We start from the raw sequence: 71,534 nt of genomic DNA, 5'->3' as shown, positions 1-71,534 counted from the left end.
GGGTGATGAGGGGAGCAGGAAAGCAGGCGGGAAGGACAGGACCATGCTGGTGGAACACCATTGGGGCCAGGGCTCCTGCCCTTTTGTGGGCCCAGAGACTGTTGGCTGGCTTGTGGGGCTTGGAAAAAGTGGCTTGACTTTTCGTCCACATATGGAAGGTGTCCAGAGCAAAGCTGGCCCTCAGGACAGCTCTGCACCTGCTCTCAGCATGGTCTGTGTAGCGGGCCTCACCTGGTAGAGCAGCTGTGTTGGCTCTTCTTGCGGATGAAGTGGCTGTTGTGGGATGAGGTGGGTGTGAACACAGAGGGTGTAAGGGAAGGGGGAGTGGCAGGGATCAGGGTCCTATAGAGTGTTTGGGCAGACAGGTTGTAAACTGCTCCTGTCCTACAAGTGGGAAAAAGGGATGAGTAGGAAGCTGATATCGGGTGCCCCCAGCCATCCCCTGCTCCAGGGCTCTTAGAGCTCACTCAACTTACTGAAATCCACAGATGTGTTTCCTCATCTGGAAATTGGGAATAACGATTACTTCTCTACATCTTGATGTCCTTGTGAAAATTAAATAAGAATTCATAAAAAGAAGTGAGCACAGCAATGGTCACATGTGAAATGCTTACAAGTAAATACCACTTGGATGAGGGTGATCCACTCCCATGATGAGCAGCAGAGTCTCTGAGAGGGTGACCCTAGGTGGCCTCAAGCCAGATGGAAGTCACACTTGCGGCAAAGCCACTTCAGGCAAACTTATGTAATGTCTATAATTCCATGGTTTTTAGTACAGAGTTGTGCCTCCATCACCATAATAACTTTTATTTTCATCACACCCCCCCCCAAAAAGAAATCCTGCTTTAAATCCCCAGTCCAGGGCACCTGGGTTAGTCAGTCGGTCAAGTGTCTAAGGTCAGCTCAGGTCATGATCTCAGGGTCCTGGGATCTAGCCCCCATGTCTGGCTCCTTGCTCAGCAAGGAGTCTGCTTCTCCCTTCCCCTCCTCCAGCTCTTGTGCTCTCTTTCTGAAATAAATCAATAAGATATTTAAGGAAATAAAAAATAAATAAATCCCCAGTGCCCCATTCCCCCAGCCCTAAGCAACCACTAACTTCCTGTCTGTCTCTATGGATTTACCTGTTCTGGATATTTCATATAAACAGAACCACACATCGTATTGTGTGACTTGTACCTGGTTTCTTTGATTTAACCCACAGTTGTCAAAGTTCATCCATGTTGTGGCATGTGTCAGCACCCTATTCCTTTCTATTGCTAATACTTCGCTTCATGCCCATGCTACGTTTTATTTATTTATTCATCTATTGACAGATACTTGGATTTTTTCCACTTTTTAGCTATTATGGATAATGCTACCATGAACATTTGTGTACAAATTTTTGTGCAAGTATCATTGTTTTTTAAAATGTTAAGTGCTACCGTATAAGGGAAGGCTAATTTTCAGTGGATATTTCAATTCAGGAGACTAAAAAAGGACTTATAAAATATTTCTTATAAAAAGGAGCCTTGGGGGGCACCTGGGTGGCTCAGTCTGTTAAGCATCTGCCTTCAGCTCAGGTCATGATCCCAGAGTCCTGGAATCCAGCCCCTGCATCGGGCTCCCTGCTCAGTGGGGAGTCGGCTTCTCCCTCTCCCTCTGCTGCTCTCCCCACCCCCGCCTGTGTTTTTTCTCTCTCTCTCTCTTAAATAAATGAATTCAATCTTAAAAAAAAGAAGAAGAAGAAGAAACCTTGGGTCTGATGGAATGGAGAACCTCTATTTTAGTGGAAAGGCAGTAAGTTTTGGCTTTAGAAAAACTGGCTAGGAGCTCCGGCTCTGCTACACTGACAGTTATTTTGGGGAAGTTACTCAAAATGCTTGTAGTCCTGCCTTGCTCATCTTAAAGAGTAAGAATACCAAAATCTACTTCTCAGGACTGTTCCAGGGGTTCAAGAGACAATTGAGGGAAACATCCAACACTCCATAGGTCCTCAGCAAATGTGGTTCCTTTTTCCTACCCCCTTGATTTTGCATCTTCTCAAAGCCTTACAGAGAACTGACTGAGCAAATGTAGAATAAGTAGCTCTTCAATTAGAATCAGGAAGAGAGCATAATCACTCAAGTGTTTAACCAGTGAGCTCCTCTGAGTAGTCTTCTGCTAACTACCTCCCATTGTATAAAGAACTTTAATCTTCCCTAAAATTCATCCAAGTCCTTTTAGCTCTCAAAGATCTCTTCCAAAGTTCCTCTTCAGATATCTGGGTTTGGTGACTATTTCGTGGTTCCCACGTCCCTCCTGTGGGATACACACCAGGCTTTGGCCACCAGGCAATGGCAATTTGTGGGATTTTGCTCCACATTCCAGGATGGAGACTGCACTTTTCCACACCACACTTGTTTTTTTCTTCTCTGACTCTATACGGATTCTGCTGTGTCCTCAAAATGTAGATATGTACAAAAGGGAGGTTTTGATGTGTCAGTACGTAAAAGTGCTGCTTTTTATTACCAGCGAGGGAGCACACCAGATGCCCACAGTCCATGCCCAAGCCCCAGCTCATTCCATGCCAACCCTGGCTTCAGGATGATACAGGTTGGAGCTGTGCAGAGATATTTTATTAAAGCAGAACTTTAAATGGTGTGTGCCTAGGTTACACCAGAGGGCATGACACAAGAAAGCAGCAACACTATTCCTGCAACAGGGACTTCAATCCTTAGGCTGCATTCTTGGAGGCATTGACTGGCCAGGGGCTCAGAGCCTATGCTGCAGTATGGCAGCTCTGTGGACCAGTGCTGTGGTCCTGTCACCATCTGTGGACATCTGCATGCCTGCGTCTGTGCCACTATTATGGGCATCCAGGCATTTCAGAATTGGGACTGCTTCATTTTCTTGTGGAGTTTAATGTGGGCCCAGCATGCTCAGTGTTTAGGAGTTTCTTCATCCATAATCATACTGAAGTCTGGAAGCGAGATATGCAAATTCCCCTCTGCCCCATTCACAGAGAACAGAATTGGGCTGCCCTGCTAGAAAGGTCCATCTTTCCTCCTAGCCCAGGCACCCAAAGGGGCAACTCCAAATCTTTTACACTAAATGACTGGATCAGGAGTGAACCTCTGACCCAAAGAACCAAATTCTCCAAATTATCTGGAAAAGGGGTCGGCAAACTATTATTGCCCATCAACCAAAGTCTGGCAACATCCACTAGTTTAGATATTGTCTATGACAGTTTATGGTTGCAATAGAGATCTATGGGTCCAGAAAGCCTAAAATATCTTTTCTTTTTTTTTTAAGAATGTATTCATTTATTTGAGAGTGAGAGAGAGTGAGAGAGCATGAGAGAGGAGAGTGCAGAGGGAGAGGGAGAAGCAGGCTCCTCACTGAGCAGGGAGCCCCATGTGGGGCTCTATCTCAGGACCCTGAGATCATGACTTGAGCCAAAGGCAGACACTAAACCAACTGAGTCACCCAGGGACTCTGAAGGCCCAAGATATTTACTATCTGTCCTTTACAAAGTTTTCTGACTCCTGAAAGAGAAAGTCACAGAAATATGGAGCCTGGTTAGGGTTAGGGTTAGGGGGCCAGAGGGCCATATGCATTCAGAGCAGAGCAAACTGTACTCAGAGACATGAGTGAGTGAATCCTAAGCCAGCCATAGGTGCTAGAGTATGGACATGTTAAGCTCTTTGAATATGTTGCTGCCCTTGGATGAGTCCTGGAAGGCATTAAGCTCAGAGAACAATGATTGGCAATAAAAGGTGCTTGTTTCTCTGGACCTGTGGCTTTTAACTCCTGGGTCCTATGATCCTGGTGAGCTGTGCACGTCTATAGCTGAATGAAAAGGACCAATTTTGTCCTTCAATCTAAGATCTGTACAAAGTGAACTGCACCCCTTTCCCTATGGGTAGTAGCTGGAGTCCTAGAAAGACTTCCAACAGAAGTTTCCTCTTGCCCATAGCCTCCCCTACACTGTCTGCCTAGGGAGGAATGTGCCAGAAACAGAGATTAAAGAATCACCTGAGGGAACATGGGAAGATGAGTATACCATTTGTTAGCTAAAGTGTCCCACTAGATAGCAGTAGCTCTGATTTCATGATTTGGTTCTTTTCTAGAGAAAAAGGGATGTGCCCATGGTGCTTCTCTTTGGGAAATGCATTCTAGCCCTTGTTCATGTCATGTAATATAGGGATGACCATGGCCAAAAAAAAAAAAATTGAAGAATTAACAATCACAAACCTAGTAGAATTAGTACACCAGCAGGTGATGGAGTAATGAAGACCATAATGAGACTAATCAGAATGATTAAAATCTTCCTTTCTCACCAAACTGGAAGACACGAAAGACAACTTTGACAACTCCAACCCTTAATACCATAAAAGACAACTTTGACAACTCCAACCCTTAATACCATAAAAACTGTGTCATGTGTGACCATGAGAAAAAAGATAAGTGGCAAACTGAGAAAAATGTTGGCCACCTAAAATACAGACAGTGGCTGTGGCATTATTTAACAGAACTGTTAGTGTCACTGTTTTCCTCATCCTAGTGGGATGACTTTCTTCCAATCCAAGAAGACACCATTGTTAGCTTTTCAAATTACTTCACTACAGTGGTTTAGGTATCATTCTAAATCTGTAAAAAGCTGTAAACAGGGGCACCTGGGTGGCTCAGTGGTTGAGCATCTGCCTTTGGCTTAGGTTGTGATCCCAGGATCCTGGGATCAAGTCCTGCGTCAGGCTCTCCACAGGGAACCTGCTTCTCCCTCTGCTTGTGTCTCTGCCTCTTTGTATCTCTCATGAATAAATAAATAAAATCTTAAAAAAAAAAAAGAAGAAGAGGAAGCTACGAACAGCTGGCAGAGGCCAGATTGCAAATCCTCTAGGGTAGTCTCCACCAGCTGGGGAGACTCCCACCAGCTTGCACATGACTCCCATGAAGATGAGCTCACAGGCAAAAATCACAAAGCAGCAATGAAGCTCACCACCAGTGATAATGAAGCAATCCAAAGGGGACTTAAAGATGTCAGAAATATGTAAATATTTTAAAAGAAAGAGAATCCACGAGACAAAAATAGGAATTTATTTTTTAAAAGAACATTTTTTTGAGAGTTAGATCATTGTAGAGTGTTAAAGGTGACTTTTAATGTTTTATGAAGCCTTCCCTTTGAAGGCTGGGTCTAGGCTGGCCTTGCACCCTGTTTAGGCACAGATTGTGCCATAGTGATGCAGCATAACTTCTGAGGCTAGGCCTTAGGAGATCTGCAGTGGTGTATTGGTCTCTTAGGATGCTCCCTCTTGGCATCCAGCTTCCATGAGAACCTCAAGTGAGCCATGTGGAGAAGAACTTGAGGCATCCCTGCAGACTGCCCCAGCTGAGCTCCTGGCCAACAGGCAGTAGTAGTACCTGCCAGCCTCACACAGGGGACTACTCTTTGGGCCATTCAAGGTGATGCCACCAGTAGCAGCAATAAGCGTCCTTTGCCAAGCCCAAGGCCAACTTGCAGAATTTTAAGCAAGTAAATAACTGCTGTTCTCTACTTTTGAGAGTGGTTATTTAGCAATAGACCATCATGGAAAAGCCACAGTCCAGATGTAAAGATAGGATGTACCTCCACTGCCAAGTTTCATTTGGGTGAACTCTGAGGCAAACCAGGCAGACCTTTGCTGGAAGGTAGTGAAAACAGTATCATCTTCAAAGGGAGCAGTAGCTAGAACAGCAGGCATGACGCATTCAGTGCTGAGAACAGAAATAGCTGGCAACAGGCAGCCAGAGCTGAAAATGAGTTCTAAGAGAGCCCAGAAGGACAAAAAAAAGTTTCAATTATCACTGTTTCATAGCAAAAGGTTCATTGTTTTAAATAATTCACCTGGATCTTATGCTTTATTATTTGAAAGTTCACTTGTATTAATGTTGTTTTAGGCAAAAAAAAAAAAAAAAAAAAAAAAAAGAAAAAAGAACAAAGAAAAAAAAAAGAAATCACTGACTATATATGCTATCAAATTGAAAGAATTCATGTTTTTGCAAAAAATTCATCAATGAGTAATTCTTGTACCCCATGTGTACTTTTCTGGGTTACTCCTCCTTGAGACCTTAGTCCCTGGGCCCCAAACCTCAAGTAATCTATGTCAGCTTGGTACTGGCCTCACTGCTAGCCACTACCCCATGCTGCTTGCAAGTACTGCTCAGTACCTGACATTTGGTGGGCAATCGATAATTATTTAGAGAATTGAGCCAAATTGATTTCTTGAATGAAAGTCAGTTCCCAGGCTCAAAGGGCTCTTTCAACAGGCAGTATTTTCCTTACGGACAAGCTAGGAGTAAATCAGTCATTTTTAAAAGCTCTATAAACCCAGACCACTTGTGAGAAAAGGTTAATACCACATCCTGACATGGCTAACTTATATCCTCAGAGAACAGAGAAACAGTCAAGACTAAAGGAGCAATTTTTTTAACTGTGAGGGGAGTGGATTTTTTAAATAGCTATACGGACATATCATCAACATAACATAATATTCACCCTCCTCAAGTGTACAGTTTGTTGACATTTATTAAACTTATGTGGTTGTAAAGCACTGCCAGTTTTTTAACACTTCCATCCTACAAAATTGCCCTCATGACTGTTCAGTTCCTTTATCCTTAGGAGCTGGTGTGCCATTAAACCAAAACAATCTCTTTAAATTCTAAGGTCTACTATATAGACTATGAGGGGCCCACCATGTTTGAATATTCAATAAATATTGGATGATAATGCCAAAGAAAGCAGTGTTTATATTTCCAGATAGAAATTTCATTCTGAATTTGTAAAAAGATGCAGATATTCTAACTCAGAGTTGAATGTGTGCATCACGGTTAATTAGCAATGCTTCAAATTATAGGCCACTGATGTTTCTTGTACAACTAACTATCAATTAGCTATGCTAATGAGAAAAGCAGGAAATGACTACAGGAAAAAAAATGAAATCAGCAGGGATTAAAAAAGAAAAACAACACATTACATAGACCCAGTCTCAGCCACTAGTAAAACTTACCAGAGTGATCTAGAAGTATAAATTCTGAGGAGTATTTCCTTTTCCATATTGTCCTTCAGAGAAGCCATATCCAAATCATAAAATGACCAAAATATATAACAAAGGGCTAGTCAGTGGTTCTAATATAATTCCTAGGGGAGCTTTAAAAAAATCAGTGAAGAGTCTTTGTTCTAGACAATTTAAATTAAAGTCTCTGTGGGAGGGTCTAAATTAATCCATAAATTGCATAATTTATTTCAGGTTGATTCTAGCTACTTTGTATTTGCTTTACTCTGAGTTTTCTGGTTGGACAGTGAGGGTCTCAGATAAATCACCTTTGGTTCTTCCACCCCGACTCCCCTCACTCCACTTCTAAGTAGGAGAACTTCTGCAGTGAGACAATCTTATAGGTGATTCCTGCTAATCCAGTATTTTTTTTTTTTAAGATTTTGTTTATTTATTTGAGAGACAGTGAAAGAGTGAGCATGAACAGGGGAACAGGCAGAGGGAGAGGGAGAAGCAGACTCCCCACTGAGCAGGGATCCTGACATGAGGCCTAATCCCAGGACTTTAGGATCACAATCTAAGCCGAAAGCAGAGGCTTAACTGACTGAGCCACCCAGGCACCACCCCCTGATCCAGTGTTTTATGGTCTCATTCATTTGGGGAATATAAAAATTAGTGAAAGGGAATAAAGGGAAAGGAGAGAAAATGAGTGAAAATATCAGTGAGGGTGACAAAACATGAGAGACACCTAACTCTGGGAAATGAACAAGGGGTAGTGGAAGGGGAAGTGGGTGGGGGGTTGGGGTGACTGGGTGATGGGCACTGAGGGGGGCACTTGGGATGAACACTGGGTGTTACGCTAAATGTTGGCAAATTGAACTCCAATAAATAAATAAATAAATAAAAAGAAGAAAGTACAATTAAAACAGTAGAAATATGAGTAAATACAACAGATTTTCCTTATTAAAGTTATGACTATAAAGCTGTTCATAGTATTCTCTTATTATCTTGTTAATGGCTGCAGGATCTGTAATGTTATCTCCTATTTCATACCAGATATTGGTGGTTCAAATCTTCTTTTTATGCAGTCTTATTAGAGGTTTACAAATGTTACTAGTTTTTTCAAAGAACTAAAATAATAATAATAATAATAATAATAATAATAAAATACCTTTCTCAATGTCTTCTTCTTTGTCAAGGGTTGGGATGGTTTTCCCCCTAAGTAAATCTCTGAGAGAATGCAAAGGACCTGAACATGATTTACCTAGTGTCATGATGGAAGAAAATAAAAAATTGTCATCTGGAAATTACAATTCCCCACTGAGCTCCACATGCCAGGCTCCTGGAAATTGTTTCCATTGAATTCCATTTGTTTTTTTTTTTTAATTTTTTTTTAAATTTTATTTATTTATGATAGGCACACAGTGAGAGAGAGAGAAGCAGAGACATAGGCAGAGGGAGAAGCAGGCTCCATGCACCGGGAGCCCGATGTGGGATTCGATCCCGGGTCTCCAGGATCGCGCCCCGGGCCAAAGGCAGGCGCCAAACCGCTGCGCCACCCAGGGATCCCCATTGAATTCCATTTGTTCACCAGTTCCAAGAAGAACAGCAGTTCTTGTAGCTATACTTCTTTTCTCCTTCCCTTAGATTTAAAAAAAAGTATTTAAAGATTTTTTAAAAATCTTTAAAAAGTTATAATACTTTGCATTATATGCTTACCATAGAAAGTTCTAAAGTAGAATTACAAATAGCAAAATTAAAGCCAGTTAAAACCACCCATGAGTCTCCCTCTTCCCCATTCTAGAGATAACATAATTTATGTCATTAGTGTATATCTTTCCCTTTTTCCCCACGTGTGGAAAATGTGTTTTATTTTACAGAATTGGGTCACACTATATGCACACTTTTCTTACTTGCTTTTTTTGTAAATTGCTCTTATGTTCTCAGCAACGTGTGTGTGTGTGTGTGTGTGTGTGTGTGTGTGTGTGTGAAAGAGGAGGGAAAGATTAGGCTTCAGACTTAAGATTTTGCTGTGTCCACAGCAAAGCCCATCATAGAGACTTACCATTGATTATTTTAAACACTTAACACTTTAAAATGAGGTTTCCTCTATATTAGACATTGATTATTACTTTGGACGTTTGCCCTTTTTCCTTTTTCCATTATTTGTCAGAAAACAAGATCCATCACCAACTTGGTGAGTTCATACAGATTACTCTTTGATGTGTGACATTGTATCCATAATTACCTAGGGCCACATATAATTATGGACACTGAGCCCCTTATCCTCTCATCCTGCTATATTCTCCAATATTTGTACCCAGCACCTTCTCCAGAAGTGATGATTACTCAAAAATCCTGAAGTTTTTTCACCGTCGTCTAAATGTGTAGTATGGAGATTTATCATTCTAGTAGCTAATCTACATTGAGTGTTTACTGTGCTAAGAAGTTTATATGTATTTTTCATTTTACCTTTATGACAAAGAATTTTTACAACTATCTCCATTTTACAGGCGAAGAAAATGAGGTTTCCTCTGAGTAACTTGGCCAACATCATAGCTAGTAAGAGGCAAAGCTGGACCCTAAACCCAGAGCTGTTTGCTTCTAAATCATTTTTTTAAAATTATTATTAACCAAAATCTGTATTTGTTCAAATTTTCTTAGTTTTGCATAACGTCCTTTTTCTGTTCCAGGACCCTAACCAAGGTATAATATTATAGTTAATTATGGTGTGTCTTCTTAGACTGCTCTTGGCTGTGACAGTTTCTCATGTTCCTTTTTTCTCTAAATCATTTTTAAAAATCATGCCGTCAACCTCTTCTCCTCTATAAGGCCACCGCAGTTATATCATGCACTCCTTGAGTGACTCTGATCTTCGCAGTAATCCTCCAATGCAGAATTATAATCCTCATTTTATAGATGAGAAAACAGAGTCTCAGATGAAAACTAATGGCCTACGTTACAAAACTAGCAAGTAATGGAGCTGGGAGCCTAACTCAGGACTGTCTGACCAGGAGTGTCATGTTCTTTTTACTACTACTGTAGCTTAGATGGCTTATATATATGTGCATTAAAAAAAAAAACTTGAAAAAGTTATCAAGAAACTTTAAAGTTTTTTAAGAGACAGAGAGTGGGGTAGAGAGTAGAGAATCCTAAGTAGTTTCCACCCAGCATGAAGCTGACAAAGCATGGCATGGTTTAGATTTCCCTCAACATTCCCATACCCTGCTTTAAACCATAGCTCCTTGCAGAATCCCTATTTAGTTGCAAGTCCTTATGGTGCATTATAGCATTAACAATATGCATGCCCTAAATATTCAGGGATCAATAATTGCTGTGGAAGGAATCCTTGCTTACTGGTAATCTCGTATCACTACCAGTATCATCCTTCTCCACCTACCTCCACCCTCCCCACCCACTATATTTCTAAGTCATCAGATCCAAAGGGCCCTAACATGGACAACTCTTCCGACACTTTGTTTAATTTTGTTTAATTTCAAGAGCTCTCTCTAGAAAACCCCTTGGGGCACAAGTTTGGGTGTTCAGTCAAATGTAAGGAGTATTGTTTTCTCTGAGTTTGGCAAACAGGTTAAAGGACAAAGGCAGTTAGCCATGGAGGCCCCAGGACCCCCCTTGCTCCCCAGACTCCCACAGCGTAGAGGCAGATGAGAGCCGGGTGGGGTGCCCCCGGCGGAGCGGGGCGGGAACCTGCGCGCCTGCAGGGGCGGGGCGGGCTCTGCGGTCGGGGCTTAGGGACTGTAGCGACGCCAAGGCGCCACCCCTCGCCGCCTCGCCAGCCGCCCCCGCCCCCCATCCCCCCCCCCCCCCCCCCCGACAGGTGTTCAAAGCAAACCAGAGAGCAAAGAAGCGGGCGAGGGAGTCAGGAAGGAGCCGCTATCCGAGTCCGCCTGCGTTCCTCGCTGGCGGGTGCCTACGCGTCCTCGGCTAGCACCATGGACAGCGCCCGCGACCGGCCTCAGGGGTGCTTGGACGCCGCCGGCTTCTGGCGGGTCTGGCAGCGCTTTGACGCGGATGGTAAGTGAACAAGCCACCGGCACATTCAGGTGTAGACGTGGCTCCAGCCCAGCCCCTCTGAAAGGACCTGGAGTGTCCCCTTCCCGTCCGTCCTTCCTCGCAGGGAAAGTTGTCTTCCAGCGTCGTCAATGCAGCATACCAGACCAAGCGGACGCGGGTATCCTGGAGTTACAGCTCTAGATGTCTGTGTAAATTCAAGGTGGGGGGGGGGAGACTTGGTCCACCTCTCAATGTGTGTGTGTGTGTGTGTGTGTGTGTGTAAAATGATATGCCATATATGACACAGATCATCACATGTATTTGAGGCTTGTGACCGGCAGGCAGCTATCTGAAGTCAGCTCTCCCTAAGTGTGCTCCTCAAAGAGAACCCACACCCACACCCAAAATACTACTTGAAAAGAAAATGGAACCACTTAAGGTGTGCTTTATCTTTAGTAATAATTCAACAACTGTGTTTTGACCCTGCAAACTATGATTCAAGAATTACATTTGTTAAATTTTTCCAAGCTTCCAAAGGCTTGGGTTGGATTCTCTTCTAAGATTCATGTCTGTCTGTGGATTAAAATCTATGTATTTAATAGCTTTTCTTTTCCAAATATTCAATATAAACCCAGCGTAGAGCATTTACTCTTGAATATGTGTTTACTATTCAAATCCATGTCTCTGAGAGTTAAATGCTAGCACTTAGTTATTGGAATAGTGAAGAATAGTATTCATGGAGATTTTATAGATTATGAGATTCAAAACAATTTAGATAAACAGTTAATGTCACATGGTATTCTATGTAAGTGACTATCACTTATGCATCTCTTGTTGCATTTAGAAAAAGGTTACATAGAAGAAAAGGAACTTGATGCTTTCTTTCACCACATGTTGATGACATTGGGCACTGATGTAAGTATTTGTGCTACTAAGCATTAATTTATCTGCCTTTAGCAAAATACAAGAAGCATCTAGGTCTTGTGTTGATTTGTACCTATTAATCCCATCTGACCTCTTTTCTTCCTTGCCTGTGTGTAATTTTTCTCCATCTCCTAGCAACATGGAGGAATTGAGGCAGGTTCTATAAAAGGTAGTATTAGACTTGCTGGTCACTGACTTTTAGTGTAACATCTGTCATCCACTCAAGAGATCCTACCTATAAGTTCAAACAGCTCTGTTTAGAATGTCTCCTTGGTTATGCCTCTGCTAATGGATTTAGACATGAAGATAAGGCAAGATCACTTTGTTCAGAAAAGTGGAAAAGATGTTAAGTGCTCTGAGGTTCTGAGCATTTAGTGCATTTGATACTCCTTTGATAGCAGACTACAAACAGACCATTTAAAAATCATTTTCTATTATTCATCTTATTAAAAGAGGTTATAGATTTCTTAGGAAATGACAAACCAGAAAATAATCGATATACCCTGAGCCCAGGTATAATACATGTAAACCAATCTATCCTATCCATGTCCCTCCCTGGTGGTAAATCTGGCCTTGAGAGATGGAGACTAATTTTTGAAGATCCCAAAGCAGAGGAATAACTCATACAAAGACACACCAGGCTAGGGATGGGAGAGCCCAGTAAAGTCTCCATCATGGGATGCATGGTAAGAGGAATAGCTCTGGAGGCAGTAAGTAGCATTTAAAATGAATCATGGAGGGCAACCCAGGTGGCTCAGCAGTTTAGCACTGCCTCCAGCCCAGGATGTGATCCTGGAGACCCAGGATCGAGTCCCACGTCAGGCTCCTGCATGGAGCCTGCTTCTCCCTCTGCCTGTGTCTCTCTCTCTCTCTGTGTCTCTCATGAATAGATAAATAAAATCTTTAAAAATAATAATAATAAAATAAAAAAATAAAATGAATCCTGGAGATCACTTATCCTTAGATACAGCCGTTTACACAGAAGAACAAAGTGCATTGCACTTTCATGTAGGAGCCCAACAAGGGAACAAGGCTCTCTATACACCAAGGCACACTTTGGGAGGGTGTTTCAGGGTTGGTGGGGGGGGGGCGATTAGTCAGCTCAGAACAGAAGAGTCTGCCATCTGCCTCTAACAGCTAGAGAGATCCCCATCTCTCTTTGTCTCTCTCTGTATATATAGATCTCTCCCTCTTTCTCTCTCTCTGCCTCTTCTATTCTTTTGATGTCTGTCTCATTTTTCTATTTCTTTTTCTCATTCTGATTCTTGGCCCCTATCTTCCATCAGCTCTTGACTTTCTGACCTCTCTGTCTCTCATCTCTCTCTCTCTGTCTTATATATCTTTCCATGTTTGGCTCTCCCATTTCCTTGTTTCTCCTTCTATGTGCAGCCCATCTCTCAAAGCTCTTTTATCCCTCTTCTCCCTGTCTTTTCTTTTCCTTTTTTCTTTTTTCATATCTGTCTCATCTTTTTTTGCCCCTCATTTCTTGTCTTTTATCAGTTTCTCTTTTCTCTTCTCCTTATTTCCCTTAACTTCCTCTATCTCTGTCTCTCAGTTTCTTTCTGTCTCTGCCTTGCTCCTACTTACTGCTATAAGCACAAGGGCTCATGGAATTCCAGAACCCATGAGTCAGATGCTGTTTTGTCAAGCATGGCAGGAGTATTGGAGAAAACAAATAGATGAAGGCAGAAACATTCAAAGTCTTGGGATAAACTGGATGGTCAAAAAATCCAAACTCCCAGAGACTTAGAACTTCACACTTTTTCAGAAGCTCCTTGCTTTAGTGGTTTATAGGAAAGGAGAAAAATTGCTGTCACTGCTGAAGCTAGAAAGGTCTTATTTTCCATTGTGAGGTGGGGGTGAGGCTACTAAAGTGCAAGGGTCTGCTCTGAGTCAAGGACACAATGAGCCATCTTCTTCTGGGGATTTGGCTAATTTTAGAGTCATTAGTGATGGAGCAGAGGGGTACCTCTCTTGCAGCTGTGCAGTTCTTATCTTCCCTCCCTCAGAGCCAGCCTGGGGACTTAGCCTCTCACATAGGGGCAGGCGTAGACAAGTGAGTCACCTTGCAGGAAAGGAGACAAGTGAGTCACCAGTGTCCTGTGCACCTGTGTGTCCCATCCCCTAGGAATTTCAATACATTTGGTGTCTGCCTAGGATCTTGCATTTTTAAATCACCCTAAGCCAATTTGCGTCTCTTTCACCCTCTATCCCTCCAGGAACAGTGACTGCCTTTAAGAGGTAGGGGAGGGCGCTTCTATAAATTTTCTTCTCAGTGCTTAGCTGGGGAGAGAGCTTTCAAGGCCAGATATGTTGTATAAGCCATTGTCCAAAAATGTCACCATCTGCCATTATTCTGTTTCAAAATGCTGAGACATTATCCTGGGGAGTGTGGTTATAGGAACCTGTGCTGGGCCCTCCATGTTACCTAGACAACCATGATTAAGGAAACTATTCCTAATTCTGTTTTTTTTTCCCCTGGCAAGAAGGGAGTAGGCCCTACGCATGTCCTTAATAAGGGGGCGGGACTTCCCAAGTGGAAGTCCTTCAAACTGAGTGACAGTCACCATTTGTAACATCTTTTAATTAGTGATACCCCAGTGAGTACAAAAGCAGTGCCGGGAGGCCTCCATGATAGGGCCTGGTGTTTAGGATTGGCAAGCAGTTCTTCAGAGGCCTGAATAGCTCTACTTTCCTCCCTGATTAGCAGGTCACCGAGACCTGGGAAGAATTTTAAGATTGCCAACAGTGAGGTGCTGCTAGTCAACCTTGGAGAGCAACCAACCTGTGTGTGATTCCCTGCTTCTTGAGTCCTCTGAGGGGACAGACTTAATGGAACCATTGGGTGATCTTCCTGCTGTTCCTGTTATTCACCCCTTCCCTCAGCCCCTTGCCTTTTCTTTCAAGTGCTCAGAACTGGCCTCTGAACTAGGTCTGGATATAGTCAGTGCATAGCAGAGCATCACCTTCTCGGGCTGTGTATACATCCTTCTTGTACAGATTGTAGCACATCTTGGGCCTCCTTCAATGCTTCAGAGATGATGGGCCTAGAGTCTCAGAGAAGGTGGGCAGGGTAGTGCTGATGGGAAATTACAACTGAGGCATTCCCTAGGCTCTGTTGCTTTAGGTCCAAGAGAGAGTCATGGCCTTTGGGGTTAGAGGACAAAAGTCAAGATTCTGTGGCTTCAAACTAAAGACAGCACATAGAATCTGGTTATAGATTCTTTGGCTTTACATTTATTTTGAAATTTAATTTTCCACCAACATAGCCTATGTTAGTAGCTATCTTCCTTTGGGAAAGCCTACCCCACCATAACGCACCATTTATTCATTCCACAGATACTATATTTCAGAGACACAGAAATGATTGCTATCTCTTAATCTAGAAAGCCAACCAGAAATTTATTTTTTTAAGATTTATTTATTTATTCATTCATGATAGACAGAGAGAGAGAAAGAGAGAGAGAGAGAGGCAGAGACATAGGCCGAGGGAGAAGCAGGCTCCATGCAAGGAGCCCGACATGGGACTCGATCCCGGGACTCCAGGATCACGCCCTGGGCCAAAGGCAGGCACCAAACCGCTGAGCCACCCAGGGATCCCCTCAACCAGAAATTTAAAGTGAAGATTCACCTTGTGGAGTGATCTCCATCATGTTTTGTTTTTTTTTTTTTTGTATGGTGCATGTACAACAACCCATACACTCAAATCCAAATACACACACCCAAGGTGCCAAGACTAGAGACACTGATCTCTCTATATGTAGTCAAGTGTCTTCTAAGGAAGCTTGGTTGGCAAGGATACTGTGGGATCATATTAGGGATAGTATTAAGGAGACTGAATTTAGCATGGCTGATGGGGTCTGGAGTCTTGGGACCTGGCACTGTTGGAGAGTGCTTCTGCCTCATAACTCTTTCATCAGAATTCATTCTCCACTGTTGATTATTTATGTCATATTTCTTTGTATTAACCCTGCAATCCACTGATGAAAAACATGTTAGTATGTAGAAAAGCTTGTACATAGAAGTGAGACACGGCGTGTTTGGTAATTCAACAACGACTCTATTACTTTTTTCCCCTTCTAGTTATTTTTTCCTCAGTGGGTCCAAGGAGAAGATTAAGGGAATGAGTGATGGCAAACTGATGGCCTAGAAGAGCCAGGCTTTTCACTTAGAAATAGCACAAAATCTCTGAGTTCTTGGGAAGAGAACTTGGAGTCTTGCAAATGAGATTAATGGAGGTGTTGTTTGTACACAAGCTAATGGTATTGGGTTCCATCAGTCTGAGGCCCCTTAGACTAGTCTTTCAGCTTCTCTTCCTTCATTCATGTTTTAGGCACTCACTAGCTGTGTATCTTACCTGGTCAGGATTCTGATCAGTAGTGGTTTGCTCAAGAAATCTCCACCACTGTTCTCCCTTGTTCAACATGGTAGGCTTCCTTTAAATGTCTAAGTAACCTGCTTTCTGGGTTGAATTAACATAATTATCAAGGCTCTATGGGCTGAATATTTGATATCCTGACTACATTTTTGGAATCCCACTGGCTTTATTGTGGTTCTGCCTGGCCTATTGTAGGATGCAGCCTTGGAAGAAAATGTCCAGAGGATGAAACAGCAATTCACGGCTCCCCAGGATGTCTCTAGAGATGGTCGTGTACAGATGAAAGAGGTACCTTTCCTGATGTCCCTTTCCTGACCAACCCTATTTGGGCTGTCATTTCTCTCCAAAGATAATGCAAATCTTAATCTGATTGGGAAGTTAGAACTCTTTGCCATGCTTCTGGCCTACACAGCATTTAGTAATCACCTCTCCTTTTCCATCTGCTTAGCAACTCATATCATTTTCTTTAGGTCAAGCAATATTTATAGTTATTTTATAACTGAGGAATTCATATACTGGAGGCTTTGCAGTTACTTGATCCAATATTTGTCTCTTTGCTGTGTGCTGTTCAAATCCAACCTGGGTAAAAGGAAAAACTGAATGACAATAAATGAGTTGAAACCTCTGAATCAGCTCCCAGCAGAGGCTGGAGAGATCTAGCCCTGGAGATCATTTGAAACAAAACAGACAGCAACCATCCTCACTTCAGCTCACCCCACATGTACAGAGTCTAAAAGAGCAAGGAAGACCATTGAGCATGCAGTGCCACAAGCCCTCTATCTCTAACCTCCCTCACCGTTTTTCCTTTCAGCTCCAAAGTGTTTCTAGTTTAGAAAGGACTTCCACACATATTATGATATTGGATCCCCAACACTGTAAGAGGGGACAGACACGGAATGTCATCCCTATTTCACATGCACTGCATGACCAGTAAAAGGCTCTGGCTTAACTGCAACCCTACTTTTAGATAGGACTCCATGGGTTCATGCTATCTAGTTATGCATTTCTACATAAAAATGAGCTCATTTTAAAAACTATTTATTTTATAGTCAAAATCACCCACTAGATATATTACCTGAAACTTGAAGAGCTAGTCTCTCCATGCTGCCATACTTGGATAGACAATATTATTGATGAAAATAGTACCATTTTCTTCAGAAAGTTATGATAAGAGGGCAAGATAATGTCTCCTTATAAAAGTAGACATGTTCGCCAGCAAGCAGCCTTTTCAGAAAACTAAGATGTATGAGTGTGGTTGTCTCCAAAATTTTCACTCCACGACAAAAAATATATATGTATGAGTGTGGTTGTCTCCAAAATTTTCACTCCACGGCAAAAATTATATATGTAACCAACAACCATAGTAGAATTGACATAAAGCTATCTGCATCTCCATTAAAGGAAAAGTAAGTGCAAGCCTCAAGCTAGAAATGCCAAAGTATTCATGACTGCATGTTCACTACTGCATTCTCCAGCCCTCGAACAGAGTGGAACAGTTAATGGTGCCCAGTAAACATATGTTGACTTAGTAAAGAATAAAGTGAAACATGGTAAATGCCTGAAAATGATGGTGTTATCTTACTGACAACAGACAGACTGTCTTGAAGCACTTGGAAACCTGGCAACAACTTTGACACCCATGCAGTCCTACAAGTGAGCATAATGGAAGTGGTGTTTGTACACAAGCTGTTGGTATTGGGTTACATTAGTCCCAGGTCCCTTAAACCTCTAGAGTCTGTGAGCTTTAAGAGTAGCGGGGTCTCCTCTACCTTCTCCTGTTATACCATTGACTATCTCTCTCCAATCACAGGTCGTTGAGACAAAAATCCTCAGCCCACCTGGACGCATTTTAGATATTCTAGCACAATTAAGATGTGGCAGGAATTGCAACTGAGAGCCAAAGCCAAGCTTGGGGCTTATTTGGGCATTTGATTTGTCCGGAGTTCCTCTGTCCAAAGCTGAAGACAGACTGGGTTCTAAAGGCTGAGGACCAGTGAATCATGTCTTAATTTGGTCTCTTGCCCTGTGCTACCCCATGTGAAAAACCACTTCATTTGGAAGAGCAGTTGCCAATTCCATCTGACCTTAGAGCCCAGATGGGTACAACTGGGGGCGGGCAGGAAGGGGCAGGGGAAGCGCCAAGTCCATGCCATGAACGTAAGACCTTGGCCAAGTTACTTCTCCCTGAGCCTCTGGTTCAGGCTCTTCATCAACATGGTGTTAGCATTTACTGAAGGTTTCATTTGTACCAGGAATTTTGCTCAACAGTTCAGAAGTAGTGCCTCATTTTACTTTTAGCCTTCACATAGGCACCAGGATATAAATATTATTATCCTCATTTTACAAGTGAGAAAACTGAAGCACAGAGAGATCAATTAAACTTTGCCAGATCAAATAATACATGAGCAATGGAGAAGGAGTCTGGGTCCACTCTGAAGAGTATCATGGACACACACTGCACTGTCCTGCTCCATGAGTAAAAGGGAGTATTTATATCTACCAGTAGGAATGGTATGAGAATTTAATGAGATCATTAATGAAAAGCACATTTCCAGTGCCTGCCACAGTAGCTACTCAATATATGATATTCAAAATATGATTGCAATCGTTCATACGATTATGTCCTTGAGCAGACCCATATCCAACTAGAGGAGTGAACAAGAGTGTGGGTTCATCATGCCTACATGCCACCAACAGCATCTGCCTGGACTCACTGTGGCAGTGCACAAGATGCTGAGAGTGCCCAGGGACAGAAGGAATGACCACTGTTTATGGGGGACAGCTCAAGACAGTAACACTGCAGTACATAGGATAGGATGAGCCCAGCCCAATATGCCTATGGTACTGAGGTGAGAATTATAATCATGCAGGGGAAGCAAATGTCACCTTTACTCATGGGAGAAGTGACGTAAATCAGTAGAACTGGTGCTCAAATAGAAGGTGGAATGATTGAATTGATCACTCATGGACCAACTATTGTAGCATCATAGAGACACTGATAATGAAAAAGAAGAAAATAGCCAAAACTCAAGACACAGACAGCAATCACTCCTGTCTGTCCGTGTGGCAGTGAAGTGAACATACGTATAGCATCTCACCAGCACAGCATAAAACTTAAAAGTACGGCCGTAGTCCTGGTGCCACCACTTACTAGCCACATAACTAAGGCAAGTTCCAGGTTCCTTAACTAATAAATAATAATGATGATGTGTTGTGTACTCTATAGGTTATGGTTAAGATGAAGTGAGGAAGCATACATAAGAATTTAGAACAATTCGTGGCACATTAAAGAATTATTTGTTATTTTAATTTTCTATTATATTACAGAGTTAAATTATTTTAATACAGGAGAGTCTAAAAATACTGCCTGAAACATATTAAGCACTGGCAAATTTATTATGAAAATTAGGATTATGGTTTTTAGATCTTAAACTTGTGGAAGGCAGATACCCACTATATTTCATACCTACTATGGATGCAATGCTGTTTGAAAGAATCAATGAATCGAAAATGATGGCCAAGGGCACAGAACTGTAATCTGAGCTCTTGGTGCTGAGGAATCCAAACCTTCCTGGCCTATAATATGTCCCACTGCGTCTTTAACCCAGGGAGCACTGGCCAGTGTCACTGACTGCTACTTCTCTCTGTTTCTTTAGCTTGCCAACACGTTCTTGTCTGAGGATGAAAATTTCCTTCTGTTCTTTCGTCAGGAAACCCCCTTGGACAGCAGCGTGGAGTTCATGCAGGTTAAGTGTTTGTGTATTTATGGAGAATGGGGGCTGAGAAGAGGCCAGGATCTCAGCAGCCACCAACTGTGGTGGCCACCACTCCTGCCCAGTCCCCAAACCCACAGAGGAGAAGACCAAGCAAAGAAGCCCTTGGTGATGGGCCAGAACGTGGGCTCCAAGCCCCACTTTATTCTGTGGGCTGCCCTAGGCTGCTTCCGAGCTGACAAAGTCTTTCAGCCTGGACTAGAGGAGGCCTAGACAACAAGTAGGCAGGCCAACATAGAGGAATATGATGGGGGTCAGCTGGGGAGCCCAGAGAGCAGATGCCCCATCCAAAGCAGAGAACCCAGGGAAGCTTCAGCGAGTTGCTGTCTGGACATCTAGACTCTATGTGAAACTACTTGTTTTTATATCTTGGCAGCTAAATCTAGTTTGGAAGGTGTAATACCATGAAAATGTAACTCACTAGGGTGCTGAACCAGCCAGAAGGCCTGTTTGCCATCACTGTGCTTGAGAAAAAGCTGAAGGCAGAAGCAGTGGCTCCTCAGCATCTCTTTCAGCCTCTATGTGTTATTATCTGTTGGCCAAAGAGGACCAAGAAAGTCAGAGCATCCAGACAAGTTCTCGTATCTGGAGCCCTGCTCCTGAAACAGTTACCAAGTCCCCATTTAGGAGATAATAGCTTAGTACCCTTTTGCATGACTGTATTTACTTCCGGCCAAGTGGAAGTCATAAAATTGAGCAAGCATACGCATTCATGGAAGGGATCTGAGTAGACAAAAAGAGTATGCTAGTGGCCAAGAAATGTAAATTTAAAACAACTAATTTTTCACCAAAGTGGTAAGGATTTCAAGAGATCAACAAAATATGTGGTGCCAACAAGAAAGCACAGAGATTGATCTGTTGATCTTTTGGTAGGCATGCACACTGCAACAATTTTTTGGTGATCAATTTTGCAAAAATGTAATCAGGATCCTTTAAAATGTCATTATCCAAAGTTAAAAATATCTTTACCCTCTGACTTAATAATTCTACTGCTCCAAGCATCTATCTTAAGGGTATAATCAGAAATGTTTATACTTACAGGAAATGTGTTATAATGTTAAGAAGCAAAGTTGTGTGTGCATTATGATCTTAACATTGTTTAAAAAATGGTTCACCCTAACACCTACATAAATTAGACCACAGGTAAATACACATCAGATAAATACTTATTGCTTTCAAGTAGTTAGATTTCAGTTGATTTTCATATTCTTTGTACTTTTATATTTTCTAATTGTGTGCAGAATCATAATTATTTATAAAATATTTTAAGTAATATTTCAAAATCATTTTCATGGTGCTTAAAAATATTCTCAGAAAAATCTTTTTAAACTTATTTATTCCTGAGAGACACACGGAAAGAGGCAGAGACATAGGAAGAGGGAGAAGCAGATCTCCCTGTGGGGGAACCCTATATGGGACTCAATGCTGGAACTCTGGGATCACGACCTGAGTTGGAGGCAGACGCTCAACCACTGAGCCACCCAGGCGTCCCTGTTCTCAGAAAATTTTAAATGAAAAGAATAAACAGATTGCCCTAGTGTATAGAAAATATAACCTCCAAGTTAGGAGGAATTGGAAAAAGGAAAGGGCACTGTGGAGCTTTCCTATCTTTTTGTTTTTCTTTTAATTTTATTTCATTTGCCCCATCCCATCTATTTTGTCAGTTTCTTCTAAACCTACCCCAGGTATATCTCTTTCCATCATATTTCTATGATTACACATGGTAAGACTAACTCTGTTTTGTTTGCTTGGAAATCTTTGTATTTTGCTTCCATTCTTTAAGGATAGACATGCACATTATTCACATAAAAATCTTTGGGCTTCCAATGGCTGGCTCAGTTGTAGCAAAATTATAAGATAATGTAGATGGAACCATTTTGGAGAAGAGCAGGAGACAAAAAAACATGGAAAATGGTTTTGAAATTCTCATTCTTAATTTTGGTATACTCACATCATAAAAGTTCAAATATAATTTATACTTAACTAATTGATTTTAAAAGTCTAGCTGAACTCAGGGACTATAAGGCATAAGGTTTCTCAACCTTCTCACGGCCCATTAGTACCCTCACTATCCCTGCAGGGTGCTCAGGCAGGGTTGGCTGACCCAGGTCTAGAATTAAGGTCCCTGTAGTTGGTGACTCAGCTAACCCATTCTACATCTACAGAAAATCTGTCAGTTAAAGAAAACAACTTAGTGCTACTTTTTCTTTCTTTTCTTTTTAAAAAAGTAGTTTCTATACCTAGCATGGAGCCCCAAGCCGGGCTTGAACTTACAATCCCAAGATAACACCTGAGCTGAGGCCAAGAGTCAAATGCATAACCAAATAAGCAACCCAGGTGCCCTTACTTTTTCCTTTTGTACAGGAGTCTGAGAACTTGCCAAAATATTAGGGCTTATACATGCAATAATCCAAAAAACACTCATTAAAGAAAGCAGTTTAGTGTCTGCATAAAAATGTTCGGTTGGGCAGCCTGGGTGGCTCAGCAGTTTAGCGCCATTGGGATCAAGTCCCACATTGGGCTCCCTGCATGGAGCCTGCTTCTCCCTCTGCCTGTGTCTCTGCCTTTCTCTTTCTCTCTCTCATGAATAAATAAAATCTTTAAAAATAAATAAATAAAAATAAAAATGTTCAGTTTTGTCTTCCAGTTAGTAACGGTATCTTCAGCCATATGAATGCTGCTCCTAAACCAATGGAAGGGTTGTCTTGTCACTAGGAATTACCCAAGATGTTTTATTCCCTTTACCCAGAGCCAAGGCCACACAAGGAAGATTCCTTAGGGCCTTTTGGCAGCAGTTTATTTTAGAGGGGTTCACCCTTTCATTAAGGTTATTGCTATTCGGGGCTTTAGTTTTATGCAGGTGCCTTAATTTGACTCCTCCCACCTTTGCATGGGCTCTAGGATTTGTCTCCTGTCTATCTTGTGTACAATCTTGGAATAAAGCTGCAGGCTGCATTCTCAAGAGTCAGCAGATAACCTAGGAGAGACTTCAGTGTCAGTCCTACATTACCTCTTCGGGTTTGTGCTTGTTTACATGGTTAATGGATTAATAAATGGATGCATGGTTTTCATATATTTCAGATTTGGCGCAAATATGATTCTGACAGCAGTGGCTTTATATCAGCGGCTGAGTTGCTTGTAAGTGTTGCTGGAAACTCTTACTGGGTGCAGGGGACTTATTCATCACTGGGGAACCTGATGTACATGGATCATAAATTTAATTTCTGTAGGCCCAAGAAACATGGATTTGAATTTGTTACTTTAAAAAATGTATGTGTATTTAAAATGTTTAGAAAGTACATGTAATGTTGCTCTCTCTAGGAGAGACACATAATTGACAGTTTTTGACACTTTTTCCATGCCTGGAGGTATTCTCTGGGTTCTATGAACTCTCTTTAAATAGTGACAGCCCTCCATTCTTGGATTTATTACTTGCTAAAAGGATTTTATATTCTCCTTTTAAAAAATGAACACAATCCTTAGATAAGGCCTCTTGAGGTCTTTGTGGTTTATTTGCTCCCATATAAGATGTGGCTCTTCTCTTGATGTCACAGAATTTCCTTCGAGACCTCTTCCTCCACCACAAAAAGGGCATTTCTGAGGCTAAGCTAGAAGAATATACTGGCATCATGGTAAGTAACTGAGCAAAGTGACCTCCATGAGGGCAGCTACCTTGCTGCCTCCCCAGGGTCCAGAAACAGTGGTACAGAACATCTGTAGATCAAATGAATCCAAGAGAAACTCAACTCTCAAAATATTGGCTAAAATTGAGCTGCTTTAGCTCCTCTCTGAGGATGAGACTGCATGTGTTTGAGAGGAAAAGCTGTTCACCTGTCCTTGGGGAGACCTGGGAAGTCCAGGTGACATTAGGTTACCAGGCAGCAAGCCAATGACCTCAATGCTACTTGAAGTCACACGGAAAATGGTAAACCATGGACAGTCAGAAACCTAAACAATCAGGACCAAGCACATGGGAGCCATTTTTACCACAGTGGACAGTTCTTTTCATTTAGTGTGTTGATTTAGAGCAATTGAGAGTCAGATAGACAGGAGATGTGTGTCCTCCCTCTGCCACTTCTTAGCTGTGACCTTGGGAGATTGTCAAAGCCTCTCAATTTTACTTACTTCATTCATAAAATGGGAGATTAATAGGACCTAATTACCATGAGGGCAAAGAGAGCTGATGCATATGAAGCACTTGGTAGGTGTCTGGGACATAATATGAATTAGCTTTTATTGTGGCACTTGCTGTGTTCCTTGTCATTATTTTGCTTGCCCCTCATGGCATCCATGTCCTGAATGACCCTGAGATTATTTTGGTGTCACAGGTCCCTGGAAAATGGTGGCGTGGGAGAAGTTGCCTCTGGCAACTTCAATCTCACCTTCTGTTTCAGCTTGTAACATGATGCATCTTTCCTGGTACCCATCAAACCTGTCAACAACCTGGCTTCCCTGCCTTTCATCTCTGAGCACCTTCCTATCCCCACACATTTGCTCCATTCCAATCAGATTCCATAGTTTTCTCAATTAGGAAGCAAGGAAATTGCCAGTGAAGGCTTAATTACTTGTAAGATTGTTATCTATATTACATGAAGAGTTCTTACTTAGATTCATGTTACTGAGCTTCCTGGTGCACGGTAAGGAACACATACCACTGAGAAGAGGTGGTGTATTCCCATAAAATGTGTGCCATTAGATTGATCTATTGAGGCCTTTAGGTGATGTTTCCAAACATGGTATTATTTCTGATGACTTCTCTGCAGGGTTGGCTTTGTTCATGCTATTCCATGCTACATCTGCTATATATCTGATCTTGGAGGCTTCGAAAGGGTGAGTGACCGAGTCACCACCAAGTTGAATTCTTAAATGCACTGCAAAGATCAGGTAACTGGGAGAAGTTGAATTACCTGGTCAAAAGCCCCAGTTAAACTGGAAGGTGAGCCTCAGTCTTCAGCCCTGAGCCCCTCTTGCCTCTCCCTCCAGCACTCTATCCAAATGCTGCCCCCAGTTGTGGACACCCACCCTGAGAAGGAGGAAGGTGCCCTTGACCGTGAGGACTTGTAAAATGGTCTGGACAAAAGTGAAGCTCATGCCCAGAACAGAATCAAACCCCAGGTCAGGATCTCAATCAAGGATATAATTTGGCTTCTTACTCTGGATCTGTTTTAATAACATGCGACATGGTGTTTGAAATCTTGAGTAAATATGTACTCGGCACAGAAGAGTGAAATGGGAAGTCCCTGTGGTTGGGAAGCAGGAAGCAGTTTCCCAGCCACAGGGAGATCACTAGGTTTCTTCCTACTTGATTCCCAGTGAAATCTGTCAGCAGAATAAGAACTGTGATGAGAGTGATGTCACTGTAACTGCCTGGGCCAAAGAATGACAAGCAGACTGTTTCTAGCTGAGCACTTTTCCAGTGATTGATTTAACACCGTGTCAGCATTGGCTGTTGTTACCTTGGTTTTATTAACTTAAAAAACATGCACCAACAATGAAATACCCTCATTTCAAATCTCCAACATGCTCCTAGTATTCCTTTGTTTGCCTTTGATTCGGAGGGGCTTTCCTCGGGCTCCAACTATAATGCTAAACTGCCTCTTTCCCGCTTCTAAATGTGGCTCAACTACTTTCTCTCCACTTTTCTTCTCCTGGTTCTTGCTTTTCCTTCAGGATTCAGTTAGACATCATCTTGGGCTAGAAAACTTTCTGTCACCTTCTTCTGTAGTGGACACAGGTGCCTCTCCTCTGTGTGCCCAGACTACCTTGTGCATGTTGCTATCTTCCTATCACAGCCATCCGTTTGACCCATCCCACAAATATGCACCAACTAGCTGCTCTGTCCCTGGTACTCATCTAGTCCTGGGGATCCAGCAGTGAGCAAAACAGACAAAGGGGAAACTGACAATAAACAAAATGAATAATAAATTATATTACATGACAGAGGGTAATGAGTGTTATGGAAAAAATGAACACATAGAACAAGGCTGAAGGATAGCCATACCAGCAAGGTAGCAAGGATGAAGGACTAGAGAGGTGTGATTTTTCACCCTTTGAGAGGGTGAGACTCAAGGAAGAACCACAGGTGCAGCAGGCACAGAGCCCCTGGGGTAGCAGTATGCCTGTAATCTTCAAGGACAGGAAGATACCCATGTGGCTGGGGCAGAGTCAGTGAGACTTAACAGAGGTCAGACCATATAGGGCTTCTTAGCCATTGTGAGAACTCTGGATTGAGCTTGAGGGAGATAGAGAGCCACCAGAGGGTTGGAAGCAGAAGGTGCCATGACTTGGCTGCTGTGCTGAGAAGAGCTGGGAAACAAGTCAAGGAGGGAGTCAGGAAGGCCGGTTAAGAGGCTACTGTTGCCATCCAGGTGAAACAGGGTGGCAGCATGGAGTGAGGTGGGTTAGCAGATATGAGTTCTCATATCTGAGATTGGGAAGGGGGAATCATCATTAGAATTCCTGATGAGTGACTACAGTCAAGGACAACAGACATGACTTGTTTGTGGGTCTTGTTCTTTACTAACTGATGACTCTTCCAGGGCAAGGGAAGCATCTAATTTCTGCTTTCACAGCCCTCCAATGGGGCCAGACACACAGTAGGCTATTTAATGCAAATAGTCAAAATTGAATTTGCAGGTTGCCTAACAGCCAGCTAAAATAGGAAACCATGATGACAAAAGCAAAGTTTGCACTTGGGACCCTCCTGCTTCCCTTACCTGTGTTCCTTAACACACGTCCACCTCTAGGACAGAGCCAGAAGGAGTGCTTGGAAGTGCTGAGCTTGATCCTTTATGGCTCTCACTGGGGTCCTTCATTCTGTAGACAGTCATCCAGTCATCCAGTCTGGGTCTCCTCCTCCTATTAGGTGTGAGCTGTGCTGAGGCCAGGGGCAGACACAGGGCAGCTGGAGCCCCTTGCTGATTACCAGAGAGAGGTAGGAGGGGAAGAAACCAGGTACCAGGAGTGGGGGGAGGAGGCAGAGTAGAGCAAACATAAAAAGACAATCTGAGAAGGACAGGACTGCCACAAGTCCCTGTGGATTCAGAATTCACATTACTGTGTTCTTTCAGTTGAATGTGAAATGTTTTTTCTGAGCTGAAGAGTAGATTCTCAAGGTGACTCACAGCATGTCCTCCAAAACCCTCACTCTCTTCATGCTTTTTTTCTTCCAGGTCAGAATATGATCTAGCAAACTAGTTCACCCAAAGATGGGAGTTCATTCATTCAACAAATATTTAGGGAGAACTTACTGAGGAAGACATGGTCCCTGAGTGTATGGAGTCTTCCAGTTAGGGAAAATTTGGTAGAGGAGGGAAAAAAAATTTGCTCTGGTCGCTCCAATCCATTCCAAATGTACACGTCATTGCCCTAAACCAAAGACCAACAAGTTGAGTTCAATTTTGCCTTGGGTTCCTAAAAAACAGCAATCTCATCTTGAGATCCAGTTTTCCTAACTTTTAAAAAACAAGGCAGATTATAAGGAGGCCACAATTCTAGAGCTTCAGAAAAGGAAGGACAAGAGAAGGTAGGTAGTAGATGGACAGAGTTCAAGTTGCATTGTTTTAAGATGCCTTCTCCACTGAGCAAATGTGGTGTCTTATTATCACTGCAAAATAGTGAGCTTCTATTCCAGTACTGAGTACTTTACTTGTAATAATTGTGCAAAGCACTTTTCAAACATTTCATTTGGTTCTCTCAGCACCCTCATAAAGATAATTATTTTTTAGTTCTTATTTTACAAATGAAAAAAACGGAGAATTATAGACTTTAACAGGTCAAATATAAGAAGGATGGAGTGGAAATGCATACCCAAATCTACCTCCAAAGCCTATCTTTTCCACCATAATATCATGTCTGAAAGTTTAAATACTAAGTTATTAAAAAGAAAACTTTCAAAAGAGGAAGAGTAAAGCTCTGTTGAGAGAACAAGAAGAGGTGACAATTCCTTTGAAGGAAGTGAAGAGCAAGGTGAGGACAAAACCATGTTGGGAGATTAGGATTCTCTTAATATTTTTAAAGATAATACAGGAGCACTCAAGCCACACCAGAATTTATTAGCTAGGAAAATGTATTTTTCTCCTCATGAATCATCTTAAGAACTGACATCTTTTTAAACACAAAGTAGGAAACAAATTAATGGAAGACAACAGGGAACCAGAAAGGGTTCTACAAAAGTGCTCTGGGGAGAGAGAGCACTGATAAGCTGGGGGAGGGGCTGGGGAAGGAGAGAGAACTATGCCTGCATCGAGTCCCCAGGGTCACTTCATTCAAACAACCCATTCATTATAAGGGACAGGAAGGGGCTTGAAGGACATGGGTGTTGCTCACAAAGCCAATCCTTGGCTGGAAGGATTCTGCACGTCATGCATCAGCCCAGCAACCCTGCTTGCCCAGGGCGCTTCTCTTCGGCCTTTAAGTTTCAATCTTTAAAAACCCCTGGGTGGCAGCTCTTCTAGTGGGATGCCCTGGGCCAAAGAAGATCTGACAATGTGCAATGTTGGATGGCTCTGAGCTCAGATCTGGAAGCTTAGAATTAATCCTGTGAAGTAGCTGAGGGAGACCAGAGTGGTCTCACCCAACTTTTGAGTTATCTGGGTTGAGAACCGCCCATGGACCAAGACTGTCCTGTTATTCTGTGTCTGTTTCATTGCCCAAACGTGGCTCTTTGCTTCTGCATGCTGTGAGTAAGCATTGATTTTCATTCCAAACTGTCCCATGAAGACAGGCTCATGATCAAACTCCACATGGCCCCTCACTGGTTCTTGCCCTGAGGTGACAGGCAAGTGTTGAGGATTCAAGTATGAGCATTTCCATCCTAAGACCTAGTCTAATCAGAAGACAGATGACTTCAATGAGATTATAGCCAATCTATCTTAATTGTCTTCCTTAAATTTAGAGGCAGCTTATATTTTTCCAATGAGTATATTTGGGAACTGAACTATAGCTTATTTTTTTAAGACTCTTTACATTACCCTAGGGACCTGTGTGTGAACTAACAGACAAATTCAAAATTCTCAAAAGATATTTTAAAACTTTAGTCTAACTATACACCAAGTGTGAAATCACCTTACTGCTGCTTTAATGGATTTTTTTGAACAATGGATACAGTCATAGCAGCACCACATTACAGATTTGGTTCTGAGGTTTAGCATCAAATGCTTTACTTAAGAAATGTAGGGTAGCCCAGGTGGCTCAGCAGTTTAGCGACGCCTTTGGCCCAGGGTGTGATCCTGGAGACCCAGGATCGAGTCCCATGTCAGGCTCCCTGCGTGGAGCCTGCTTCTCCCTCTGCTTGTGTCTCTGCCTCTCTCTCTCTCTCTCTGTGTCTCTCATGAATAAATAAATAAAATCTTAAAAAAAAAAGAAATGTAAACTTGCTAAATGAATTCAAATGAACCCAAATAAGGATTGGCACAATTGAAAGGGATCTGCAGCATTAACAATGAATGAGGTCACAGCAGAGCATCCAATCATAAGAGAAAAGTCAAGGTCTGCAGACCTCACCTTCTTCTAACTCTTAATTAATGTTCTGGACAAGGAAGGAAACAGCCTATTAACAAAATCCAATTATGACATCTAATTGAGAGATGCTGCCTGTACCTGGCAGGGGGAAAGATTAGCAGTCTGAATAGAATATTATCAGATAATATTGAGCTTTTAAAAATGTAAGCTAATGAATGTAGGAGCTCTTAAGTTCATGTACCTAATTAGAGCATGGAACTTGAACTATTGTAAATCAGCAAATTAAAATCCGAGACCATAGCAAACAGACGTATGAGGTTAAGCTTGTCCCATCCTCTACTTTGGTCCTGGCTTCCCAGCTGCTTCCTTCCCATTGGTGGAGGCACTCAGCATTCTGATCCAGGCTGACATGAAGCATGCTCTTCCCTCTGTGCCCACTATCACTCTGCCGGTGACCTTAACCAGCCTCATGACTGGCTCTGCCAGCTAATGGGGTTGACCCTCAATTCACAGTTCTGACTCAGATCACTTCTCTGAACTTAAGTGAAACATCTAGCCAATTTTCTGATGGGTAGAAGCATGATTTACCACCTTGGTGTTCAGTTCTTCCTCAAGCCAATTTTGAGCAAAGGGCATTTTCCCCTTTGAGTAATTCACGTAGCAATGCAGATGGGCCCACATCTTTTGAGATGTTACTACTTGCTTAAAGCTCAAGATAATCTAGCTCTGTATTAAAAATAGAACCTTTTATAATGGTGGTGTCATGAGAAATAACTCATGACTGTTTCCAGCAAAGTGTACTGCTCTCAGATTTTTACTGGATATAGAATTTACATTTAAGGGACATGATTGGATGTATAATATGTCCAAATGTATAAAAATATAACTTGCATTTTAATATAATCTGTAATACACATTTTTGTATCTAAAGTTTTGGGGAAATGGGCTTTTAAATCCATTTCAAATATCAAAAAGAAACTGGATTTAAGAAGTGAGGAAGGATGGATGGATTGGATACATTTTTTAGTACCAAAATCTGCTACATATACTCAGATTTTCTCATTCCATCTTTTCCTCTGAACAATATCTTCCTACAAATATGTTTAGAGATAATCTGCTGCACTGAAATGTGAAAATTCACTCACACTAAGACTCAAATATGCCATGAAATGCCTTTCTTCCACTTTGCCTAAACTAATCTGGCTTCCTGATTTTAATTTTTAATCTTATTTAAAGCCTCCTCCAATAATAATTTAAATAGTCTCTTTGATTAATGCCAAGTCTTTCCACAAAAGGAGGAGCTTGGCCTCTTAGATATCTTAATCATCTTTGTCCAACCCAGACTCTTCTGCAAAAATGGTATCGAGGATGGGTGCCTGGGTGGCTCAGTCAATTAAACGTCTGCCTTCAGCTCAGGTTATGATACCAGGGTTCTGGGATCAAGTCCTACATTGGGCTCTTTGCTCAATGGGGAGTCTGCTTCTTTCTTTCCCTGTGCGCCCCCCCCCCCATCCTGCTCATGCTCTCTCTCTCTCAAATAAATAAAATCTTATTTAAAAAAATGGCATCAAGGAGAGAAAAGTGGCTTTTGGCCCTAATGGTGAAAGTGGTGGAGCTAAGGTCTCTGGGCACAAAGCTCTGACCCCCCTTAGGCTGATGCCTCTTGGCCACTCAGTTGTTACCTTGCTGGTATTCACAGTTGAAGTCTGTGATGAACTCATAACCCATGCTCTTAGCTTTGGCTAGCTCATTGGGAAGTCTAGGCTAATCCAGCAGCCATCCTTTACCTCTTGCTGGATGCAAGCCACTAATTCTCTGCCACATCTACAGCAGAGTCCACATGTTCTTGGCACATGACAGACTAGTAAATTGAGAGGCAAGATACTGGGGAAAGGAAAGCAATTTTATTCAGAAAGTCAGCAAACCAAGGAGATGGCAGACTGTTGTCTCCAAGAGCATCTTCCCTTAGCATGAAATATGAGCTTCTTTTATGTGAGGAAGAGGAAGAAGAGTAGGATGTTGGAGTTAAGAGGTAACTGATATCTATAGATGTCCAGGAGGCCACAGGGGTCCAAAGAAGGTGCTGAAACTTTTCTATCTTTGGTTATTTGATCTTTGCGTATAGGAACCTGGCCATGGCATCCCTGTAAATCTTAAACATAGAGTTGTTATTTCTGTATGTGCTTCCTTCTCTCCTTGGGTGAAGTAGGTTTTGGGGAAAGAATGGTTTTTGCAAATCTAAGTTGTAACATGCCTATGTGCAGGGCTACACAGAGGTTTGTCAGCCATAGGTCACAGCAGAAGGGAAACAGAGGCAACATGGAGTCAGACATGCTAAGTGTCTCCCTATGACACAACCTCTTTCCAGCCTGCAGCTCAGGGGTCCACCTCCACCCTATATTCCTGCATCATCTCATCCCATCACAGCCAGCTCTATGCAAAGTCCAATGGCTCTCAATCCATCTTCCGAATCCTTGGATGCTCAGAGTGTCTCAGGGAGGCTAAGCCACAGCAACTCCCTCCACTCAATGTTGTCCTTCTTCAGCTAGTGCTCTCCTCCCTCCAGAATCCCCTTTCCAGCAGAGTTAGGTCACACATCTGTCCACCTGACTCTCCGGTCTCTGCCTGTCCCTCTCATCCTTCCTACAATCCTTGAAGCCTAGAGAGGCACACTTTCCCCTAAATCACATTCTTCTCAAGGACTTTTGCCTTCAATGGAAAAATGATATTTCTTCTGTGCTCTGTAGGGAGTACTCTGTGATATCAGACAGCTTCAGCCAGTTTAGACACCTATGGAATCAGAAGAGCAAAATAGCAAAGTACTTCGGTAATTTTCAAAGTGGATTCCTGTTACAAGTAGTTCTTACAATCATTTCCCCTTCTGCATTCCAGATGAAGATTTTTGACAAAAATAAGGATGGCCGGTTGGATCTTAATGACTTGGCAAGGTGAGTAGCATGGGAATGGTGGCATGACTCAGACACACTGTCCTAGGGGTTCCACAAACAGTACACTCTTCTCATTGAAAGCAGATGTCAATCTTGCCTGAAACCCTGAAGAACAGACTCAGCTTGCCAAATAAACAGCAGTTGTTTGGAATCTTCTGGGATGATAGATTCCTTTGTAAAGATAATAACCCCCTCCCCACCCCCTACAGTGCACAATACGGAGTTTTCATAACATTTTATAGGTGGGTCATGGGCCAGCCCCTGCCTTGAAAGGCCAGACATTCCTGGTCTCACATAAGTACCCCATGAAAAAATAAGTCTGGAATCCCATTCACTGGCTCTGGGAATGCTGAGCAGTTAGTTGAGGACAGAAGACGACTGAACCAGATGCCAGCCATGCTGTCTGGTTTTCCGTGTTGGTGGAGCCTCCATGGGCCCTCAGCACCTAAGGGTCAGAGTGGAGGAGGATAGAGGTAACAGCAGAAGTGGCCCAGTACCTGTGCTGTCTTTAAGTCCAGTGTTGTGACACAATGGGCATGTCATCATGTCTTCTCAAGGCTAGCTGACCCCAAAACAACGTGTGGTTGTCCACAAAATGGAAAAAAAATCATTTGATCCAGAATACATGGATCTAATCTGGGGGGCGGGGAGCAGTTGTGTACCAGGTGCCTCAGGATGGGGTGGACAGAGTTGTAGTGTGGACAGTGATAGAGGGTGGCAGTTACAGGCTGCAGGGCACAAGCATGGATGGCTGGGAGAGAGGAAGTCCAAGGACTGGGGGGGATTTTCAGCAGCAAAGAGTTAACACATAGATATTAATGTCACACACAGATATTAACTTGAGTTCAGAATCACAAAACCCTGTACCAGCTACCTCCTCCTCTCTAGGCAGCAGGGGATCGAATGGGGACACTTCAGGAAGAACCTCTCTGTAGTGGTGACCAGGACATTGACCCCAAAATTTTATATGGTCTTTTATTCTGAGCCTCATAGTTGCTGTGAGGAAGCCTGTGGATCTGCCTTGGTTACTTTTCCCAGGACCTTCATCCCAATTTTGGCCACTTTGCTGGAGAAGAGGCATGGAGAGGAGGACAAAAGTGTTTTTCCCAAAGACTGAGGACTGAGGAATCTCTGCTCTTGTGGTCTTGGCTGTATCCCTTGGGTCCCACTCAACTTTCTCACAATACTTTTTTTTTTTTTTTTAAGATTTTTATTTATTTGAGAAAGAGAGAGAGAGAGAATAAGCGGGGAGAGGAAGAGAGGGAGAGGGAGAAGCAGACTCCCTTCTGAGCAGAGAGCCAGTCGTGGGACTTAATCCCAGGACCCTGGAATTACGACCTCAGCCGAAGTCAGATGCTTAACTGACTGAATAACCCAGGTGCCCTTTCCCACAATTCTTTCAGCCTCCTCTCAAATAGTGATCAGTCTAGCTACTCTGAGAACTGTGTGAGAGAACCAGTCCTAACGTGAAGACCCAAAGCACCTAAAAGCTTCACTCAAAACATAGCAATCTGGATGAAAACAAGAGCTTTTAATTCCCTTGCTCCAGTCACCAAAAGCACCCACTCACCCCACTCAAGGCATTTCTCAGAGGTGGTGAGTTGAGGAGCCTTGAGCGCCCTCTGGAGGCTGGAGTGTGCCATTACTGTAAGCAGCTCTCTACCCTATTGTTAATAATGCTGTTTACTCCTGAAATAAAATCCACAGATAATATAATCTACCTATGCAGATAATGCTAAAACAGTTTGTGTAATGCACAAACTATCACACATAAAGGAAAAATAAAGGAAAACAGTTGTTAATTATAAGGTGTATTTCAGTGTATAAGGTGGGTAGATATAACAACAGGGAAGACAACCGAGCGGTCGTTGTTTACATCTTGGTGTAAAATTACCACGAATATGTCCATTAAGTTGTTGACTGATACGAGTATAGCCTTTTGGCAACTCGTGTCAGGAACTCAGTTCCCGTTGATATAGTTTTATAAATAATAAATAAATCTTGAAAGAGTTCTAAATGAAACAAAGTACAGTCATCCCTCAACTTCTGTGATTCAGTATACTATACAGATAATTTACAAGATTAGTAAATTACGTATACCTTGAGAAAAATACCCTGGATTTTTAATGTAAATAGGAATTCAGCTCTAGGTTCATATAATTATAAGCAGGATTTGTACACACATGAATGCTCTTGGGACATTCCAGAGTCAGGTGAGATATGGGACGATTCCCCATTCTGTGGAAATTTCCATGCAGTGCAGCACATCTAGCATCCCTGGCCCCCATCTATGGAGGTCACCTCCCCTCTGTCATGTCCTCTTGGTCACTGTGATTACCAAAAGATCCCTACCTGCAGCAAGCCAAACATGCCTTATTAGATCCTACCCAGAAGATAGGAAGTATGCATAAACTCTGACAGTGGAGTGTTATGTATAGAGGAGGTTTTGATGAGTAGTTGTGGACTGAAGGGAGAATTGACTTAGTACTGAACAGAGATGCAAAGCAACAAAACAGTTACTACATTATTTCAAAACCAATTTGATATGGAATTTGACAGTGACAACTGGGGTAAGCAGAATAAAGATGTCCGAATTCCCAGAACCAGTGAACATTTTATGTTACATGGCAAGGATGCACGAAGGATGCATTGAAGTTGCTAATTGACCTTATAGAGATTAGTCTGGATTATCCAGGTCAGCCCAAAGGTAATAACAAGAGTCCTTTTTTAAAAAAAAAAAAATTATTTATTTATTTATTCATGAGAGACACAGAGAGGTAGAGACACAGGCTGAGGGAGAAGCAGGCTCCGTGTGGGGAACCTGATGTGAGACTTGATCCCAGGACTCCAAGATCATGACCTGAGCTGAAGGCAGATGCTCAACCGCTGAGCCACCCAGGCATCCCATAAGGGTCCTTTAAATGTGGAAGAAGGAAACAGAGGGTCAGACTTTGAAGGCTTTGAAGTGGAAAAAGAGGCTGTGAGCCAAAGAATACAGGCACCTTCTAGAAGCTAGAAAAGGTAAGGAAATTGATTCTCCCTGAAGCCTCCAGAAGGAAGCAGCCCTGTGGACACCTCGATTTTAGCTTGGTGAAATCTGTTGCAGTGTCTGATTTCTAGACCGTAAGATACTAATTTGTGCTGTTGAAGCCACTATATTTGTGCTAATTTGTCACAGCAGCAATAAGGAAATAACTGAATGACCTAAAGGTCTTAAAACATTTATGCAAGGGACTCCTCTCTCTACTCCCAGCTCTGGAATGCAGCCCTATTACTCCACAGACGAGCGCCTCTCAAATATTTGTCCTCTAGCTGGCAACATAATTTAGGCTGCTTGGTGCCAACCAATTGGTAAGGACAGGACCAGGATATTCTACCCTCTACTTGGCTCAGAGCAATTCTTTTTACCCTGGGCATCCAGAAGAACAAAATTTTTCAAATTGTGCCATGATATTTTTTTCTGCCTTTCTCTGTATTGTGGATGCAGGATTATGAATGAAATATAAACCCAACACCTTAGTCTTTTGAAACTGACTGTATTCTATTGAAGTAGAATTGTAATTAAGCAGAAAGTACAGAAATACATTTGCTTTCCAAAATAAAACCTGGACTATTTTTTTTATTGAGTATCATTTATGTGTTATAACAATCTTAAACTGAACAATTCGGTATACTTTAGTATATTCATAAGGCTATTCAACCATCACTACCCATAACTACCCAATTCCAGAACATTTTCATTATGCCAGAAAAATATCCCCTACCCTTGTTTATCAACCCCTGATAACCACTAATCTACTTTCTCTTCCTGTGGATTTGCTTATTCTGGGTATTTCATATAAATGGAATCGTACAATACATGGCCTTTCATGTTGGGCTGAGGTTCTTTATTTCTTCATGTGGATTCAAGCAACTGCCTAGTGTTCTTTTCATTTCAGCCTGAAGAATTCCCTTTAGTATTTCTTACGGGTTGATAAATGTTGTCTTTTTGCTTAGTGACTTTTTCAAACTAATCCTGTAAAATCTGTATCTTTGTCATATGTGAACACTGAAGTCTGCTTCATTAGCCTAATGATTAGTTAATGATCCAACAGAGATTTCTTGTAAGCCCCCTAATGTTTGTTGAGGGGCCCTGTGTACTAGTTGGGGTACATTTTCTACCTGCAGCCAGGAAGTTTACAACTCTGCCTTTGCCTTAACTTCCTGCTTGCACAGAGCCTAATGATAAGCCACTGGTGAGCTCTTAGAGCCTCCTGACGTCTTTTCTGTGCCTACATACAGCCCTGGGAATGGATGTAGTCCTATGCATGTCTACAGCTTTCTAGATTCCCAGGAATATGTCAGAGCTTATAAAAACCCCTGTGGACATCTCATTCCCCTAAATTTTCCTTATAAGCTTTTTAGTTAGCCTGTTGTTTACCCAAACTCTTTCTTTTTTTTTTTTTTAAAGATTTTATTTAATTGTTTGTTTGTTTGTTTGAGAGAGAGAGAGACAGAGAGCATGAGTGGAGGTGCCAGCCAAATAGAGAGCGACAAGCAGACTCCCCACTGAGCATGGAGCCTGGCACGGGGCTCCATGCAGAGCTTGATCCCAAGACCCTGAGATCATGACCTGAGCTGAGGTCACCCATGCGCTCCGGTTTACCTAAACTTATTCCACCACTTTGGTCAGCTGTGATCTTAATTGTTTTTAATTGTTTTTGACAAATGTTCCCAGGCAGAAGGCTTTCCCTCCTAGATGAGTTCAAAATAAGGTCATTTATTGCACCTTGCAAGTGGGGTCTTTCAGAGAATGTCAGAGAAGTTAAATAATGACAATTCTCTGGGAATCAAGTTTTGAAAGGGCTCCAACTCTGTTCTGCTCACATAGCAGTGGATAGAATGCTCATTTTCCCTGGGACTATGGGCTCTTCATTTTCAAGGATACCATTGAGCTGAGGAGAGGAGAAAGATGAAGCAAGTTAAAATGCCACAAAATCCACTGTTCTTACCAAAATTTAGTGATTTTTCCAAAATAAACACTCCCCAGATTTCTGTAATAAGACTTTAATTTCTAGAAATTTGAAAAAGTTATTTTGACTACTTTTTTTTTTGCCAGTTGTCTCACTGCTGTTGTGGAGGAGAGAGTTTTCAGTTGCCATTTTTCACCAAGATGATTTTTTAAAAGTCTCTCTTTGGTGACTACTAATCCCTATGAAAGTCTCTACAAATTAATTTTTTAATTATAATGTACAAATTCCTATTTTTCAAGAACCTACCCTATTTTCCAGAATAATCTGGAAATTGCCTGTCCTTTCCTCATACCAGAGTTATGAATTTACTTGCCTCTGAGAGCTGACAGGTCATCATGTAAATTACTTTCTTTTTTTTTTTTCTTTTTCTTTTCCATTTAGGATTTTGGCTCTTCAGGAGAATTTCCTTCTCCAATTTAAGATGGATGTAAGTAGTGACATTTCTCTAGGTGGGCTTGTGTCATGCTTGCCTCTCCATAAATTTGAGAGGGAGGGAAAAAAGGAAGGCATCTGTTTGTCTCGCATTATCTAGAGACCTTCAAGACTCTGTTGGGATCATAGGATTAAAGGTCATTGGCTCCAAGTTTATAAAGGTTGTCTATGACCCTGGAAGAATTAATTGTACAACTGAGTCTTCCCCTTGGTGGACTGTTTTCTCCACATACAGGCTTGTTCTACCGAAGAAAGAAAGAGGGACTTCGAGAAAATCTTTGCCCACTATGATGTTGTAAGTATATCTTTTTGTGTGGTGCTGACCACTTTTAGGTAGCAAGCTTGTTTAGCCCCTTTGTGGGGGTCATCCAACTCACAGACCACATATGCATTGCTACATCACACAACTTCTCTATGTAAATATAAAAAAAATTTTTTTGGAAAGATTTTATTTATTTATTTGAGAGAGAGAGAGAGAGAGAGAGAGAGAGAACACAAGCAAAGGGGAGGGGTAAAGGGAGAAGCAAACTCCGCACTGAGCAGGGAGCCTGATTCAGGACTCGATCCCAGCACCCTGGGATTGTGACCTGAGTTGAAGGCAGGTGCTTAACCAACTAAGCCACCCAGGTGCCTCTATGTAAAGCTCTGAAGACTACATTAAAATGGACAAAAGGGTATTGATTGTTGAGAAGAGAATAAAATCACATTTTTTTTTCTCTCTTTGCCTCCAAACTGGGAGACAATTTCTCCTTCTTGATCTCTAGAATAGTATGCTCAAAAACAAAAGCAAACAATCAAAATAAAAACCATATCCAGCCCAAAGAAATATAGGCTAAGTGAGCCCTGGCTGACATAAAAGCCACTTCTTTTGTAGGATTATGTGGTCCTTCATTAGAGAGGAGAAAAAAAAATTCTAAAGCACAAGGTATGGCAAGGAGATTGCATTTCTTGAGGACAAGGTAGGGTAATGCAAGAAGGAAGAAAAATGAGAAAGTTAGGAAAAGTCAAAAGAGATGCCATCATGAAACTAACCAGACTGGACATCTGTGTGTGCCGCAATCTGAGTAGAAAGAAGCATTACCTGGAAGAGGCAGGGTGGCAAAGTATTTAAGTGTACAGCCTCTGGGACTGATCACCTGGGTGTGATCGTGTGACCTTGGGCAGCTTCCTTAACCTCCCTGTACTTTATTTCCCTTATCTGTAAAGTTAGGATGATGAGGATAACACTAACAATACCTACCCCATGAGATTGGTGCAAGAATTCAGTGATTTCATATTTGTAAAGCTCTTAGAAGGGTGCCTGGCAGGGAGTGAGTGCTATATTGGTGTTTGGTAAATACACTAAGGGAATAGATTTGTTAAAAGTGATATGTTAAAGGTTCAGGGTGAAGAAAACTAGGAAAGATGAATGGATGAGTTGTTATAACTGGTACTTTAGAGAAAAAACTGAAATATTTTAATATATATTGCAATTTATAGACGTTCTTATAAAATTAATAGAAAAAAATAAGGGTTTAATGTACAGCCCAACAGTAATTCTAAAATACTCATTCAATCTAGGCATTCTCACTTTAAAATGTGTATTTTAATAATCATCAAGTCCTTGCTAAATCATAAAGTGAAATAAAAGAAATATCAGCCTATCCTTCAAAGGACTGATATGATGTGCAAGTAACGCTTGTCTGAACTGAAGCCTGATATTAGGGAAGCAAATGAAGTCGGTATGTATCATTAATGCTCCTTGCAAGAGTCACAGAATTCAAAACTACTGCTTCCCCTTTCTTTACATGGGGGTTGTTATTTACAATTAATTATTTTAATTTCTGTGATACATTCACATCCTGCACAGGAAACCTAACTGGAATGTGCCATTTCTGAACCTGTTTGCAATCACAAAAGAATACTGATTTGGACAATTTGCTTACTTTATTCTTCAGCTTCCTGACTTTTATCTTGCAGAGTAAAACTGGAGCTCTGGAAGGCCCAGAAGTGGATGGGTTTGTCAAAGACATGATGGAGCTTGTGCAGGTGATTTCCCAAGGCTGTTGAGATTCCTCTCATCGTGGGTTGGGGTTGCCATCATGATTGATTCCACTGTTTATTTCTGAGAATCAGTAAATGCTGAAAATTAATGATAGAGACAAAATCTGGGGACATAGTCGATTTAACAACCTTTGAGCTTCTGTGAGACCTGACAGGTCTCCCTTTCTCTCTTTGGATCATTTGTAGTTTCAATTAAGTGAAGCCTCCATAGAAGCTTCTTGTTTCCATCATATAAAAACCATCTCTTTCACCATAGGAGCACAGTGCAGCTGTACGTAGTTCTGCTTTATTTTTTGATTACAGAAAGGGCTTTTCCCCTGGACTTGGTTATTAGAATACCTAAGACTTTTAATAATTTCATGAAATGATTCCTGTTTTGGGATTCTTCCACACATACCCACCCTGCAGCCCCTAAGGAGCTACTTTAATTTCTAGCCTAAAATTTTGGCTAATTATCAACACATTGTTGTGATTTGAAGTGATAGGATTTAGATTATAATCTAGATCATAAAGCTGTTTTAGGTGGTATAGACTTTATTTTTTTAAAGATTTTATTTATTTATGTATTTATGTATTTATGTATTTATGTATTTATTTATTTATTTATTTATTTATTCATAAGAGATACACAGAGGCAGAGACACAGGCAGAGGGAGAAGCAGGCTCCCTGTGGGGAGCCTGAGGCAAGACTTAATCCCAGGACCCCAGGATCATGACCTGAGCCAAAGGCAGATGCTCAACTGCTGAGACACACAGGGACCCCAGTGTAGACTGTTTAAAACAAGCAATCTCCTTTGAATCCTGGTGAACTGTATTAAAGGGCTGACTGATCTAATTAAGCAGCCACTTTGCAACTCTTCCTTTTCTTTGGGACTGCATAGCCACCAAATTTAGTACATTCACATCCTTAGAGATTTTTTGAGATTTTTACAGTACAGGACAAAATGATTCTGTCCTGATTGGCCCAGAAGGCAACAAAATAGAGAAGCAATTGTTAACTGGCTTTGGAATCTGAGACCTGTTTGAAAACCTCATTAAAACTATGGAGTTTTGGGGCAGCCCTGGTGGTTCAGTGGTTTAGTGCTGCTTTTAGCCCAGGGAATGATCCTGGAGACCTGGGATCAAGTCCCATGTCAGGCTCCCTGCATGGAGCCTACTTCTCCCTCTGCCTGGTCTCTGCCTCTTTCTCTGTCTCTATCTCTGTCTCTGTGTGTCTCTCATGAATAAGTAAAAAGCTTTAAAACAAACAAAAACTATAGATTTTTGGTGGTGCCTGGGTAGCTCAGTTGGTTAAGTGTCTGACTCCTGATTTCAACTCAGGTAGTGATCTCAGGGTCATGACATCAAGCCCCATGTTGGTCTCTGCACTGAGCATGGAGCCTGCTTGGGATTCTCTCTCTCCCTCTCCCTCTGCCCCTTTTCCCCACTCCCTGGTCTCTCTCTCTCTCTGTGATACATTCTCTCTCTCTCTCTCTAACAACAACAACCAAACTATGGAGTTTTGTGGCAGAGCATTTCCCTTCAATTTACCAGTTTTTGCATACATCTCCAGGAAGTCTACGTTCTGTGATTGAGCAGGCTTGGATGAGATTTTTTTCTGACTTCCACTCAGGATGACATTGGTGTCTTCTTTGCCTCCTAACTTTTATTATTCCCATCCCAACTGGTCCCCTGCCTCTACCTTTTTTGCCTTCATGAGCTGTTCCTATTGGAGACTCCACAGGTATCTGCACAGACAGAAATGATGGGGATGGGTGTGGTCGTGCCTTTTGCATTGTTTGCAAAAGGAAAGTCCCACTGTACTTACTACTTATTTAATGCCAGAATGATTTCTATAATAGAAACTGAGCAATTATCTACGGGACATTAAAGTCGCGGGACAGTAGGCTTTCCTAAACTGCAGTTTTAATTTGCCTTTGACAGAATGCATGGGATGGCGGGGGGCTGCTTCTCAGAGCATTGCAGCCTCCTCTGCGCAGTGGAACTTGGGCCACTGATGGCCTAAGTGCACAGCCCAGGGGGTTGCATATCTCTACAGACTCTTGATTGTCACCGAGTTTGGCAGTGGCTTCCAAAAGTTACTGGGTGATATGGAAGGAAAACCTAAACCAGCAACAGAGTAAAGAAGACATTCTCCTGGAGAAAATTAAAAAGAAGGGAAAAATACTAGGCCATTCAAGAACATGTGTTTACCTCATTCTTTGATAGTTTTGTATCACCTCCATGGGAAACCAGAGGATCCCCATCACTCTTGTCCTTGGCCCTCTAGCTTGGTGGGTCTTCTTGTGCCACAAAAATGTACCTCTCAGTTTAAGTACCAGCCAATTTAAGAGAGCCAGATTCCAAGGACTAAGTGAGACCATGGTCAGTAGTACAAAAGCAGTTGGTCAGGGCTGATTTGTTGAGATAAAAAGTATTTAATTATTAATGTTCTCTTTTGAAGCCAGATCCTTGAGGTGCAAACCTATATTGGATCTTTCCCAGTCTTGGAGGTTGCTTAAAAAACTTCATTTGAAGAATGTTGTCAAGGGAAAATCTTTGAGTAAATCTGACATATCTCAGTTCATAAACTAGAGTCACCACCTGTGACCGTTTAATTTTAATTTTATTAGAAAGGACCATGGGACAAGTAGACAAACCAATATCTGGAATATGTTTTAAAAGCAATTACCAGAGCATGCCATGAAGTCAGCAGGGGGCTGGCTCAGTTTTAAGTGTAGCATCTGGTCAGGATCCCTGATGTTTGAAATAATGACCTTCAAATTAAACTTATTTTATAGTCTTTCATTCTTGTACAACTATGTATGATACATATGTTGAATCTGTATTAACAAGATTATCTGGTGACCAGAACACCCCTTTCCCTGATCTTTGAGAAATGGTGCCCAAGGTTGCCTCTGTCAGGATGGTGAGATCAGTTAAAATAATTTCTGCACAATATTTATAAAAAGCTTGTAAGTCCTTTGGCACAGCACAAAAAATCAGCATGAGAATCTACAGCTTAAGGCACAAGACAATTAAGATGCCCAGCTCCATCACACCAAGGAGTAGACATGTGAATGGTAATGTTGGAAACCAAATAAATGGGATGCCCGAGATGACCAGATTGTCTGCTTGGGGAGGATGAGAGTTTCTGCCTCCAGGGTCCCCAATATTCATTCTTGTTCCTGGTAGACACCCCTTCTGCTTTTCTCTGTTATAGACAAGGAGAGGATTAGCAAGAGGGGATGATCCTAAAAGACCACCAACATACTCCCTCCTTTTCATTGTAAAACATGCAATGACAGGATGATAATTAGAATAAATGTCCCAGGCTTGCTGACAAGGACCTGGCTGAAATCTAAGGCAATACCTTTGGCCTCTATATGTCAACTTGGTGTTTTGAACACCAGTATGGCCAATAAATAGCAAAATGGAGACAGAGAGAACACATTATGATTTTGCATGGCTAGAGATTGAAGTTTTGGCTAATTAAATATTCTGATAGAAAGAGTTATCATTAAGAGGTTTATTGTAAAGACCACTTGCCACCATCAAAGCTATAACAGTTCCTCTAGGGGTCAGAATGGGGAGTAGGCAGGACCTTGAGGTCTTGATGCGGACTCTAGCATGGAGATTTGGGGAATGCTGGTAATGATTTATTTGGGGAGAGGGTTTGGATATTTGCTTTTGCTGTTTAAGGAGAGATAGAATGTACAGGAAAGGGAGGGTGCATGATGAAAACATGAAGACCACTTTTGGAGACACTCATTAATTCCATGGATGTAATTGAGCACTTATCACAGGCAAGCACAAGGAGACAGATCCAGATCCAGACCCAAAAGTTCCCCTAGTCCCAGGATTCAAGGATGGGTAGATAAGCACTTTTTAGTCAACTACCCCAGATCCACTTTCACCACTTCCCATGAGATGGATAAGAAATAAAAAATGCATTTTTTAATGAATGGCTATGATATAGTGTACTGTTAAAGAGATGTGCTCTGGGGCCTGCTTGCCCAAGTTTGTATCTGGTTCTGAAATGTACCAGCTGTGTCATAGTGGGAAGGCTAATTAACTTCTCTGTGTTTTAGTTTTCTTATCCATAAATTAAAAGTTGATAGTAGATACAACCTCATTGAGTTGATCTGAAGATTAGAATTAATTTGTGTAGAACTCTTAGATTTGGAACCTGTATGTACTTATACTGGTGACTTGCTATTAAAAATTAGGCCCCCAGTGATCTTAGATGGTCCAAACATCATTGAACGGTGGTGTTTACATGTCCTGACTCCACTAGGAGTTGTCAAACATTAAAAGCATAACTCAAAAGGTCTAAGGAAACTTCCCTTATATACACCTACATTCATACCCTTCCCCCAACACATACGCACAAAATGTTTCCACTCACATTAAGGAAATAATTATTTTTGCAGAAAACAAATCAGAAAAAAAAAGCTAAAATAGCTTGAAGAAAATAAATACATTGGCAAATTAATTCATGCTAATGTGTAAATGACTACCACCCAAGTCTTTTCTAAACATGAGAATTTGCTAGGAGGATCCTGGAGCAGAGTGCTGCTAACTGGAGAAAGGATGTGGCAGGAGTGGTTGAGGATGCTGATACCAATGGTCCCCACTTTGCCACTGTACAAGGAAAAGACTCCCATTGTGGAGTCATGGAGTTCAGCTTGTTGTTTTCAGGACTTCTAAACCACTTCCTGGACCACACCCATACCTGCCTGTCATTGACACCTAGAGTATCTTGGTGAGCCCCAACAAAGTGTACGTATTGACGTTGTATGACATTTCAGCCTCTTAGTCCAATCACTGATGGACCCTCCACGGGCAGTGACGTTGGCCCCAGATTCCTGGCCTGATGTTCCCTGGAAATTGCCCACTTTGGAGGTTACTGTTCTGCTGCTCTCCGCCCTCCTTCCTTCCCTCAGTTAAAACCTGGTATCAGGGATAGACTTGATGTCACTCACTTACCCTGCTGGGACAGTGCAAATTAGCTTGTCTTAATACGGCAAATTAGCTTGTCTAGCTGAAGGATGAACAGTTTCGTTTCCCGCTAGAGGTCTTTGGAGATTTCTTTGGCAGCAAAGTAACCTGGGGGTGGGCTGAGTGATGGGGACAGCTTCCCAGGGCTTCTGAAACCAAATCCTTCACACAGCAGCCCCCTGTGCTCCTTGGTGAGACCAGCCCAGTAATCAAGAGATTTGGAATCCAGTGAGCTGGGTTTCCTCTCTCCATGGACCTGGGCTTTACATCCGGACCCAGAGCCTTCATATAGCAGGTCTGGCCATCACCTCTCCAGTAGAACAGTGTCAACTGGGGGTTTGAGCATTTAATTGGAGGCAGAAGATTCAGGATCAGAAATGCTGTTGTAATTTCCTAGCTTGGCAGGACAGTGCAGTCTGAGCATCCGTGTCCTAATCTATATGCCAGGGTTACTCCAAGGTTATCATGAGCACTAAATGAAGTAGCCTGGGGAGAATCACTTAGTTCACCCATACTCACTTTTGCAGGCATTTTGAGATGGAAATTATTTTCCCATCTGATGTGTATCACGGTTCCTTCCTGGCCCATAAATATCCCTTGGAATAAATCTGACGTCCACAGCTCAGCCACATAATGCTTTAGACTTTCATTCATTATAAACATTTTAAAAATTAGAAGCAGGCAAACTTCCCCTGGGGAGAGAGTAAAATGGGTCTTCCCTTATCCATGTCTCAAAGGCAGAATCTGGGGCAACAATCCCCTGCTCCAAGACCAAATATGTTTATCACAGCTGCTAAAAAGGCAGGCTTTCCATAAGAGCTGCAGAGAAAGGATGTGGGGCTAGAGGGTCTCTTGCCCAAATGGCAAGGTTGAGAAGGAAACTTGGCACTATCTGGTGGGATGAGGAGATGGGATCACCCCACAGTGCCTGTCTCCTTGGAGCCCCTCTCAGAAGGCAGGGTGTCCCCTAAGTGTAGTGGGCATGGAGGGGATGGGGGCGGCATGAAAGGCTGGGCCACCACTGGCTGGCCTGCTGACGTGGTATCTTTGCTGTCCTCAGCCCAGCATCAGTGGAGCGGATCTTGATAAATTCCGGGAGATTCTTTTGCATCACTGCGATGTGAACAAGGATGGAAAAATTCAGAAGTCTGAGCTGGCTTTGTGTCTCGGGCTGAAAATCAACCCTTAGTCCCCAGAATGCTTTGCCTTTTGCTCTTAGGATGTTTCTGTGCTTCTGCTGGCAAAACTATATCTGTGCTTTGCTGTTGGGGACACACAGTGAACTTTCTAACAAATGGTGTGGTATTCTTGGGCGAGGGCCTTCTCTCTAAGGGCAAGGTATTTTCCTACCACACTGAAAGCCTCCCATGTAGTGTCTGTGTCAGTCCCCCCACCCCCACCCTGGGCTTCCTGTCCTCCCCAGAGAGTCAGCTCACTTGCTGGATCTGCTCTGCTGTCCTACCTCAGCCCCCAGGGAGGCAGGGGTAGCTGAGTCCATCTGTTTGCGCTTTCCTGTGGGCTTTTGTTGACTCTGAGTGGTGACTGGCATCTGTGGCAGACCTGTGACTTCTACAAATTGATTTTGTCATGGAAATAAACCTGTAGCTGGAAACAGACACACTGGTCCTTGTTTTTATGTTGTAATCTTTGAAATGTTCTACATGATGGTTTGACAGGCCAACCACTTCTCTAACTTAGGGTAGGTGTGGTGAGGAAGGCAGAGAAGGGCAAGATCCTAATGGAATTCACAGGGGTGGGGTGGGGTGGGGTGGGGGGCTTCCTCCCATAATTCACAGATGCCCTGGTTGGTGACTTTGTGTAAAAGTAGGAGTTGCCAATAATCACTTTTTATTCACTGCACAGAGAAGACCAGAACACTTGGCCTGGGCTGGGTTTGGCTCTCAAGTGCTTTGTAATCTCACATGGCCAGGAAGTAGGAGCACAGGAGAAAATTTGGAGAAAATTCTTTACCCACCGGTCTATTCCCCACTTTGTTCCTTCTCCTTCCAACAGTGTCCGTTAGTGAATCTTTGACTTCCAAGTCTCATTTGATGCCCCTGGGTGCCTGGGTTCCTCTGCTGGTTGCAGGTTCCACCAGGGACCCCTGCTTCCTTCCCTCTGGGGCTCTGACACAGTCCCCACAAGAGAGGGCTGCTTCTCCTGGGCCAGATGTGCAGAGATTGATGGGGGGCAGGCCTCATTTCCTCTTACTGTCCTGACACTTTGTTCCCTAAAACATCCTTACTTTCTACCAGACTCTGCAGGAATTTCAGGTTTAATGCTGTACTGTGGGTAATTCAGAAAAATTATAGTGTAGAACGGTATATTCAGAGCCATTCATAACCCAAGGAAGTCCATCATTCACAGAGTTCCCCTCAATGGCAGATCCTGGCCAGAACTGGTTCCCACCCCCCACCCCACCATCAGATGTCCCTTACCTCAAATATACAGATAATTAATATCAATAACTACTATGAAGTGCTTGCTTTCTTGCTTTATTCTTTTTTTTTTTTTTTTTTAATGATTGCTTGTTTGCTTGATTGACTCATGAGAGACACACAGAGAGAGGCAGAGACACAGGCAGAGGGAGAAGCAGGCTCCTTGCAAGGAGCCCTATGTGGGACTCGACTCCAGGACCCTGGGATCAAAGGCAGATGTTTATATGTATATTTTACATACCTGAGCCACCCAGGTGTCCCCCATGGAGTACTTTCTATGTGCCAAGTACTTCTAAGTGCTTTCCATACTTTAAGCAATGTAATCCTCACTGAAATCTCATGAGTTAGGTACTCTTATGACACCAATTTTAGAGATGAAGACATTGAAGCAGATAGCAACTTGTCTGTGCTTGGACATCTTGGAAGTAGGGAATCATGGACTTAATTATGGCCAATTTTAAGCACCTTTCAGAAAAACTAGGCCCCTCCCCATAAACCCTTCCCCACTGTAGTTCCCAGCCAGACATTTCTGCAAGTCTGTGTTATTCAGTCTGGGGCGATGTTTGACAGGAACCTAAAGAGAGTCCAGTCAGCAGCACAGGGAAAGATACACATGTAGCCCCATTCTCGTTGTCCAGATGTTGAGTAACGATGTACACCCACATTCTTCAAAAAACAAACTTCGTTTTCAGAGATGAGACAGTCTAAACCCACAAGAAGGGGGGAAGAATGTTTATCTCCAAGATTTCACATTCTTCTGCAGAATATCAGGTCCTCTTCTAAATCTCCTAAGTTTTAAAATTTTATTTATTATTACTTTTAAAGATTTTATTTATGTATTCATGAGAGAGAGAGAGAGAGAGAGAGAGAGAGAGGCAGAGACACAGGCAGAGGGAGAAGGAGGCTCCATGCAGGGAGCCCAATGTGGGACTTGTTCCTGGCACTAGGGGATCACGCCCTGGGCCAAAGGCAGGCGCTAAACCGCTGAGCCACCCAGGTGTCCAAGTTTTTATTTTAACAATAAGTCCTTTATTTTAATGTAGCTGGACGTGTTTTACATTTACCTATTGCAATGCAACTTATGTTTGGTTTGAAAAATCCAATATTTTTTATCACAAATGAGTTCTCTCCTGCTACCATTTTTTGGTTATGTATAGATATAAAATATACATATAAATTTTGGTTATATATATATATATGACATAAAATTTGCCATTTTAAGTGTATCATTCCACCATATTAATTACATGCACAAACTTATGCAACCATCAACACTATCTATGCACAAACCCTACTCATTACTTCAAACAAAACCTCTGAACCCATTAAAAACATGACTCTCCAACCCCTCTCCCCCTAGCCTCCAGTAACCTCTCATCTATCTTCTGTGTCTACGAATTTACTTCTAGATATTTCACAGAATTGAATTATATGTTTGTCCCTTTGTATCTGGATTAATTTCACTTAACATGTTTTCAAGATTCATCTGTGTCATAACATGTATCAGGACTACATCTCTCCTTATGGATGAATAATATTCCTCCCTATGGATATTCCACATATAGCTTATCTGTTCATCTGATGGATACTTGCTTTGTTTCCACCTTTTGCTTACTGTGAGTAATAATGCAGTAAATACTGCCATACAAGTATCTCAGTCCCTGTTTTCAATTCTTTTGTGGGTATACCCAGGATTGGAGCTGCCGGGTCACATGGTAAGTCTATCTGTTTGAAGAACTGCCAAACTGGTTTCCACATGGCAGAGCCATTTTACATTCCCACAAGTAATGCATAAAGGTTCCAGTTTTAATCTTCTGTTTCTAAATAGAGCCCTTTCTGGAACTGACCAAAGTAGAGATTGGATCCAAAGTTGTCCTATATCCACTTAATTCATGACTCTTCTTTTAGCTATATGAAGAGAAAGTTTGACTTACTGCTCTAGTAATAGCCATATAAATTATTTTCCAAGGGTCCTCATCTTCCTTGGTGGCTATCTGAAGATGACTGAGGTGGAGATGGGTGAGGAAGAGAAGTTTTATTCTCTTAAGGGTAATTTCTTTCAGATCCACTGAGGGCATCTACTTGCCTTGAACACTAGCAAACTTTTAGTTAAAGCATATGGCTTAGGGGATCCCTGGGTGGCTCAGCGGTTTAGCGCCTGCCTTCAGCCCAGGGCATGATCCTGGAGTCCCAGGATAGAGTTCCACATTGGGCTCCCTGCATGGAGCCTGCTTCTCCCTCTGCCTGTGTCTCTGCCTCTCTCTCTCTCTCTCTCTCTCTCTCTCTCTCTCTGTGTCTCTCATGAATAAATAAATAAAATCTTAAAAAAAAAAAAAACATATGGCTTAGAGTCTATCAGAATCTCCTGAATTAGGACGCCTGGTGGCTCAGTTGGTTAAGTGTCCAACCCTTGGTTTCTGCTCAGATCATGACCTCGAGAGTTGTGAGATCTAACCATGCATGAGGCTCAGCCAAGGTTCTGCTTGAGATTCTCTCTTGCTCTCACTCTCCCACTGCCCTTCTCTCTGCTTTCTCTCCTAAATAAATAAATAAATCATATATATATATATATATATATATATATATATATATATATATATATTTCCTGGGCTTCCTATCCAATCATAACTTGATGTTGGTAAAGAACTTTAAAAGCATGCAAAGAAAAGGCTGGTGGAGACCTTTGAATAGGAAGAAGGTGTTCCACTCAAGGAGTGAGTTCATTCAAAAAATCTTCTTAACAAGTCAGAGCTTCGTATGCCATAATGTGGGTACTGGTGTGTTCATTGATGGAAGGCTGTCTTAATCTGTTCAGGCTACTATAGAAAGATACTGTAGGTTGGGTGATTTAAACAATAAGCCAGTATTGTTGACAGAAATCAACAGTATTGATTTCTCTATTGACAGAAATCAATTGGAGCCTGCTGACAATTGATTTCTGACAATACTAGAGGATGGGAAGTCCAGGATGAAGGACTCAACAGATTTGGTGTCTGGCACACTTCCTGGTTCATAGATGGCTGTCTTTCTACTGTGTCTTCACACAGTGGAAAGGGTGAAGAAGGTCTCTTTTATAAGGGCACTAAATGTATTCATGAGGGCTCTGCCCTATGTTAAATCTTTTCCCGAAGGCCCTACTTCCAAATGCCAACACACTGGAGATTAAGTTTCAACATAGGAATTTTGGAGGAACACAAATATTCAGTCTATAGCAATGGCCAAAGAAGATAAATGGCGTTAGGCCTCTGTTGGGAAACCAAAGGGGAATAGGGTGCTGAAGAAGGGGCTGCCAAAGGGCAGAAGTCTCTTACCAGAACACATGTTGTATAGATTTGATGAATGGGGGAAAGGTATGATGGAAGGCACCCCTGAGAGTTGGCTCCTTGACAAAGATGTTCATTCATTCATTCCAAATCAAGAAGGATGAAGTCAAATTGTCTCTGTAGATGATATGCTCTTAGAGATAGAAAACCCTAAGGACCCCACTAAAAAACTATTAGAACTAATAAACAAATTCAGTAAAGTTGAAGGATATAAAATCAATATACAGAAATCAGTTGCATTTCTATACATTAATAATGAAATATCTAAAAAAAAATAATAAATTAAATAATCTCATTTACCATAGCATCAAAAACAATGAAATACTTAGGAATAAATTTAACCAAGAGGTCTATACACTGAAAACTATATAAGACTAACAAAAGAAATTGAAAAAGAAATAAACAGAAAGATATCCAGTGTTTATGGACTGGAAGAATTAATATTGTTAAAATGTCTATACTACCCAAAGTAAAGTATAGATTCATTGCAATCCTTATCAAAAGAACAAAGCTGAAAGCATCACACTTTCAGATTTCAGGCTATCTTGCATAGTTTTAAGTCAAATCAAAACAGTAGGGCACTGGCATTGACAAAGATCAGTGGAACAGAATAGAAAGCCCAGCAATATACCTTTATATACAGTCAACTAATATTTGACAAGGGAAGCAAAAATACTCAATGAAGATGAGATAGTCTCTTCAATCATGGTGTTGAGGAAACTGGATAGTGACATGCACTAGAACAAAATTGAATCCTTATGACACTCACAGAAATTAATTTGAAATGTATTGTAGACTTAAATGTAAGACCTAAATCCATAAAACTAGGGGAAAAAATTGAAAAAGCTCCTTGCCATTGCTCTTGGCAACTATTTTTTTTTTTTTTGGATATGACATCAAAAGCCAAGCAATAAAAGCAAAAATCTGTAAGTGGGACTACATTAAACCAAAAGCTTCTGCATAGTAGAGGAAACAATCAGCAAAATGAACAGCAACATATGGAATGAGAGAAAATATTTGCAGACCATCTGTCTGATAATAGGTGAATATCCAAATATATAAGGAACTCATGCAATTAACTCAATGGCAAAAGACAGTCTGCTTTAACAATAGGCAGAGGACCTGAATAGATATTTTCCTAAAAAAGACATACAAATGGCCAACAGGTATATGAAAAGATGCTTAACATCACTAACCATCAGGGAACTGCAAATCAAAACTACAATCAAGTATCACTTCACACCTGTTAGGCTGGTCATTACCAAAAAGTCAAGAAGTAATAAGTGTTGGTCAGTATATGGAAGAAAGGGAACCCTTGTGCACTATTGGGAATGTAAGTAGGTACAGCTACTATGGAAAACAGTATGGAGATTCTTCAAGGAAGTAAAAATAGAACTACCATCTGATCCAGCAATTCCACTTCTAGGTATATATCCAAAGGAAATGAAATCAGGGTATCAAAGAAATATATATACTTCTATGTTCACTACAGCATTATTTACATTAGCCATGATACAGAAACAACCTGAGTACCTATCAGTGGATGAATGGCTGAAGAAGATACACACACACACACGCACACGTATGTATGTATGTATGTATGTATACAGACATACATACACACACAAACACACAAACACACACACACACATATATATATATGTATACAGACATAAGATGGAAAGTTATTCAGCCATGAGAAAGAAGGAAATCTTGCCATTTGGGACAACATGGATGGATCTTTTTTTTTTTTTTTTTTTTTTAAATATTTTATTTATTTATTCATGAGAGACACAGAGAGAGAGAGAGAGAGAGAGAGAGGCAGAGACACAGGCAGAGGGAGAAGCAGGCTCCATGCAGGGAGCCCGATGTGGGACTCGATCCCGGGACTCCAGGATCACACCCTGGGTTGAAGGCGGCGCTAATCCACTGAGCCACCAGGGCTGCCCAACATGGATGGATCTTGAGTGCATTATGCTAAGTGAAGTAAGTCAGAAAGACAAATATTGTATGGAATCACTCATACACAGAATCTAAAAAAGCTGAACTCATAGAACCAGAGAGCAGAATGGTGGTTGACAGGGCTGGAGGGAGGGAAATGGGGAAGATGTCAGTTGAAGAGTACAAACTTCCAGCTATAAGATGAATAAGTTCTGAGAATCTACTGTACAGCATGATGACAGATGGTTAACTATATTGTATTTTATATATATATATACTTGAAAGTTGCTGAGAACATATCTTAAATGTTCTCACCACAAGAATGCAATGATAATTATGTCTTGTTACAGAGGTGTTAGCTGACACTATGGTGTAATCATTTTGCAATATGTAAGTGTAGCAAATCAACAGGTTATATACCTTAAACTTATAGAATGTTATAGGCCAATTAGATCCTAATAAAACTAGGAAAAAATACTGTGAAGAATGAATAAAATCTTTATTCGATTCAATTGTTCAGGCCCTCAGATCCCACTCTCATCCCTGAATTATGCTCCTCATTTTGTACCTATGCCTTCCTGCAGAGTTTTATTTATGGCTACTTTTTTTTCAAATTGATTGTAAGTGGATTGTAAAATGATATCAACAAGGGTTTGTCCTACAGTCCTCTGTATGTCTAGTATCTAGGTGGTGGTCAAGAATGTTTGTAACTGTTGACAATGGTGGTGGTGGTGGTCTGAGAATCCTCTGCATATTTCTTCATCTGACTTTCACACCCCTCTGCCCAGTTTCGTAGAGGCATGGTTGGGGTGAGGCATGGTTGGGGGTGAGGTAGTGCTTGATATTTTCTTTTACTGTGTCTATATGATTCTAAAGAAAAGAAAGTAATCACATTTTGCTGGGAAATATAACTTAAATAGTTGAGTGATAGACTTCAATCACTAATTATTGTAAAGTTTCAGTACAATCACCTTACTTATCTCTTGATATTGCAGTATCTAATCAGTTCATCCCCAAATTCTGTAAACCCTAGGAATCTGAATGGAATAAATAGTTACACAAGTAGCAGATGTTTTGAACACACCCAGTCAACACTTGGCATAAATATGGCTTCTGAGGCCCTCCTAATCAGACCTGTCGGCTTTACTTCTGCTTCTTGACTGCTTATTTGTCTATAAGTTCTGAAAGTGTATAAATTTTCTGAAAAGCAATAGTCAGCATATGTTTGCTTTATTTGGGTGAGGGTACTTAGAGACACAGATACTTCTGTGAGGTTTTTAGGACAATACAAATTTCCTACTATCAAACAATCACCACCTGGCTTTTTCTTTTTTTTCTTTTCTCTTTTTTTTCTTTTCTCTTCCTTCCCTCCAGAGTTAGAGGAACTAATTATCGTGGCTGTGGAACTTCCCTCTTCTCTAGTTCTCTGAATCTCCCTTCTTTCTGAGGCTCCAGGACATCTCTGTGCTTCTGGGGGTGAGGATCCTTGAGGATGGCTCTCCTCTGCTGCCATGACCTTCGGGTCCCCGCTATGCAGTCATCCTGCCTATTTCCCCCTTCCTTACCTCTGTCTAGGCCCTAGTCTCTTCTTCCTACCTCCTTCTCATCCTTCTTCCCCCTGCCTGATTAAAATCTACTGTTTCCTCAGGGATCTGCTTAAGCTCCAACTTTTCCAACAAGCCTAATACTGTCTACTTATGTACTTTCCCCCCACTGCCCCAGGCTCTGTCATTATGGAACTACTACTCTGTAATTAGATTCTAACCCTTCCATAGCTGTTTCATACATCTGGTTTTGTCACCTCCAACCAGGAGGCAAGCTTCTGGAAGACCAGGAGACCCTGTTACAAGCTTTGTCCTGTAGCTAGCCCTTACCCTGCCCCTGCCCCCCACACACCTGCCAGCTCAGTGCTCCAGCAGAGAGCCCCAGCTGTGGGGCCAGTAGACACGGATTCAGTTCCAACTATAACTTTCCCTGTTATAGTTGGGAGGGAAAGAGCACCCTGTCTCTCCACATATCCACTTCCCCAGCTAACTGAACAATGCTGACTCCCCATGAAAACAGTTTTGTGTGTTCAGACTCCAAGCACATTTCTCCCCCAGCCACTGCTCCAAGTGCACAGGAGTGTCACAGCAAGTGAGAAAAAGAGTTCTAAAAATTATGCTCACAAACAAGATAACCTTTGTGGGAATTGCCAGGCTCCTAAGGATGAGGCAAGAGGGTGGGGAGCAGGTACCAAAGGGGGTTGGGGAGCTGGAGGCCGGCTCACTGCTCATGCCAGAGGTGAGGCATAGACTTCCCAGCCCATGATAAAAGGTCCAAAGGGCTGCAAGGTGCTTTGGGGCTCAGAGCTTAGGAGTGGCTTATGTCTAAGGAGCTTGAAGGAAAGAGACCCAACTCTATATCCTGGACCCATGCCAGCCGACCCATCTCCCCATCACACAGCTTCTAATCCCAATATTTCCAGAGAAAAGGAGTCACAGTGCCGCCGCCTCCCCCCCCCCCCCCCCCCCCCCCATGTAAGGAAGGGATCATTTCTGAGCTATGGTTGATCTGGTGCAAACACAAAGCCAATGGAGAAGGGGAAGTCCAAATTGAAACAGAGACAGAGGTGGGGGTGCAGTGGAGGGTGGTCTTAGTCACATAAGCCTGCAAACTTTAATTCCAAAATTCACAAGGAAAACGAATGCCAAAAGGACTGTTACAAGCTTATGGACTGAATGTTTGTGCACTCTATAAATTCATATATGAAAATCCTACTGCCCCAAGTGTGACCTTTGGGAGTCATTAGGATTCAATGATGTATTTAGGATTAAAATAGGATTAGTGCCCTATTAAAAGTCTTGAAAGAATTTGCCACCTCCTCCTCTCCTCTCCTTCCTTTCCTCCTCCTTCCCCTCCTCCTATTTCCCTCTCCCTTTCACCTTCTCTCCCTCCCTCACTCCCTCACACTCTTGCTCTAGCTCCACCATGCAAGCAAGCTGGCAGTTTGCAGCCTGGAAGAGGGCCTTCACCAGAATGCAATCATTCTGGAATCCTGATCTTGGACTGCCAATCTCCAGACCTGTGAGAGCTTGTTATAGCAGCCCAAATGGACTAAGACATATAAAATAAAATAAAAATAGTAGAGCCATCTAAAATTAGCTCTAAAATAATATGTTTGTTTTTGCTTAAAGATGTGTAGCTTGTTCCTGGAAGGAAATGTATAATTCATTTGCCTCCAGGAAAAGAAACTGTGTGGCTATTGGTGAGGTGGGAAGGAGATTTTATTGAATATACTTTGTATTTTTTGAATTTTGAACCATATCAATCTATTAACTATTCAAACAAACTTGTATGGTAAAGAAATAAGAACACCCTTTTAAAACGAACTATCATTTAAAAAAACAGAAACAAAAGAGAAACTGATGGATGTAAGTAACCCATTAGAAAGCTGAAAATAAAATGTGTAATCAATGGAGCAATATCAGCATAAGAAATAATTTTTGACTGGTCACAGTTGGAAGTAATTGGTGAATAGACATAAGGCACATAGCTCACACAAAGCCACATGGAGACATATTGAGATAAATCAAATGTGAAAAAGAAGTGCAGAAAGATGATGCTGTAATAAAAGCTCATAGCATATGTCCATAGCAATTCAAAAAAAAAGAAAAAGAAAAAGAAAAAAGAAAGGAATAGAAGGAATGGTGGATAAACAAAACTTGGAAGAGATAATGGTTGAGAGTTTCTAGAAATAAAGACATGAGTCCTCAGAATGTGAACAGACGCACTGAATGCTAAACATAATAAAAATAATCTCATACCTGACAACTTACTTTGGAACTGTCAAAATAGAGATTAAAAAGAAGAATCTCAAAAGCCATCCAAGAAAAATGAGAAAAATATCTATCAAATAATTATAATTAGATTGTTAGTGGATTTTCATTAGCAATGCTACATGCCAAAAGACAATGGAGCATTTCCAAGGAATAAAGGGATGTAACTGTCAACCTAAGATACATTACCCAGCTAAGCTATCATTCAAAGTTGGGGTGAAATAACATTTCTGATATGCAAGTATTAAGAGGGCTTTACCACTGTCCCCTATATGTTTTTATTGAAGGAAACAGTAAAGGATGTATCTGAGCCAAAGAAAAGTAAATCCAACAGAAAACTATGGAATGCACAAATAATAACACATAAACTGATACTTAAAAATCAAAATCTTAGAAATTGGTGAGAGATTGGGTCAAAAATGAATATTAAAGAATATTCTCTGTAGTATTAATTATAATAGATAATATCTAGAAATGCCAATGATATGAATGTGATTAAGTTAATGCTGCATCTGTAATGTGGCATATTTTCCTATTACTGAGTGATGAAAATGTTCCAAGAAAAAATGAGATGCTTTATTTGATGATCTCTAAGTCTGTTCTAGTCCTAATTATCAATCTATTATGTTAATTGATTGATTGGAAACATAAGATTTGGTCATTAATAATATGTTTTCTAAACCACTGACATCCGTCCCAAGGTTTGTAGCACTTCATTTTTATTAAAACCTGGATTCTTCAAAGACCTGGCTTAACCTTCATATATTACATGATCCTCTAAGAAAATGCCTCGTTGGCAAAAAGTTTGTTCAATGTTTATTCTCTACATTTTCCTGTCAGTAGAAGAAAGAAGAATGATACCTGTCTTTTTCTCCAGAAAATGATGGAATAATCAGTATTATGCAACTTTAAATGTGCAAACACATTTTAAGACCATTGAGTGTGTAAACAGGGAACTCCTAGTTTATTTTTTATTTTTTTATAATAAATTTATTTTTTATTGGCGTTCAATTTACCAAAATACAGAATAACACCCAGTGCTCATCCCGTCAAGTGCCCCCCTCAGTGCCCGTCACCCATTCACCCCCACCCACCACCCTCCTCCCCTTCCACCACCCCTAGTTTGTTTCCCAGAGTTAGGAGTCTTTATGTTCTGTCTCCCTTTCTGGTATTTCCCACACATTTCTTATCCCTTCCCTTATATTCCCTTTCACTATTATTTATATTCCCCAAATGAATGAGAACATATAAAGTTTATCCTTCTCTGATTGACTTACTTCACTCAGCATAATACCCTCCAGTTCCATCCACATTGAAGCAAATGGTGGGTATTTGTCGTTTCTAATGGCTGAGTAATATTCCATTGTATACATAAACCACATCTTCTTTATCCATTCATCTTTCGATGGACACCGAGGCTCCTTCCACAGTTTGGCTATTGTGGACATTGCTGCTATAAACATTGGGGTGCAGGTGTCCTGGTGTTTCATTGCATCTGAATCTTTGGGGTAAATACCCAACAGTGCAATTGCTGGGTCGTAGGGCAGGTCTATTTTTAACTCTTTGAGGAACCTCCACACAGTTTTCCAGAGTGGCTGCACTAGTACACATTCCCACCAACAGTGTAAGAGGGTTCCCTTTTCTCCGCATCCTCTCCAACATTTGTTGTTTCCTGCATTGTTAATTTTCCCCATTCTCACTGGTGTGAGGTGGTATCTCATTGTGGTTTTGATTTGTATTTCCCTGATGGCAAGTGATGCAGAGCATTTTCTCATGTGCATGTTGGCCATGTCTATGTCTTCCTCTGTGAGATTTCTGTTCATGTCTTTTGCCCATTTCATGATTGGATTGTTTGTTTCTTTGGTGTTGAGTTTAATAAGTTCTTTATAGATCTTGGAAACTAGCCCTTTATCTGATACGTCATTTGCAAATATCTTCTCCCATCTGTAGGTTGTCTTTTAGTTTTGTTGACTGTATCCTTTGCTGTGCAAAAGCTTCTTATCTTGATGAAGTCCCAATAGTTCATTTTTGCTTTTGTTTCTTTTACCTTTGTGGATGTATCTTGCAAGAAGTTACTGTGGCCAAGTTCAAAAAGGGTGTTGCCTGTGTTCTCTTCTATGATTTTGATGGACTCTTGTCTCACATTTAGATCTTTCATCCATTTTGAATTTATCTTTGTGTATGGTGCAAGAGAGTGGTCTAGTTTCATTCTTCTGCATGTGGATGTCCAATTTTCCCAGCACCATTTATTGAAGAGACTGTGTTTCTTCCAATGGATAGTCGTTCCTCCTTTATCGAATATTAGTTGACCATAAAGTTCAGGGTCCACTTCTGGGTCCTCTATTCTGTTCCATTGATCTATGTGTCTCTTTTTGTGCCAGTACCACACTGTCTTGATGACCACAGCTTTGTAGTACAACCTGAAATCTGGCATTGTGATGCCCCCAGATATGGTTTTCTTTTTTAAAATTCCCCTGGCTATTCGGGGTCTTTTCTGATTCCACACAAATATTAAAATAATTAGTTCTAGCTCTCTGAAGATAGTCCATGGTATTTTGATAGGGATTGCATTAAACCTGTAAATTGCCCTGGGTAACACTGACATTTTCACAATATTCATTCTGCCAATCCATGAGCATGGAATATTTTTCTATCTTTTTGTGTCTTCCTCAATTTCTTTCAGAAGTGTCCTATAGTTTTTAGGGTATAGATCCTTTACCTCTTTGGTTAGGTTTATTCCTAGGTATCTTATGCTTTTGGGTGCAATTGTAAATGGGATTGACTCCTTAATTTCTCTTTCTTCAGTCTCATTGTTAGTGGATAGAAATGCCATTGATTTCTGGGCATTGATTTTGTATCCTGCCACACTACCAAATTGCTGTTTGAGTTCTAGCAATCTTGGGGTGGAGGCTTTTGGGTTTTCTATGTAGAGTATCATGTCATCGGCGAAGAGGGAGAGGTTGACTCCTTCTTTGCCAATTTGAATGCCTTTAATGTCTTTTTGTTGTCTGATTGCTGAGGCAAGGACTTCCAATACTATGTTGAATAGCAGTGGTGAGAGTGGACATCCCTGTCCTGTTCCTGACCTTAGGGGAAAGGCTCCCAGTGCTTCCCCATTGAGAATGATATTTGCTGTGGGCTTTTCGTAGATGGCTTTTAACATGTCGACGAAAGTTCCCTCTATCCCTACACTCTGAAGAGTTTTGATCAGGAATGGATGCTGTATTTTGTCAAATGCTTTCTCTGCATCTAATGAAAGGATCATGTGGTTCTTGGTTTTTCTCTTGCTGATATGGTGAATCACATTGATTGTTTAACGAGTGTTGAACCAGCCTTGTGTCCCAGGGATAAATCCTACTTGGTCATGGTGAATAATTTTCTTAATGTATTGTTGGATCCTATTGGCTAGTATCTTGTTGAGAATTTTTGCATCCATGTTCATCAGGGATATTGGTCTGTAATTCTCCTTTTTGGTGGGGTCTTTGTCTGGTTTTGGAATTAAGGTGATGCTGGCCTCATAGAATGAATTTGGAAGTACTCCATCTCTTTCTATCTTTCCAAACAGCTTTAGTAGAATAGGTATGATTTCTTCTTTGAACGTTTGATAGAATTCCCCTGGGAAGCCATCTGGCCCTGGACTCTTGTGTCTTGGGAGGTTTTTGATGACTGCTTCAATTTCCTCCCTGGTTATTGGCCTGTTCAGGTTTTCTATTTCTTCCTGTTCCAGTTTTGGTAGTTTGTGGCTTTGCAGGAATCCATCCATTTCTTCTAGATGGCCTAATTTATTGGTGTATAGCTGTTCATAATATGTTTTTTAAATCGTTTGTATTTCCTTGGTGTTGGTAGTGATCTCTCCTTCCTCATTCATGATTTTATTAATTTGAGTCTTCTCTCTCTTCTTTTTAATAAGCCTGAGTAATGGTTTATCTATCTTATTAATTCTTTCAAAGAACCAACTCCTGGTTCTGTTGATCTGTTCCACAGTTCTTCTGGTCTCGATTTCATTGAGTTCTGCTCGAATTTTAATTAACTCTCTTCTTCTGCTGGGTGTAGGGTCCATCTGCTGCTTTTTTCTCTAGCTCCTTTATGTGTAAGGTTAGCTTTTGTATTTGAGTTCTTTCCAGTTTCTGAATGGATGCAATGTATTTCCCCCTTAGGACTGCTTTTGCTGCATCCCAAAGATTTTGAACGGTTGTATCTTTATTCTCATTAGTTTCCATGAATCTTTTTAATTCTTCCTTAATTTCCTGGTTGACCCTTTCATCTTTTAGCAGGACGGTCCTTAACCTCCACGTGTTTGAAGTCCTTCCAAACTTCTTGTTGTGATTTAGTTCTAATTTCAAGGCATTATGGTCTGAGAATATGCAGGGGATGATCCCAATCTTTTGGTATTGGTTCAGACCTGATTTGTGTCCCAGTATGTGGTCTATTCTGAGAAAGTGCCATGTGCACTTGAGAAGAATGTGTATTCAGTTGAGTTTGGATGTAAAGTTCTGTAGATATCTGTGAAATTTATCTGGTCCAGTGTATCATTTAAAGCTCTCTTTTCTTTGGAGATCTTGTGCTTAGAAGGTCTATTGAGGGTAGAAAGAGCTAGGTTGAAGTCAGCAAGTATAAGTGTATTATTACCTAAGTATTTCTTCACGTTGGTTATTAATTGATTTAAATATTTGGCAGCTCCCACATTCGGGGCATATATATTGAGGATTGTTTAGTCCTCTTGTTGGATAGATCCTTTAAGTATGAGATAGTGTCCCTCTTCATCTCTCATCACAGTCTTCAGGGTAAATTTTACTTTATCTGATATAAGGATGGATAACCCTGCTTTCTTTTGAAGACCATTTGAAAGATAAATGGTTCTCCAACCTTTTATTTTCAGGTTGTAGGTGTCCTTCTGTCTAAAATGAATCTCTTGTAGACAGCAAATAGATGGGTCCTGTTTTTTTATCCAGTCTGAAACCCTGCGTCTTTTGATGGGGTCATTAAGCCTGTTCACGTTCAGAGTTACTATTGAGAGATATGAGTTTAGTGTCATCATGATATCTATTCAGTCCTTGTTTTTCTGGATTGTTCCATGGGACTTCTTCTTAAAGGGGAATTTTGAGAGTTCCCCTTAAAATTTCTTGCAGAGCTGGTTTGGAGGTCACATATTTTTTCAGTTTCCTGCCTGTCTTGGAAGCTCTTTATCTCTCCTTCCATTTTGAATGAGAGCCTTGCTGGGTAAAGTATTCTTGGTTGCATGTTCTTCTCATTTAGGAACCTGAATATATCCTGCCAGCCCTTTCTGGCCTGCCAGGTCTCTGTGGAGAGGTCTGCTGTTACCCTAATACTCCTCCTCATAAAAGTCAGGGATTTCTTGTCTCTTGCTGCTTTAAGGATCTTCTCTTTATCTTTGGAATTTGCAAGCTTCACTATAGATGTCGAGGTGTTGAACGGTTTTTATTGATTTTAGGAGGGGATCTCTCTATTTCCTGGATCTGAATGCCTGTTTCCCTTCCCAGATTAGGAAAGTTTTTAGGTATGATTTGTTCAAATACATATTCTGGACCTCTGTCCCTTTTGGCGCCCTCGGGAACCCCAATTAAACGTAGGTTTTTCTTCCTCAGGTTGTCGTTTATTTCCCTTAATCTATCTTCTTGGTCTTTTAACTGTTTGTCTCTTTTTTCCTCAGTTTCCTTCTTTGCCACCATCTTGTCTTCTATGTTACTCACTCGTTCTTCCACCTCGTTAACCCTGGTCGTTAGGACCTCTAGTTTGGATTGCATGTCATTTAATTGATTTTTAATTTCTGCCTGATTAGATCTAAATTCTGCAGTCATGAAGTCTCTTGAGCCCTTTATGCTTTTTTCTAGAGCCACCAGTAGCTGTATAATAGTGGTTCTGAATTGGCTTTCTGACATTGAATTGTAATCCAGATTTTGTAACTCTGTGGGAGAGAGGACTATTTCTGATTCTTTCTTTGGAGGTGAGGTTTTCCTTCTAGTTATTTTGCTCAGTGCAGAGTGACCAAAAACAAGTTGTATTGGGAAAAGGAGCAAAAGAGAGGAGAGAAAGAAGGAAAGAAAAGAGAAAAAGAAAAAAAAAAGGAAGAAAGAAAAAAAGAGAAGAAAAAGAGAAAGAAAAAGAAAGGGGAAAAAAAAGGTAGGGGAAACAAACGGAAATCAAAAAGCAAAAAAAAAAAAACACACACACACACACACACAAGAGAGTATCTTCTGATTCTGTACACTTTAAGTCCCTTGACTTCCCCTGGAACTGGTCCGTCTAGCTGGTCTTCTGGGGGAGTGGCCTGTTGTGCTGATTTTCAGGTGTTAGCACTTGGGGGAGCTGCTCTGCCCCTGCCTGGTGCAGGGCTCAATGGGGGTTGTTCACCCCGTGAGGCCCCAGGAGGAACAACCCCAGTGGCGGCGGCAGCTCTGGAGCCCTGGAGTCAGCCCCCTGCTGTAGCTCCGGGGCTCTCTGTCTGCAGGGCCTGGAGGCTCCGGGGCGGGGCCGCTGATCTGCTCAGCTCCGGGCAGGAGCGTCCTTGCTGTCCTGGGCCCTCCCGGCCTCTGCCTGTCCCGGGGGAGGCCGGATCCTGGGCTGTGTCCCGGCGTCCTGTGCTCCGGGGCCTGCGCTGTTGGATTCACGCTCCCCCCGCAGCCCCCTCCGCGGAGCAGCCCCCGAGCCCCCCGAGCTGCTCCGGGTCCCGCCGTGAGCGAGGCAGCCCTTAGGGAGCTCGGTGCACTCTCCCTGGGCGCAGGTGTCTGTTAGTGTCCCAGGGCGCCCGAGGGCATCCCCGCCCTCCTGGGTCCTGCTCTAACTCCCTGCGAGGCCTTTCAGCCCGGGAAGGTTGGTGCAGCTCCTGCTTCTCCCGGACGGGGCTCTCCTGTCCTGGGGACACTCGTCCCGGCCTCAGCCTGGCTCTTTGGGGTCCCTCCCCCTTGGAGGCCTTTTGTTTCTTTATTTCTTTTTTCCCCGTCTTCCTACCTTGATAGAAGCATGAACTCTTCTCACTGTAGCATTTCAGCTGGTCTCTCTTTAAACCTCAGGCCGAATTCGTAGATTTTTCAGGATGATTTGAAGGTTATCTAGGTAATTTGGTGGGGACAGGTGATTTGGGGACCCTACTCTTCCGCCGTCTTGCCCCTCCTCCCCTCCTAGAAGTTTAATGGAATGAATCAGGATATATACCCAAAGCAGAGAACAGAATACTCAACCTTTTAGAGATAGCATTTCAGTAATTCACAGTAATTCACAGTAATTCAGAGACATTCTTTAGATAAAAGAGATGGATCTGTTGTGACTCTATTATATTCTGTCATATTTACAAGGAATTCTTGCACCTCTCCCTGGAAACATGAGAGAGTTGGAGGCAGCATGGCTTGGGAGCTGTCCTTCAAGAAAACTAATGCACTGGGGCGCCTGGGTAGCTTGGTCCGTTAAGCCTCCAACTCTTGATTTTGGCTCAGGTCGTGATCTCAGGGTCGTCATCTCAGGGTCATGTTCTCAGGGTCATGAGATAGAGCCCTACAGCAGGATCTATGTTCCACGGCGAATGTGCTTGAGGTTCTTCTCTCCTTCTCCTTCTGCCCCTCCTGCCCATTCCTGTGTGCACTCTCTCTATCTCAAATAAATAAATAAATAAATAAATAAATAAATAAATAAATATATCTTTTTATTTTTAAAGAAGAGCTAAAAGAAAGGATTAGAAGGAATGGTGGATTTATGGCATTTATGGCATTTCCTCTTGCATGATTTTCCCCATCCTATACTTTATCTTGTCATAAAAATCTGTCCATTATCTTTCCCTTACAATAGAATTAGTGCTTGCCTAATTGGCTTTCCTGGAATCTAATTATTTTTAAACACTTAACAACTTTTTTCCTATACATAACAATGAAGACGATATTGCCAACAGAACTGAGGTAATCATTTTCACAGGGAAGTCATTTCCAGAAGTGTCTAGCCTGTACCTTGCATGCTTCCTTTAATAACTGTGTTCATTAATTTGTTAGAGCATGAAACACTCAACTTCATTTTTCAAACCCTAGATTATAGTCAAGGGAACATCTCACTCTTCTCATATCCACCATAAAAAGAGGCACAATAACCAATGGCTCGCCTGCCATCTTGTGTTCATCTGTGTACCGGGAAACCTCATGGTGGTGAAAATATGCCCTGTCGCTCCTAATGTTACTTCATTACTTGGAATCAACGGAATTGCTGTCTGCTCTTTGACACATCATAATTTGCTAGATTATAAGATTCCCTCTTTGATGGGAGCCTCTTTGCTATATGTGTAACAACAAGATGGTCTCCACATGACTAGAAGTACGAAGTGGAAGTGACAGCTTTTGTTCTTTTGTACCTCCTGTAGGCTTCATTATACATGTGACACTTCTTTACTTGGCAAATACCACACACCAGCAGTCTCTGGGTGATTAGCAGGTAGCAGCATCAAAGACACAAAGTCTTGCTTTCCTCTACAACTCCTCTCTCCCCTGAACCACTCACTTCTCTCACTAGTTTCCCAAGACTCTGTCATGTACAATAAAGGTATTAGGTACAGATGGAACAGTAGAAGACACCATTTGGTTTACTTTGGAAGGGACTGGAGTCCTTGGGAGAGAAACATATCTAAAGGAGGAAGGAGAAGGCAGAAGGAGTGAAGCAGCAGCATGGACAAAAAGGAGGGGAGAATGGGACAGCCACATGTGACAGTTATACGGGGGGAAGATGGGAAAATGAGATTTTGAGAACGTTCACTGGGTTTTATTTTTTTAAAAAGATTTTATTTATTTATTTATTTATTTATGAGAGACACACAGAGAGAGGCAGAGACATAGGCAGAGGGAGAAGCAGGCTCCCTGCGGAGAGTGTGATGGGGGACTCCATCCCAGGACCAGGATCACGATCTGAGCTGAAGCCAGATGCTCAACCACTGACTTGCCCAGGTGCCCTTCACTGGGTTTTATTAATGGAATCCTCCTTTGCTGCTTATTAAAGTAGTTCAGATGATTTAAGTTTTCTTTTGAAGTTGGTTGTTTTGTTTTGTTTTGTTTTGTTTTGTTTTGTTTCGTCAGATGGAGGTTTGACTAGATCACTGAGCATGAGTGGGCCACACCACTGCTTCATGTTAGGTGGGCAATGCCTGGCAGAAGTTGGTGAGGCTGTCTAGGGATATGCATTCTTTTCTGAGGGCCTCGAAGTTGCTGCCTAAAACACCCAGCAGGGTGGTGGAAGAGACATCAGACTGGTTTGGAAATCTTGAACATGTGTTCCAGTTTAGGCTAATTTGCAGCAAAGTCACCCGCCTTCCCCTGGTTTATATTCCTAACCACAGACTTGATGACAATCTATGTGGCATGACTGATGACCTGATGAATTGCCTTCTGGTGAGCATGCTAAGTCTGTCATCCCTTTTTGTTCTTGCTCTTTTGAGAACAGAGCTTTCCCTTAGAGGAGGTGTGAAACACAAAGGTCAGGGAGAGGGTACATTTTGTTTCTCAGATCCAGGAACAGAAATGCCTGCCTCTTCTGGCCTCCAGCCTGTGTTTCTTTGTTTCAGCTCATTAGAAAAACAATAAAGGTCCTGGGGATGAGAGGAGAACTGCTAGAGAAAGAATCTTTCTCAGTCACCTGAGAGAACTTGAGAATAGTTTCAACTGGTCACACTGGAAAGAGACCCCCTGGAAACTATCCTGGCTAAATTATAATTCCCGGGACCACAAATTAGTATTCTGGATAAGCTCCAAATTAGTTGCTCCAACCACTAGGGCCACTACGTTCGGCAACCAGGTAGAAAAATTGGGGAGTAGAGACTGTGTTCATGAGCATTTCCTTGCGTAAGAGCCAACCACAAAATCATAACAATAAGTATGTGTTACTGGTGTGTGCTGTGTTGCGTGAAAGGACATTTCAGTCCTTGGACTCCCCACAAAAGGTTTACGTGAGGATGCATGCTCAAATAAAGATAGCCAGAACAAAGGTAGCCAGCACAAAGCAGTTCATTAAGGGCCACACTGACATTGGGAGAGCAGGCAGGCCCAGAGGTAGCAAGTGCACTGGGTCAGCAGTGTTTGCAGACATTGTGTGGTTGTAGCTAGGGCAGTTTCCAAAAACGGTTGTTTCCAGTTTTCTAGGGGACACCTTCCACCAGTTGGGAGGAGGAGTTTTGGATCCTAAAAGGGCTGAGGTAGAAGACAAGACTCAAATGAGCTTCTACAAATCTACCTTGCACATAGCATTATAAGTCATAAAGGTAGATCTGGTTCCTGAGCCGGGGATAAGGGTCTCAAGAAATGCTGCCAGCCTCTCTTCCATGTCTTTGTCAGAAACTTTCTACCACACAAAAGATGATGGCTCTTGCCAATTCCACATTCACATCCTCACAATAATTAACTGCAGGGCCAACTTTTCTGTGGCTCCAACAGAATATTTCTAGGGAATATTCTGATTGACTCAGTTTGGGTTACACCTGTCTCTGAACGAAGCACAGGGCATTTCAACTGGGCGGGGTCCAGATCTACAGTGGACAAACTACAATCCTGGACCCAATCCAGCCCAATGTGGGTCACTTCTGGTCAAGTTCATTTGCTGCTTCCATGCTACAACAGTGGGTTGAGTAGGCATGACAGACATGGTATGTCTTGCAAAGCCAAGAATATGTTCTGTCTGGTTCTTTACAGAAAAAGTTTGCCAAGCCCTGGTCTACATGGTTCAACCACCCCTGTTGCAAAGTTTGACCTTCCTAAATGACCCTAAATATTTCATGACAGAGAATTTGATTATCAGAGAAAGGAAGAGGAATACCTGGCAGTAAGACACAGCAGGTGCCCTCTACATATGAGTTTTGTGATGGGTAAAGACAAGCATGTAGAATTTCTGGAACATAACACTTGATTCAGGTAATTTTTTCCTCATACCTCTCTCATACACATTTAATCTTTTACAACATGAATTTCATTAGGGAGGACCAGGCAGGCATTATAAATGGAAGCTAAAAATTATCCATAAGAAATGAAAAGCAAGAAAGCAATTTTTTAACAAATATGGAATCCCTATAAGTAGTTCACAACATACCTTCTCTTCCTTATTGGCAACTGTTTCTAATCAATTAAAAACTAAGGGGAGATATCTGAGGAAAACTGGAAGGGGAAAAATGTAAAGCAAATAACCACAAAAAAAGGAAATTCCCTGGCCTCCACTCTCCTTAGCCTGGGGGCTCTGAAATTCTAGCTAGGCCTGTTTGTTCACAGCAGAGTTAGGATCCTAGCATTCATCTGTGGCTGACACATGGCTCTGAGACTTTTATTCCCAAACTCAGTCTCTATGACTCTCATCCTTTTCAAAGTGAAGGAAGGAAACAGTCCAGTGTCAGTCCTCAGCATGGGTGGGAAAGTGAGTCAGCCTGTCTCCAGGACCCCAAGCCACATTCTTTTTCCTTTTCTATTTAAGTTCCTTTGAGGTGTCACGGGCTTCTGAAGCCCATTCTTCCTTTGCATTCTCCACTCCTTGTTTCCAGATCTCATGGAAGGCTCTGGTGCCACTCATTGAGGATGCTAGTGTAAAATGGGGGTGCAGACCAGTCAGACAGGGTCAGGGTCAGAGAGTACTGTGTTTCTCCTAGTTATAACCGCTAATTAGCTTTGGGTTTTAACTCTTCTAAACTTCTTCTTACAGGGTGGAAACAGTGAAAACAAGTTCAGAGGTGGTTGGGAAATTCTAGTAAGTATGGATCTAGAGACCACCTCATTTCTTATCACTGATATGAGAGGCTCTGGTTAAAGGTATTTCAGATTTCTATAATCAGTTGAAAGAATAATTTTGGAGAATTCTGGCCTTCTCAAGCACTCCAAAATGGACAGTGGTCTCCTTCCCCTCATGACATGGCCGGTTTTCTCTGGGAGGCTTGAGACCCTCATATCCTTGCATTGTCCTACTCTATTGCATTGTCTTGAGATCTACCTTTTCAGCTTATATAATGAGGTGGTCTTCCTTCATCTATCAAAACTCAGCAACTATTTTCTCCTAGTCATGGAGACAAAATTTTACTTCCCTAGATATCCAAGTGCAGATGGTAGAAGAATTGAGTGAGAACATTGTCCATATGATAGGGGAGGAGGAATGATATGGGACAGCTTGGTTTTCATCTCACTGAGTCGAAGAATGAATCTTGTGGACACAGGAGAGTGAGTAAAGTGATAGAAGTTTATTAAGCAGGTACAGAGAAAGCTCTCAGGAGTGAGAGGGGTCCCGACAGGATTGCCACTGAGGACTTTTTGGCTGGCCTTTTATTGGGGACTTAACCAAGGCTTAGAGATATCTCTGTGCTAAGATATCATATGGCTGTTTGGAGTCTGGTGAATCTCTGGAATTGTCTGGTAACCATCAATGGGAGATACTCCCTTGGAGCCAGGGAGCCTAATTTACTTTCTTCTCTGTTTTTATTGTCTTATCTCTGTTTCCTTGGGATGGGTAGGAGCCTGACTCTGGATCATTTGGTGTCCTTGGGATTTATGGGAGCCCAACTCTGGGCCTTTCCCTTATCTATCCATGCCTAGTCCCATCTATCCCTAACTCATTCCTACATCAGGAGGATGGTCTGTGTGGAAATCCTTGCTTGGTACACACTCTTCGTGTTTTTTTGATAAATCTGTGCCATACTGAGTCAGTACTGATTACCACATGCACAATTATAGTACTCTGCAAGCAAGTGTTAATATTGCTAATGATGTCGCTTTGCAGAGTGATTATCTGAGAACCATTCTCAGCTGCTGCACCAGGATTATAGCATTGTGTAACCCCACATGAAGCCAGTGGTGGAAAAGGCAGCACTTGTTCAGTCAAGAAGAGTTGTCAGAGAGGGCAGCTTGCAATTAGATCAGACATGCTGTCACCAGGGGGCTGGTAGGCCTCATTATTCACATGCTCCAGGGCGGGTGATAACCTTTAACAGATGTAGCTTCTCAATATAAAAACCCCTGGGTGCAGAGCAGATAAATGCACAAAGCTTTGTGCTAGCTGCTTCATCTTTCCATCTCTGCTTGGATCAACATCTCCTAGGCTTACAAAGGTCACTGTGGAGATCTTTCTCAAGGACTAACTCAGCCAGTCCCATCTGTAATCCCCTGCTTGGGTATCCCTGGGGTCAGGTCAACATAGACCCCTCACTTTTGCCAATCCCTTGACGATCATCTTGATGTTTTCCTTTCCACTTCTTTGGAGAGAGAAGGAAACAAAGGTCTCAACACCTCCCCACCACCACCACCAAATAAGATTATATCCATCAACTGTTCCTGACAAACTGCATCTCCAAATGTTTTGCATTAATAGGGCACACACAGTGATCTAACTAACACAGAGGCTTGCCAATCTCTGAAGATCAGGTAACCTACCCAGGAGAGAGGTGTCTGCTTACATGACTGGGCTAATTGATATATTCCAATGACCCTCTCCCTCCCCATTCCCCAACCTGCCTGCCAGCAAGCCAAATAAAGAGCTTGCTTCTGTGGAAGCCTGACCTTTGATTAATGGCATGCTCAGGTTCACAGAAATGTTAAGTGGCTCCCTATTGGCCACGACTTTTATTTCCAGCAGATTTACAACCTCTTAGAAGATCATATTTGTAATACTCAGAATATGCAAAAGTTATAACCAGGTACTTCCTAATATGGGTTCTCTGTTTCAGGCCACACTGACCTGTTGCCTTCCTGGCTCCCCCTTCCACACATTAGCACTCTCTTGATTATCAAGCACAGCACAGAGCCCACCTCTTCCAGGGGCAGTCTTAGACTATCCAGGTGGAAGTAGTTGCTCCTTCAGGAGGTGTGACAACTGACCTATCAGAAAAAGAGCGTTAGACCGAGAGTCAGAAAGGCTGGACCCAAATCCTAGCTTTGCGAGGAACTCACTCAGTTTTCCAGAATTGCTGTAAAAAAGTGCCACAAACTGCGAGTGTGTAAATAGCAGAAATGTTTTCCTGACCATCCTGGAGGCTAGAAGTCTGAAATCAAGATGTCAACAAGGTTGGTTCCTTCTGAGGGCAGTGAGGGAGAACCTGTAACATGCCTCTCTCCAGGCTTCTGGGGGTTTGCTAGCAATAACTGGGGTCTCTTGGCTAGTAGAAGCATCACCCCAATTCCTGCTTCTATTGTCACATGGAGTTAGTTACCCCTGTGTGCATATGTCTGTCTTCATGTCCAAAAGGTTTCCTTTTTATAAGCACACCTGCTGTGTTGGATTAGGGGCCCACCATACTCCAGCATGACCTCACCTTAACTAAGTAAACCTGCCATGACCCTATTTCCAAATAAGGTCACTTTCTGAACTACTGGGGGGTAAACTTCAGCAGAGGAATTTTGGGAAGACACAATTCAACCCGTTACAGGTGCCTTGGCCAAATCATTCTCAGTATCCTCACCTATAAAACAGAGATAAGGCAGCAGTAACAGTTTGCAGTTTCTACAAGGATCAGTGCATGCGACTACCTAGAACTGCTGCTGCATATGTTGAACTTCCTCTATTATCATTTCTATTTTCTGCCAACCTATTGATGTAGTTTTGGAATATAGATGAGGTTTGATGAGGTGAGGTTCCAGAGCCACGACCAAGAATTCTTGAGATGTCTTTGGTGCAAAGACGTCCTGTAACTGGAAGAGCTGCAGTCCCTGGGCTTGTGAGGGGTGGCTTATTATATATCTGGGAGTTGGGGGAGGCAGGGAAGAAAGGGAGGTTTTCAAAAGGATTTTTATATGCTAAAGAGGACCTACAGATACTGGAGGCCTGGCCGTTGTTGAGTGAAAGTTATTTATCCCTCTAGCGAGACATTAACATTAAGACAGTTGGGAACCTCCAGAGGAATGTCACACTTATCCTATTTTGGTGGGGGTAGAGTGGGGGGGTGGGGTGGCGGGTGGGGTGGAGTGTCGTTTGTCAGATGGCAGCTTGTGCTCTGTCCTCAGCTAGCCCCTTCTGTTCTCCATCATTATTATACTTCTTACAACTGTGAGTGGAAGCAGAGAGGAAGGAAAGAGGAGGGCAGACAGGACACAAACATAATCTATGGCTCTTCCCTG

At 42.0% G+C, this 71,534-nt stretch overlaps 1 protein-coding gene across 1 annotated transcript; it reads left to right on the top strand.

The window, feature by feature from the left end:
- The first annotated feature begins 10,816 nt into the window (after positions 1 to 10,816).
- Positions 10,817 to 46,571, top strand: SCGN (secretagogin, EF-hand calcium binding protein). The gene is made up of 11 exons (XM_025999269.2): positions 10,817 to 11,024; positions 11,848 to 11,918; positions 16,501 to 16,593; positions 19,962 to 20,051; positions 23,160 to 23,216; positions 23,633 to 23,710; positions 32,433 to 32,488; positions 37,882 to 37,927; positions 38,168 to 38,227; positions 39,892 to 39,960; positions 46,016 to 46,571. Exons 1-11 carry the CDS (start codon positions 10,943 to 10,945, stop codon positions 46,142 to 46,144), a joined length of 831 nt encoding a protein of 276 aa, XP_025855054.1. The 5' UTR covers positions 10,817 to 10,942; the 3' UTR covers positions 46,145 to 46,571.
- Positions 46,572 to 71,534: the final 24,963 nt, after the last annotated feature.

Source organism: Vulpes vulpes, chromosome 12, assembly GCF_048418805.1.
Source record: "Vulpes vulpes isolate BD-2025 chromosome 12, VulVul3, whole genome shotgun sequence".
NCBI classification, from domain to species: Eukaryota; Metazoa; Chordata; class Mammalia; order Carnivora; family Canidae; genus Vulpes; species Vulpes vulpes.
This window is presented reverse-complemented; position numbering and strand designations above follow the sequence as displayed.

Excerpts from the sequence above, each read along its gene's own strand:
- SCGN (XM_025999269.2), top strand. The coding sequence starts at position 10,943 with ATGGACAGCGCCCGCGACCGGCCTCAGGGGTGCTTGGACGCCGCCGGC. Across the intron at positions 20,052-23,159 it reads GCAGCGTGGAGTTCATGCAG|ATTTGGCGCAAATATGATTC; the intron begins GTTAAGTGTTTG and ends CATATATTTCAG. Across the intron at positions 38,228-39,891 it reads TCTTTGCCCACTATGATGTT|AGTAAAACTGGAGCTCTGGA; the intron begins GTAAGTATATCT and ends TTTATCTTGCAG.